The sequence below is a fragment of the Teleopsis dalmanni genome, chromosome 2 (assembly GCF_002237135.1).
Source record: "Teleopsis dalmanni isolate 2A chromosome 2, ASM223713v2, whole genome shotgun sequence".
NCBI lineage: Eukaryota > Metazoa > Arthropoda > Insecta > Diptera > Diopsidae > Teleopsis > Teleopsis dalmanni.
In genome coordinates, this window is record NC_051847.1 from 89,024,457 (window position 1) to 89,096,545 (window position 72,089).

At 27.2% G+C, this 72,089-nt stretch overlaps 4 protein-coding genes and 1 long non-coding RNA gene across 10 annotated transcripts; 2 read left to right on the forward strand and 3 right to left on the reverse strand.

The window, feature by feature from the left end:
• Window positions 1–15,225: 15,225 nt before the first annotated feature.
• Window positions 15,226–19,829, forward strand: LOC119679596 (myosin-2 essential light chain). 2 transcript variants are annotated; one of them, XM_038092046.1, is made up of 3 exons: window positions 15,226–15,509; window positions 15,568–15,595; window positions 19,113–19,829. In XM_038092046.1, the coding sequence occupies exons 1-3, from the start codon at window positions 15,507–15,509 to the stop codon at window positions 19,523–19,525; spliced, it is 444 nt and encodes a 147-aa protein (XP_037947974.1). In that variant the 5' UTR covers window positions 15,226–15,506; the 3' UTR covers window positions 19,526–19,829. The 2 variants fall into 2 exon arrangements, with proteins under 2 accessions (XP_037947974.1, XP_037947973.1); XM_038092045.1 differs by lacking the exons at window positions 15,226–15,509; window positions 15,568–15,595 and adding an exon at window positions 18,865–18,986.
• LOC119679597 lies at window positions 15,557–18,675 on the reverse strand. The gene is made up of 3 exons (XR_005252413.1): window positions 18,576–18,675; window positions 18,427–18,516; window positions 15,557–15,618 (listed from the first exon to the last, which is right to left on the reverse strand). It is a non-coding gene; the product is annotated as an uncharacterized LOC119679597 (long non-coding RNA).
• A 121-nt stretch (window positions 19,830–19,950) lies between the features above and the next one.
• LOC119679595 (putative serine/threonine-protein kinase STE20-like) lies at window positions 19,951–21,670 on the reverse strand. The gene is made up of 4 exons (XM_038092043.1): window positions 21,152–21,670; window positions 20,641–21,078; window positions 20,105–20,353; window positions 19,951–20,038 (listed from the first exon to the last, which is right to left on the reverse strand). Exons 1-4 carry the CDS (start codon window positions 21,459–21,461, stop codon window positions 19,968–19,970), a joined length of 1,068 nt encoding a protein of 355 aa, XP_037947971.1. The 5' UTR covers window positions 21,462–21,670; the 3' UTR covers window positions 19,951–19,967.
• A 4,676-nt stretch (window positions 21,671–26,346) lies between these two features.
• LOC119679598 (E3 ubiquitin-protein ligase SHPRH) lies at window positions 26,347–33,718 on the forward strand. Its single transcript, XM_038092047.1, has 13 exons — window positions 26,347–26,643; window positions 26,704–27,939; window positions 28,003–28,406; window positions 28,509–28,698; window positions 28,749–28,851; window positions 29,897–30,446; window positions 30,509–30,713; window positions 30,776–31,008; window positions 31,083–31,235; window positions 31,298–31,416; window positions 32,976–33,228; window positions 33,304–33,464; window positions 33,520–33,718. The coding sequence occupies exons 1-13, from the start codon at window positions 26,517–26,519 to the stop codon at window positions 33,704–33,706; spliced, it is 3,921 nt and encodes a 1,306-aa protein (XP_037947975.1). The 5' UTR covers window positions 26,347–26,516; the 3' UTR covers window positions 33,707–33,718.
• Window positions 33,719–36,663: 2,945 nt separating this feature from the next.
• Window positions 36,664–47,358, reverse strand: LOC119679599 (matrix metalloproteinase-14). 5 transcript variants are annotated; one of them, XR_005252414.1, is made up of 6 exons: window positions 46,955–47,291; window positions 46,330–46,862; window positions 45,885–46,261; window positions 45,739–45,817; window positions 39,377–39,883; window positions 36,835–36,920 (listed from the first exon to the last, which is right to left on the reverse strand). XR_005252414.1 is itself a non-coding variant. In XM_038092051.1 (5 exons), exons 1-5 carry the CDS (start codon window positions 47,200–47,202, stop codon window positions 36,763–36,765), a joined length of 1,482 nt encoding a protein of 493 aa, XP_037947979.1. In that variant the 5' UTR covers window positions 47,203–47,358; the 3' UTR covers window positions 36,664–36,762. The 5 variants fall into 5 exon arrangements, 4 of the variants coding, with proteins under 4 accessions (XP_037947979.1, XP_037947976.1, XP_037947977.1 ...); XM_038092051.1 differs by lacking the exon at window positions 39,377–39,883 and having other exon boundaries at window positions 36,664–36,920; window positions 45,652–45,817; window positions 46,955–47,358; XM_038092048.1 differs by lacking the exon at window positions 39,377–39,883 and having other exon boundaries at window positions 36,664–36,920.
• Between the last annotated feature and the right edge of the window lie 24,731 nt (window positions 47,359–72,089).

Consider the following 72,089-nt stretch of genomic DNA (forward strand, 5'->3'; position numbering starts at 1 on the left):
TACAAGCGCATGCATACATTTTTCTTATTAAAAATATGGTAAATCGTGTGCACTTCGAAAAGCCATGTAAGCGGCAGTGGCGCGATTAATTTTGTATTAAAGCAGCAGACAATTTCTTTAATTTTACAAATGTATTTAATACATTAAATACATAAAAATACATAAAAGCATAAACAATTTTTGACACTCCTCTTAAAAGTTTCTGAATAAATCAAATAAAGAAGCGTTTGAGCTGAATTGCTTCAAATTGTTTTTGTATATAAAAGTTTTTAGGTTGCAGAGCAAAATGTTGATTATTTCCATTTTGCTCGTATTTGGGTCAATAATAGATTCATTTTTTTGTTGCTCTTGTTAGATATATAGATATATTCATATAAAAGTTTACACATATAAGTACTTTATAATAGACATCTGTTGTGGGTGGGTTAAGCACCTTCTCTAATCACAACGCCAGCTCTGCGCAGAAAGCTTAAGTTATGTAAATTGTTTGGCAACAAATAATGTAAAAGTTGTTTGGAAGAACAAGTATTAGTTTTTGCATGTTAGCTTTGTTTAATCATAAACTTATACTCAATAAAACTAAATTTAGACAAATTTTTACAAAAAAAAAAAATAATCAAAAAAATTTAATGGATTCAAATGCGGGCTCTCTACCTATGCTTTTTAAAATCCACACTTCATAGACGACCAAATACCATTCGCAGCTGTCACCGAAATTTTACTGCTGACAAAACTGAAAGAGAAGAACGAGCTAAACAGATTGGATTACAATAGCAAAAACAAGACCAACAAAAACCTAAAGAAGTGAAGTGATATTTTATATACACCATATCTAAATTATATCAGAATTAAAAGTTTTTCTAGCCAGATTAATTCTGGTTGAAGTGCCAGCCTTATGCACCAAACAGTAGTCAGTTACGTTACAGTTAAAACGCTGTTCGTACGCTGGACCGTAATGATTACCCTGAAGTTTAAAGTCTAAATCATCTAACACACGAACAGTCTTCCATTGGGAAAGCGCGGTACTCTCATTCAACTAAATGGGAGAGAAGTTAATGACTGTATAAACATGTTTCTGTCACCAATTGACAGTTTTATTAAGTTAGAAAGAAAAGAATCCCCATAAGTTTTGAATATTTTTCCTGGTAAAGTTGGGCACATAAGATAAAGTACGCTTGCCTCCAAATTCACGACAAATTATAAGCTAAAATCTCGACAAAAGTCGTTAAAAGCGAAACCAAGTCTTATTGCATACCTTTCTCCAATACGCAGTCACTTGGTAGCATCGATATCGTAGTATTGAGTTATTACCGCTTTAGTTAAAGCAGCTGACTGGTAGGAATATTGTCTAGTTTGGACTAGGTGATTATTCTGGTTGGTTACAGTGTCAGGCTATCAGATGACTTCCATTACAACAATTAGCGATTTTTCGCTGTTTTGCTACCACAGTCCTTGCAAAAACACCTAATATAAAAGTATATATTCTTAATCTATTCCGTCGAATTTAAATAATTTAATAAGTGTTTCGTCTTTACCGATAAACAGTCTGATAAAATGTTAAAGAAATTAATAAAAACCTATGTCTTCTGGACGCTAAAGCCGTGCATTTACAGAGAAAGAGGTAAGTATTTTAATCTTTGAAATTTTTAATTACATAGGCTCTTATTGTATTTACGTTTAATTGTTTATTGTGCCATTGCAAGGAAGGTACCAATCTAATTTGCTGTAGTAAGTTCGGCTACTTTACAATTACTCGAGATTTCTCTATATTAACATAGCAATAGGAGTTGGACTTTGACAAGTTTGAACTATAAGAAAACCACACTTTAAGAATACATACATTTCAGTGGGTTCCTGATATCATAATGAGGTGTTTGATTTAAAAGTGTATATGTTAAAGGTAATGGGTTCCTGATATTACAATGAGATGTTTGATTTAAAAGTATATATGTTAAAGGTAATGGATAATAAAGGAATTATATATGGAATCATATGTGAAAGTACATGACTTGACATGATTTAAAGTTAAACGTCAAGTGTTTAGAAATATAAAAAAAAACCACATCAATAGAAAAAACCAAATGGATGGTACAGGATATCTGAATTATTTTACGTTGAGACAAAACATTTCATCTTAATATCATATACCTGTCAAGAGCAGTGTCTGTAAATTAAAAAAAATGTACGTGAAATTTAATTAATTCTAAGCATAGACCATCTAAAAGTAACAAAGCATTTGCAAGAGTATAATACTCTAATTACTGCTTGACAGTCTGTATAGATATAGATAATCTTCATTATCCTCAATGATGAGAGCTTTTAATTATCGGCAATGGACCAAAAATCTAACAGAATTGAAAATTGTTAGCTAAATCAATTCTACTTTAGCTCCATGAATGGTTTCAAAATTACAGGCTTATAATGGGATAGTATATAACATGCAATTTTTACATCTGAAGTAAAAAACTTGTGTTTTTTCAGTTTAGATCTGAAAATAATTTTTGAAGTTAAACAATCAAAAAAGAAATCGCAACATTTATTAAGAAATCAGACAAATTATACTAAAATCGATAGTAAGTATTTTTGGAAAACCCATCAAACTAGATTACAACACAGTTTGAAAACGTATCTTCTATAATTTCTTCTCTCTAAACTACGAGGAATAATTTTTCAGTAAACAATAGATCTGGTTCTGATATATAACTTCTTTTTATGTGGCCACAACAACCCGTTACTGGGTTTTGGCTTGTCAGGCGACTGAATGTCTTTCCAGTCGCCTCTGCTCCATGCACGCCTTCTCCAGTCTCATACATCAAGGTCGGTTAGTGCTATCACGGTCTACTTTTACGCCTTCTTTCTACAACCACTGTTTCAAATACCTTTTTCGCTGGAGCATCTTCATCCCTTCTCATGACATGACTTGGATCGAAGACGACAAATGCAATCACTCGCTCCCAGGATTACGCGCTTACCCCTCTCCCCATGGACCTGAACTAATTTATATTTGATGGAATGTAATTTTTGTGCAATATTAATTTTTGGAGTAAATATTATACAGATATTAAAAATCAAAAAAATTAAGTTAGACAAATATTTTATAAAAATCGAAACCACAAGTTTTAGTTATTAATAAATCATAGTCTTTTTAGAAAATCGTATTATAAAAGCATTTATTGCCAACTGTTTTCAAATATTGTGTATGTAAGAATATTGCACAAGTACACAACAATAAAGATATATGCATATATTGTGGTATATGCAGACACGTAGATACATTTTTGCTGCCAGGTAAGAAATATCTGCAAAGTAGCAAATATTACAACAATGCTGAGTGAATGAAAACAGCTGAGTGGAATGCAATTATAACTGGAAATAAAAGCTAAATAAATAAAATAAAATGAAACTAATATTAGAAACAAAAACAATTGTCAAGTTCTTTTTTGACATCTTGTATACTTAATACTATTAATGTAAATGGATATGTAAATTTGAGTTCCTTTCTTAAATAAAAAAAAATTCACAGCTGCAACTTTGATTATATAGCATGTTTTCGTAGATATTTAATTTACGATTTACATATCATTTAATATAATATATATATATAATATTTATTTAAAGTTGACTTTTAGATTTCATATATATTGCGGATATAATTTGTTTTTCAAAGCAAATTATGAGCTGTTAGTTGTTAACGCACCTTTTAAGAGTCTTTTTTTTTATTTTTGATAATATATATAATGTATTTAATATATATATAAGTTTAATAAATTTATTCTCTAATCTTTTGTAGAGTTAAAAAGTATTAAACACATTTTGTAAGCTAATTTCTCTAAATTTTTAGCTTTAATATTTCAAGCAGCTTAGGTGTTATCTTTAGAAGCTAACGTTGCTTGTTTTATTTTTATACATAATCCATTCTATATATAGCTTAAAAGATATTACTGGAATTATGAACAAATCAAGACAAAACAAATTAAAAAAAAAAAAAATACACATACGCCCTGAAGTGCAATTTACGCAAATAATTTAAAATTTTTTTGTATATTTTTAGCATAAAGTATTTTTATATATCTACTTTGTTATTTTTTGTTATTAAAACTTATGAAAAGCTAACACCTGATGAAAATTATATACACACAGTGCATAATTACATCAATATATATATGTATTTTCAAAACGAGAACAGCTGATGACAACTCAACATACACAACGAAAAAGTATCTATCAGATGCTTGCAGAAAAAAGCCAGCCAACACAATTGCGTTATATTCGTATATATTTTTATCGATGGAATTGTGTTTATCTGTGTTTTAATTGAAAGGAACCCCACTACAACTGTTAGATTGTAGGAAATAATTTTGTATTTATTTGTAAGTGATTAATTTATATATTTTTAATTGTTTTATTTGTTAGTGACGAAAATTTTCTATAGCATTACACACACGTTCTGATATTATATTTAACACTTAAAAAGTTTTAAGCAAAAATCGCTACGCGGAGGCCATCGACGAGCACGTCCAACTGCGAACTCACATAAGAGCGTTCCAACGGTCTATAGCAACTCAAATAGCTCGTGACTACAACCGCGGACACCAACACTGCTAGCTGAGATTCTTGAGCGAGAATTCTATAGGTTTTGTTGTTTTGTTGTAGTCACAAACTGAAATATGTGCTTTTTTAAATGAGTTTTTATCGTGCACACCAAGATACAACAAAACCGAAAACCGAAAACTGAAAAGAGCCTAACAACTAAAATTAATTGTAGCGCAGCACAATGCATTGCATTTGCGAATCGTGCATTCTGCACTCTGAAAATGTATGCAAAAGTCAAAGCAGGCCTCACAAAGGGGGAATCGGAATCGGGCGCGAGCAAAGTAATTGCAAATGAAATACGAAAAAACTGCAACTTTGCAGACTGCAAATTCTATGGATACAAAGATAGTTACTCGCATTCTCGCGCACTCGCTCACACAAGTCACAAGCTCATACCGCCGCCTAGTGACTTGTGGATTCGCTCCCAGGTGGGTGGGAGGGAAAATCTTATTACAAAGCTTAAAGATGCAGGGTACGAGAGCGAATAGTTAGTTAGATTACTTCCACACAAAACAGACAATAATGTAAAAAAATACATAACAAAAACAGTTGTGAACATTTTAGTCTGCAGAGCAAATGTACTCGTATTTACATAAACAAAAACCTAACAATGCACACAGTAAGAAGAATAGATTCTACACAAAAATAAAACTCAAAACTATCAAACTATTGATAATATTAAATTCTTTAAAATTTTTACAACAGCTTTAATGGAAGTATGTGTATGTAATCTTTTAATTTAAACAATTCCAAGTTGAATTTATTTTAAGTCTTTCCTGCAAGATTTATAGAATTCATTCCATGCCCAGTGCTTTTCAGATAAACAAAAACTAATGAAAATATTTCATTTGACTTTGCCTTAAGTTCATATCAATTACAGAAACACCACAATTCTCACACTGTAGTCTCCTCTTCGCTTAATTAATACTATTAATTTATTAATTTTTTACATGAAGAGAAAATATCTTGCAACCTTTTTTAAATTATAATAACTTTAATCAGTGAATAAGAAAAGAAGTTTGTTTTGGGCTTGGGTCTTGCTGAAGCCTATACATGATACAAAATCATTGAGTAAAACAAAAAAACCCTGTTGCTATATAAAAATATACATAGTGAAAAACCCATAGCTATGTAAAAATATACATATACATACTCATATGTTTAAAAAAACTCAAGTGCATGTCTACTTGTGGTTATCCGCTGTTTGTGTAATCAATATAAAAGGTTTAAAGCCTTAAACCTCGATATCTGAAGTAGCTATTACGACTTTATAGCGTATTGGAAAAACTTACTGAAAATAGACTTTTATACTAAAGCGCCACCTAATCAACTAATAAATTCAAAATATAGTAAACTTTCGATTTAATGAATACTCGATATAACGAACCCTATAAATACTTGGGTTGTACATTCTAAATAACGAACACATAAAAATGTTCTCTCTAATTAATTAATGTTGTACCTAAAACGCGCTTTCTTATTTAAGATTCATATACAGGATTGCTGACGAAAAACGCTCTATTTTGTTTATTTTTGTTAAATTTGATGAAAGATAAATGAAATTATCTATAAGATAAATTTAATTAAATCTTTAAGTTGCTTTATTTTGGATCAATATGGCCACCTTTAGCATGAATTATGGCTTTCAAACGGGCAATGAAGCTATAACACGCTGCCCGCAAATTGCTTTGCAGTATTAAGGTCCATTCTCGGCTTAGCGTTTGCGATCAAACGATCTACATTTTGATATTTTTAGTGTCAAACCTTACTTTTAAATACCTCAGACCGTGAAATCTAAAGGGTTTATATCAGGTGAAAACGGTGGCCACTGTATTGATGGAATAAAACACCGAACGTTGTATATAAGTCATTCTTGGTTGACGGGTTGGAATGTCCAACGCCTGCAACCGAAATATAAATCTGCTCAGGGCTTTAGTACTCCCTCTAAAAAATAATTTCCCGATAGATTCAGAAAATCTAACTAAACAAACGCATTTTATTATTTTTTACTATATAATATAATAAAAAAAAAGTATATACAATTGTAAAATTATACAATAACTTATAATTTACTTTTTTACAATTAATGCAAAAAATGTACTTATCTGTAATGAATCCTAAAAAACCAAAAACTTACAAAATAAAAACTTAAACCAGCTTCTCCAGGAATTTGGGAATCGCACCTAATCTGCTAGTAAAGTCAAAATACAGTCTAAATAAGTTAACGAATATATTTGAATATATCTGAATCACAACTTTTTAGTAAACCACTAAACTTACAAAGCATTTGATTGTGTATCAATTCATATTCGCTTTAGATTTCATATCCATCAGTTTAAGGCACAAGCATACGCTCTATCCGAAATTCATTCGTTTGCTCTCTATTCATAAATGTGTATACGAAACAAATAGAATTATTTGTTGTTATTGAAGAGAATAAACATTTTATCTGTCATTATAAGTGTTACACTTGTTTTTTAATTTACTCTCTCGAAATCTATTTATTTGTATTGTATTCAAAACTCAATGACTACTTTTACATTAATAATACAAAAAAGATATATCCGATGGTTTGAATTAATTTATGAATGTTTAGAAATCATAATCATTCACTTTTCAAAACGAATGCATTTGCGAATGTTCAAATATGATTCATACAGATTCTGATAAAAATATTGACTGCATATGAGAAGTACGAGTATATCAAAATCTCAACAAATGAATTCAATTATAGCTAGTTGTATATAACATAGATAAATTGTAATGCTAAATAATCGAAGTAGATAAATATAAATTAACAAATAAAAGTACTTTATATACTAGAATTAATATAAGAAAAATCAGTTTCTAAATTAAATTTTGGCAAAGATATCGAAAACAAATATCATTTCCGGTTGTTCAATTTGAACAATTACCGATTGTTCAGTTGAGATATTTAATGTTCGCTGCAAAGTTTATATACCAAATTTCAGTAATCTTCAGAGTACTAAGGTTGTATTTTATTTTTCTACGATATAATTTTTTTTGGAACAGATTAATACCGATCATCTGCATATTCATCATTGTGCTCAAAAGTCCAGCTTCTGGAGCTTTGTAACTGTGACGACCTTATAACCATATGCTTTGTATATTTTTCTTTGTGCTCAAAACTCCAGACACATTAAATTTGTACCGATCTTTATAAAACGTATAGTTATATATATATAATATATATATATATATAATATATATATATATATATACTATAGTGTTTAGTATATTTTTGGTTGATTAACACTGATCTACTTCATAAGCTGAGAGATATACCATATTAAACAGAGACGAATGATTTGTATCATCGTGCTAATTAAGCATGTACAGTATCTACATATATATTTTAAAAGTATCTGATATTTTTTTTATAATCAAAAGTCAGACTGTGTGATATAGAAAACAAAAACTATTTAACGAAATACTAGGTATCTTCAACTATAAATTGCTATAAACTATAACTTCAACTATAAATAAATGAAACTGGATACCTGTGTAAAGAGGAACCAATCAAGCACAGACTGTTATTTTTACTGCAAATTATTGTCTTGGTAAAGTGCTATATATAATATACTGAATGAAATTTGATAAAATATTGGAATTAATGATGCAATATGGTCTTTCAATCATAAAAGCACAATTGATAAAATGCAAATACAATATAATATAATGATTATATTATTAACTTAAAAAGATATAGCTTAATTATGATTCTAAAATCATAAATTTCATTCAAATATAGTGCGATCTAATTGAAAGTAGTTTATTAATAAAACCCTTATATACTGAGGTTTCTTAGCTGGTCTTTTACTGTAACATATATATGATAAATTAAAATAAGTTATTATATAAAACTATTTTTTAATATTGCAGTAAAGTATTACCAATGGACAGGAACGTTTTCATAAGTAAAGAATTTTATAATAAAATATATAAAAATAAACTAACTTGGTTTTATATTTTGTATAATTTACAACTGGGAAATATAACGTTTAATGTACTTAAAGATGAAGATGAATAAGCCTCTCTCTGTCTTTGCTTAAAAGCCTGTCTGTAACAGATTAACTGTGATTTTCCGTACTTTTACAATATAAGACATAAAATCTATCACATATTTTATCTCATCATTACAAATAGTTTCTGAAATATCTCGAGTTATATTTCGATATCTCATCACAATAAATAGTTTCTGAAATATCTCGAGTTATATTTTGATATCTCGAGAATAAAACTTATATGCCAGTTTAGTATAAAGTACAGTATAGTGTGACGAAAAAATATTTAACGAATTAAAATTTAAAAAACTCTTTTTTTTAAATTTTAGAAATTGGAAACTAATTATTCAAATTTTATATTAAATATTATTGGTAACTGAACATTGATACGTAGTAAGTAATAGTATTTTTTTTTAGATCTAAAGAATAATATAAAGAAGCACGTATGAATAATAAAGAATAATAGTATTTTCAAAGCCCATCAGTTATTGGCAAACAAATCCACTATAGCCGATTAGTTAATGGCAAACAAATGACTATATCCCATCAGGTAATGGTAAACAAAGGACTCCAAACTTTGCTAATAAACAAAAACACAAATCTTTAACAATCCAAATGAAACTTTATTCAGTTCCCCTTGGAACGAATTCTGAAACGTTCTCTTTCCCCAATATTAGTTAATGGCAAACAAATGGACTATAGCACATTAGTTAATGGTTTTAAATGGTTATCAAAACTCACAATGGTTACAGGCTCCTCGGGGAGGTATGCAGATCTGAGATCAGTTATTGCTTAGTCTGATAAAGTGATAAACAATAATTCAGTCAAGGCGTAGAGAGGGGTTATGTACAAACCTCGCAGTTAGTAGAGAGTAAAAGTGTTCAAGTTCATTGACTCAACTAGCCTCAACATAATATAGACACTATTCTCTAGATCTATATTATCATTGTTTTCTGATACTAACAAATAGTTATAGCTATTTTTATGAATAGTGATATATTTTCCAATAGGAACACACTGACTGGCTAAACTAAAACTTTCATAACAATTTAAAAATTTGTAATAAATAAATAAACTAATTGCCAGACATTGTTATATATTTTATTTTTATTATATACAGTATGTTAAAAATATAATTAATTATTTATTATTGTATTCTTTTCCAAGTTTAGTCATGTTTCTTTCCCAATTAGTTTTATTTTTAATATTTAAATTTAACGTATTTTTTATTTCAGCAAAAGAACAGCAACAACAACAACAACATTAACAACAACAACAAAATCAAAAGTAAAAGAGGAGCCGAATGAATGCAAAAATGTCGATTTGTTGAGCAGATTAAATGGAGTGTTTTATTTATATTCATTCCAATATGTTCATGTTTCATATAAGTATGAATACTAATTTGATATTAACAATTTGAAATAAATGGCGAAAAAGTAAATGTGTATATAAAATTGTGTTCGAAATCAAAATAAAAATAAATAAGTTACTTACGTCTTCGGTGCGTTGACTCTGTTGACTTCGAGCAGAATTTGTGGCGCTGCTACCACTGCTGGACATTTTAAATGAAATTTGGTTTTTTAGAAACTGAAAATTAGCTTTAGTTAAAAATTTTATTTGAATAAAATTTTGACTTAGCAAAAGCAGAAACAAAATCGGTTTGAATTCAAGTTACTTTTTTCATTAAAGCAATACTTTTCATTATGCTTCGTTCGTTTTTTATAAAATGCGTAATTAAATTTTTTCATATAATTTTCTTTATACTCGCGTTGCCCCTTTTACACACTTTATAAACCTTACAACCCATTGAATTATTTCTTAGTATTTCGCTTTTGTTATTATTTTGAGGATTATTTGATTATTTGACTGATTAATTGTTTCTCTTTTTTAGCAACAGCTTCCTACTTCTTCCTCGTAATAACGATTGATTTTTGATTTTACTCTGCTTCTCTCTGTAGTTTTACATTTAAATGTTATTAAACTTTTACTTCATATTACACTTAAAAACTTTTTCACTTTTCTAACAACCAAAGCAAAATTAAAAAACAAAAGAATTCTCAATTTTCGCCAAAAATGATTTCCTTTGCGAAAATCTCGACACCGACTACAGAAACACCGACGACGAAAGTCAAAAACAATTTGAAGAAATAAAGAATTTCAATATTTCTTTGTTTATTTTTTTTCTCAGACAGTGTTGACAGTTGTTTCTCTATTAATTTACTGCTGTCAGTTGATGAAACAGTAGTAGTAGAATACTGCATAGTTGTATTTTAAAGTCACAAAAAATAAATGAAATTTATTTTAAGAAATGACATTAACTTAGCGTCTACACTGGCAAGATTTTTATTATCGAGTTTAATACCAGATATATTTTTTTCACTTGAATACTCAAATGGTACACCTTCTCGTTGCTTAATAAAAACTTGGCATCACCGCGTAAATTAGTGAAAATTTGTTGATAAATGAATGTAGTGTATGTAAATACAAAAATACCTGTAGATAATAGGTCTGTTCCACGAGCTACTCATAATAAAACTCAAGTAAAATTCAAGTACCAACTGAGAGCGTAACACAAATAAAGTTCCAAATTACGCACAGATTTTCACGGAACAGCTTTGTGTGAAATCTGGTGAGAATATCATTGTCGCGCAAATAAACAATACAAGAATTTAAATTTAAACTCAAACCAAAACAGCTGATTCACACATCAACATAAATTTTACTTAAAATTGAATGTACGAGTAAAGTCTGTGTAGCATTTTCAAATTTCGACAGGGATGTTACGCTCTCTCAGATGCTCTCATTTACACAGTGTTATACGGCATTTACACTGGTCGAAAATAGCTCATTTTGGTCAAAAATCAAAAATGAGAAGCGAATGGCTCATTCTTGCATACAACATTTCAAGTCCGCATTCGATCCATTTCATCACATTCTGTATGAATGCATCCCTAAGACGTTCGAATGCGTTCCAAATACAAAGGAGTACATTGAACATAGCCTAAATAAGAGCTCTTCTTGGCAATTTGACAGTTTGAGAAAGCTGTTTTTGACATATTTACAAAAAAAATAAACAAATGTTTGATGGTTACATTTTTTTGACAACGATACACCTCTTCTACTTCCCAAAAAGTATTTAATCGAAATTAAAAATATGTTTTCAGTATATATTTTAAGGTTTGAAGGTATATTTAACCTTCATGCAACATTTTTTTGGCACAGGCAAAAATCATAACAATAGGCAAGTTGAAAAACCAACTGTTTGAAATGAGAACGAATTACAACGAATGAAAACACTTTTGAATGTCTCATTCAAAATGAATCATTTTCGGCCAATGTAAACATCATATTACTCAATGTTACTGCGAGTAGCTCATGGAACAGATCTAATTTTATAAAAAAGGTTTTATCATATAAATATTTATTTTATTTTTATATCATTTTATATTGTATTTGAGTTTATATAAAACTAAACACTTTTTTAAGCTTTATCCATGATAACGCAAAAAAATAGTGAAATAAGGATAATGCAAAGAGAGCGGCGTATTGACCAAATGTTTGAAATATTTGATAACTCGAGATCTTACGAAGGCAATCAAAATAGTCAATAAATTCGTTTATATCACTAGTTAAGGCTAAATGAGCAGCATTTAACACTGTTTTATTTTTCTTTTCTTTTTTAAATACTTATATATTTATTTATTGTAGCTTTTCTTACAATGAGACTAACAATAATTTTTATATTTCTTGATAATACCTTATAACTTTTTGCTTTTATTACAACGATTGTGTTTTGTATTTATTCATACCGTATATTCTGCATTTATAATACAGAAATAATAAATTCTTTAATAAATAATTAATGTATGGCTTTCTCACTATTACTAATCTGTCAGTCATTTTCACAAATTTTATTTAAAAAATTAAGTTTTTAAAATATTTAAATTTACTCATTAAGGCCGTATGCGAGTTCGAGTATATTGAGGTAAAGTAAATTGAAATTTACTAGGGATTTTTTGCACTGCACTTATGTAAATATTTATTTATTTATTGCACTTATTTACTATTATTGGTTAAAAGTTTTCAAATTTATTAATATAGTTATTAAACATCTTAGAAAATATTTACAATGGTAACACCTAATTTACCTTATTTTTATCTAATTTACTCTACTTGAAATTCTGGTAAATACCAACATTCTCTGTCATACTGACATAATTTACTATATCCCTCAATTTACTATCAATTTACTCGAATTCGCACACGGACTACCTCTCAACGGTTATAAATAATAAATAAACTCCTTTGTCACCTGACTGGAGTATTCCATTTTTTTCCATAATGATTGACAATAGATCATTTTTAGGATTTATCACCAGTATAATGCGTGTGGCAAACTCGTTAAGTAGTTTCAGGAAAGTGGGTTTATTTTTGCTAATTTTGTTTTTACTTTGTATGTTAATTCTTAAGCGACACGTGATCTATACTAATAATTAAAAATAATAAATAGTTACTTAAGATTTACTCTTTTGCATTATTGTACGCAAAAAGTAATAATGAAAGTGAGTTGGAGCCAACATTTTATGTTGTACAAAACAGGTAAAATAAAAGTAAATTGGAAAAGCAGCTGACACATTATTTTATATATTCATATTAGAAATATAAATTTGAAAATGATATCTGATTTTGATACGAATTTTGTTACACTATTAGAAAAGCGATAAATATTATGAATAAAAAAATATGCAGAACAGTTAACTTCACTATTTTTAGTTAAAATTATTTTTTTATTTTTGGGTAATTTTAGAAGCGGTAAATAAAATTACTTTCATTAGGTCTGTTCCATAAGCTACTCCTAGCAACATTGAGTAACACTGTGTATACACAAGTGCGTTCTACCAGCAAATTTTCCACTAAATGAGAGCATCTGAGAGAGCCTAACACGCCTAACAAAATTTGAAAATGATACACAGACTCTGCTCGTGCATTTAATTTCAAGTAAAATTTGTGTTGATGTGTGAATCAGCTGTTTTGGTTTGAAATTAAATTTTTGTATTGTTTATTTGCGCGGCACTGGTATTCTCACCAGATTTTACACAATGCTGTTCCGTGAAGATCTATGTAAAGAGCATAATTTGGAACTTTATTTGTGTTACGCTCTCAGTTTGCACTTTACTTAAGTTTTACTTGAGTTTTACTATGAGTACCTCGTTAAACAGACCTATTTACACTTTCATTTATTTCACTAGATCTTTTTAAAAATCTACTAAAGTTGAAAGTAAGAATTCAATTATACTTTCTTTCTTAAAACATTAGTTTACTCATAAATTAGCTAAACTTTTATATGTAAGTAAATCTACAAAGTTGAACATTTTCAATTCTATTTACTATTTTCTTTGAATATTTATTTTCTTTGAATAGTTATAAACCGCATAATTATATTATGTGCGTAATATTCTAGTTGTTATTGAAAGCATTAGTTCTAATCAACTCTTTTTCGATCAACTAAGACTGAAATAAATTTTAGTCAGTACAAAATTACTGTTTACTCTCATAAATTCTTCTTACTAGTTTTAAATATATTCAAATAAATATATTCAAATAATTTTTGCATTTAAATTTTACTTGATGTATGGGAAATAGTTGTATTATTAAAGTGTAATTGTAATTTGAGATAAAAATAATATTATATGATATAATCATATAATTAATTATTAAATACGATTATTTAGTGTTTAAATACTTATGTGAAAAATATATATAATATAAAAAATTGAAACATGGTGTAATTGTATATTGTTTCTTTTTTAATTTTGTATGACTTTTTTCTCATATCGAATTAATATAATTTAATCAAACTGTATATCTTAATTTTATACATGTATTCGTTCATATATACTATATACAGACAGCCAAATTTCCTTAATTTCATAAAAATAGAATTAAGTTAATTTTGAAAGTGTTCAAACTGCCCTAAATTAATGAAAGCATATGTTTTCTATTTACAAATCGAATGTTACATGCTCCAAACACCACTTGCTAAATCTTAAAAATTGATTATTATAACTATAAAGAATGGTATTCAGTAGTTTTATTAGCTTTAGTGGATTTTAGGTATGTTAATTATAATTTTTCTATTTATCTTTCTATATATAATTTTACAATTTGTACTACTTTAAAAATATTTTCCATGTGTCATCAAAGCCAACTGTCACTGACATTTATTTTAAAAAAAATTTCACTTTTTTGTTATCTCAACTTTATCTTTTGCTTAAAAATTATCTTTCGGATAGTTGCATTTGAAATATCCCTTAATTTTAGGCTTCATCTTCGTTTCAACGAAGCTGAATTTTGTATGGAAAATAATAACTTAATTTCGCTGAAACGAAGATAAAATTAAGATTTTTGTGATATTAAAGTGTGTTTGAACATTGTATTATATACACCAAATAATAAAAATTACAAAAATCTAGAATATAATATAATATTTAATGAATATTTTGTGTATTAATTTAATCACAAATACTTTTTAAAGTATGACAGATACGTAAAAAATTTGTTTATAAGAATTAAGAAAAATTCTTAAAAAAACATTGTGCTATATATATAAACAATAACATATAATCAAAAAAAATAAGCCGAACTCAACTGTGTTCACGGAAATTTATGTGTAATAAAATTGTTGAATATATTCAAGAACTTATTAAAAATTATATTGAAACTTGACAACATTGCACATTCGGCAAGTTCAACTTAACGAAGAAATGAAAGTCAATGATAACCGCAGTGAACACATACATTCCTAAAGTTGAGTTTGCTGGAAAAATTGCGACTATTTGGAGTTATTGTTAAGGTTTTTACTTAAAATTAATTATAATAATTTAAAAAATGGTATGTTCATTAAGTGCAATTTTTAATAAAGTTAAATAAAATACTTTCTTGTTTACAGGCAAATTACTCAGAAGATCAATTGGCTGGTAAGTTGGCATCAAACAAAAATCTGAAAGCAATAAAAATATGAAATTAGTTAAAAAATTCTGAAAACGTTGAATTAGTGATATTTATAATAGATCATTATGAGTGTCTCCTAAAGAATTCAAATTATTCAGTGACTCAAAGATATTGTTGATTTTTTGGCTTTGTTGTCATTTATGACTCATTAAAATGCACACCCAAAAACGGTAAAAACCAACACAAGCAACGATCGTACGAATGCTGGTTAATCAAACAAAATGTGTCGAGAATTAAAAAGAAATAAAATTTATTGCTTTGCTTGTAAATAAGAATTCATATAAATTTAGAGAATCTATATAATAATTTTGTTATGTTCTGATGGTTTTCGATTCAATGTCTGTACTCAAGTGTTTTGCAATTGTCGATTGATTCAAAACTTATACCAAATCGTTGCATGCAACTTGTGGAATGGAATTTCCATTTAAGGCATAAATTAATAAACAACTCGTATTCTATTATGGAATATGCAACAAAGTCTCTATACAATTTTTTAAAATTTTATTTTTCGTCTTATCTCACTGCATACTTTATAAAAAGCACTTACGCAATGTCAAAACTTTACCGAGATAATTTTATACTCCTTAGATACGCCGGTAATCAGTTCAATAGATTGCTGGTCAAATGTGACTGATTTCTACTAATAAAACTTTGTGTTGATAAAACAAAAGTTTGACGTACAAATACCTTATAAAGTTGCTAAGGTTTAATCTCTCTTAATTTTACAAATATTATTAAAAAACTGTTGACTTATTTAAGTAAATATAGTTACACTTATTGATTGTGTCTTAAGTGATGCATACTCCTTAATGAAGCACATTTCCAAATTTGAATTTAGTAGAAATCTCAAAAAATATTTGGATTGGCAAATATGGATATCATTCTATCATTCTTATGGTATCATTCTTATGGTAGGTTTACTTACATGTCACTGTAAACTAGAGAACCATGCTAGAAGATTAGGTCATGCACGGCGACGACTCAATACACTAGGAGCCCCCTTTCTTCAGGATCTTAACGAATTACAGAATCTGAGACTTAATAGCATTTTAGGCTCCGCCAAATGTTCTAAGTGGTTTTAAGCCCTGAATTTTTCCTATATATACGGTAACACAATGAGCCAATAGGCCTAAGTGGATCCAATAGAGATCGCCGGTATAACCTAACCTAATTTATTTACTAATATATTAAAATATATTGCTGTGTTAAGCCGGTGATATTGCTTTTTTGATATTTCATAATTAATAAAAAGGTAGTTAGTGATCGCTAAGTGGAAAAGGAACAGCACTGAATAGAATATCTGCCAGAAATTTACGTTAAAAATAGCATTTTAATGCAACAGCTTTGTCCTGGGATATAAATCCGAACAAACTGCAAAGTTTGACAGAGCATATAAAGTGCAACAAAGCAGGCAGTTCTGCAAATTCTTACAACAAAGAGCATTAAAAAAACAAATATGTTTAAAGTGATACGAGCTCAAAATCCCTGGTCGATATCATTAACTATTCTACCATTTTAGTATCTACAATTATTCGTATACTCTATTGTTGTTGTCGTTTTTGTAACCTGCTGAGACCTGCTTGTGAAACTCCTTTAGGGGGTGTTGAACGGTATTTGGTCGTCGTTGACGACGAGTGACTCCAGGACGTAGACTGTTCGTGCAACCCGTGTACGCTATTAATTTCCTTAAACATTTTGAGTTTGATAAATAGTAATAATTTTAACGAAAATATTGGCACCAATAATCTCGCTACATTGATTAAATAATGTAGAAATTGTTTAAAATACTTTCTAAGATCTCTCTATGAGAGCATCACAAGCTAATCAAAGGTCGTGAACATTTGAATTCGTTTAATATGAATACTTGTACCATAACGCTTTAAGCATATGGTGTGGTATAGATAAGGTGATAAAATGGTGTCTAGAATGTTTATGCAAAAAAAAAAATTACTAAAACCATAAGTTCGAAGTCTAAGATAAGATAGACGTTATAAGAACATACAGCGCAAAGTCTGTTAAAAATTCCAAGTTGAGATCTTGTATTATTATATCTCAAAATGATTTAATTAAGTTATTTTTAGTATTGATTTTGAATGTAGTATATTTCTTATCTCAAATTTTTTGATGAGAGAAAATACTCGCATACATCGCATACATCATTATTGCTTAAGGTTGGGGGAACCAGAAGAAAAAGATAAAACCATCTCACTTGAAATGAATTTTGGGCTTTGTTATTTTCAATGTCTGATTAATTAAATAAGTCGTGATACGGATTTTTTTCTTTTGTTTCTAACATTTTTCAAGATTTTCCAACCAAAATCTTCACACTTCATTACAATTTTCACTTCTTAATCTCTATATCGTATAAAGATCATCAAATCAAACTTCGGAAAGATCATATTGGCAAGTTATAGTATAGAATATTTTCAATTTGAACTGTTGGATTGATTTATTTTGAATTGTTTTGGACTAAAACAGATCGAACCTGTTTTAATAATTTAAAATCTATATATGGTATTAAACTGAAGTGGGTCTCATATAATGATCAATGAAAGTTTTTATTTTTCAGAACCCCATTCTTATTTCATTACATTATTTCATTAATAAAACTTACCCATTTTAGAAATATTCTATTGAAGATATATGTACATATAAGGCTTCCTGAGATGAAATGGGGGTTCTTACACAGCTCTTTTAATTTTTGTAATTAAACCAATATTATTTCAAATAAAAATTATAAAATAATACATCCCACAAACCCAAAATAAGCAATCTGTTGTTGAGGATTATTCCATACCTAAAGCTGCTGACTGTGATTTTCATTCGAGTTGCTAAGTTCCAAAACCTCAGCGCTGACCCAAATTTAGTCTCGTTTTTGTCGACATTGCTAAATTACGTATAAATTTTATTAAATTTTCTATTTTTTTGTTAAAAAGACGTTTTTACCTTTTAAGGCAGTAATTTTGTGCCGAGATATTGTTTATACAGGGTGTACATTGTGTTTTGTTTGACTATCTGAATCATTTTTACAAATGTTTATATTATAATTTAATTAAATTAAAATAGAGAATTATTTGACTTTTAGATACTTTTTACCGATTTTTTATTTATTGTTTTTTTATGCACATTGACAGTTTCCTCCTTCCACCCTATGCAGTTCAATTGCATAGAAAACCACTTGTATTTACACATGTCGATGTGTGCCTGGTCGTAGACTAGAATTTTAATGATTTAGTCGATTTCTGCAACGATATTAGCGCTGTTGTTTGCCAGCAAATCTAGAGAAAACGTTTATTTTGTAAAAAAAAATGTACATGTACGAACCGCCAAGCAAAAATGCATTTACCACATTAGAAGGTTGACGTTTCAAACTGCGAGAAATAAAATATTTTATATTTTATTTGCTTTTGTTACAGAATATTTATTGATTTTATTTAATTTTGTTTTAACATTTTTTTTATTGCTTTTGCTTCTTCTTTACAGAATTCCAAGAAGCCTTCAATTTGTTCGACAACAGAGGAGATGGCAAAATTCAATTGAGCCAGGTTGGTGAATGTTTACGTGCCTTGGGCCAGAATCCCACTGAGTCAGATGTTAAGAAATGCACTCATCAGTTGAAGCCTGATGAACGTATCTCATTCGAGGTGTTTCTTCCCATTTACCAAGCTATTTCAAAGGCGCGCTCTGGCGACACTGCTGATGATTTCATCGAAGGTCTCCGCCATTTCGATAAGGATGCAAGTGGTTTAATTTCAACCGCTGAGCTGAGACATTTGCTAACTACTTTGGGTGAGAAATTAACGGATGAAGAAGTGGAGCAATTGTTGGTTAATCAAGAAGATTCACAAGGAAATGTCAACTATGAAGAATTTGTACGCATGGTTATGAACGGTTAAGAAATTTCTACATACTAGACATTTGCGTTCATATTAAGAATTGCAAAAATTCCAAATTAAAAAGTTTTCAATATTATTTATAATAAAAATTAAAGTATTTCCATTATCCACTATTAATATTTTTTATATACATATGTAGTCACTACTAGTACTCGTACTTATTTGTTTTGAGAAAAAGTAAATACTTGTTTTTAAATTTAACAAATAATTTATATATTTGAAACATATAAAAATAAATACTAAGTAATTCATTCCTTCAGGGAAAAAAATATTTTTTTAATATTGCCAAATAAAAATATTTTATGTACTGATTTAAAGGCTTTATTATCAAAATAAACTTAATGTTATAAGTGACTTTGGAAAGGCTTCCTCCGTTTTACTCGCACGCAACGCATTGTTTTAGTTTATATATTTGTGCGATCGTATTTGGTAAGTAGTTTGTCTAAAAATCCCAGCTCCAATCGTGTTTCAAGCTTAATTCGCTCATATCATGTGAAGCAGCTAAGCTGTGATCTGAAAAAATCAGCGACTCACATAAATAAAAAGGATTTACTTATAATACTTTCATTGCTCCAGTACCTCTTAGACCATCATAGTCAGTTACCTCCATACCAAAACGCTTCAATTGATCCAAAATGCTCGTGTGACGACAGTGCTTAAAGAAAGAGTGATTCAATAATTGCAGCGCAGACCATCGGTTTGCTGGTCGCTTTTCCATACAAATTTCTGTGAACTGATGAAACTCATCAGAAAATGCTCGTTGACAATAGATTTGTTGTGCTTGTGCTGTTATTAATGATTCTGCACTTTGGTTATCGCCTGTAATGTCTACAATTAAAAAATAATATTAAACTAGTAATTATATTGCAAGTGGTAGCTGGCCTCATAATAAAGATGCGACTCACTCCGGCACTGAAAGTGTGTACATTGTGATGTCATTGCTTAATGTATTGATTGACTCGCAGAGGATATTTACAGTTATAGTAAAATAAATCACGAACAGTTATCACTTCTACAATGTAGGCAATTATACTGTATTTTCATCGCAGGAGCAATGAATAGTGCATATCTCTGCGAGTTTATCAAAAATTATAAATTTAAAGTATTAAATTTACCAATGATTTCTTCTGTTGCTGGACATGTTGAGCGGTCTAGTAACGTTGGTACATTGCCACGTATCTTTTCTGTGAACATAAATGTTGGCTGTGCATCAGCAAATGGTTCAATGCCATTGGCCAGCTCACAACAAGTTACACCAATCGAATAAATATCGGATTTTTCTGTATAACCAATAACATTTTGTTCTAATACTTCTGGAGCTAGCCAATTTAGGCTGCGTGCACTTTGTGGCGCCAACTGATGTAACGCACTTATACGTTCACCATGCTTTATAAAACTACTGCATTCTCGAAATCCCGATAATACCGCCTTTGTTTGACTCAATAATATATGGCTAGCACGTATAGATCTGTGTATATAGCTACGTCTATGCATATATTCTAGACCAGACAGTACATCTCGCATTATAAGTGCCACAAATACTTCCGGAAAGCCTGTAATTAACAATCAATTAGATTTTAATACAATTTATGTTAAGTTTACCTTTAAAAGCAACTTTAAGTTTACCTGTTCTAAAGCAGTTTCTTAGTGTATCCTTGCAACTGCCAAAACACATTAATGGTGAAACCAGGTAGATGTCATTGTCATGTACGAATGCCGAATGGTAGAAGTGTATATTGGGATGTCTAAATTGCCGCATTACAAGTATTTCATCGAATATTAAGGAACTGTCTTCCGTTTTGTCAATGCGGTACTTCTTGACGGCTACATGTTGTCTATTTGGTAGATATTGCGCTAAGTAAACAGTGGCTATGCCGTTGCAGCATTTTGTAAGCTCTACTTTTAGGTCATAATCTCGTAGATTATATCCAAACATCACAAATTATGCTGAATTGCACTTAAAATTATTTTCAAACACAATATAGTTTTTTTTCGAAACCATTAACTTCACATAAGAGAGTGATGCGCCACTCACTCTCTTAGAATTCGAAAAACATTAAGAATTTGTCTGGAATTCAGACATAGCATGGAGAGAAACCGTTAATTTTAATTATATGTAATTTTTATATAAAATTATTCAAATAATTCTGTTAAAAATTTAAAAGAATAAAATTACGATCCTTAATATTTTTCTGTCACAAGTATTGAATAAAAATAACTGTTCATAATGTTTTTCATTAAAACTTTCGTTTTTTGACATATACAGAGCAATTAGAATTATTGGTTTTAAAAACAATAAATTAAGACAAAATACTATAATGCCATATTCACATTCTTTCATTTAAATAAGGTAGGCTTTTACTTTGTTTCGTTGATTTAGTTGCATTTTCGATAAAAAAAAAAAACCATGAACACATCGAACTAAACCCTACACGTCTATAAAGATAAAAACGCAAATAAGTTAAGTTCAACAGTGACTGTCCTGTCATTCAGAGTAGCAAAAAAATACTCTTAATTTATGAAGGAAAACATGTGAAGCAACAACAAAGCTCTTATAATCTTTACCAAAGAATATCTTTACAAGAACGGAAACTCCGCCCACTTCGTGAGAGTGCATTTGAAATTGTTTTTGAAAACTTATTTTTTATAACATTTCGGCACACGTATTAAATACATGTGATCTTACCACGATAACATCAAATTGCTCTCTTTTTGGGGTTGCAGTATAATAATTTGCTGCTACTTGTTAATCATATGTTAACTTTTTAGTAATATAAAAAACTTATGCTTCCTTATTTGGTTAATAATATTACATTACGTAAACAAAATATATATTGTAACAAGTAATATATGATAAATAAATTTATAAATTAATATATAATAATTTGAATCAATTAATTTAAATCAGTTTAGTTTGTTTAATAATGTAATATATATTCAGTAAATTAATTTTTGTTGCTATTTTCATATGAATTTTATAGTATTTTTATTTATTACGTTCGGCAACAAACTTTTGTAGAAGCAAATTTTTTAATTAAATAAAAACAAACAGTTTTGAATATTTCTTATTTAGTGAGTTATATTTTCTTATATATTTTTTGAGCGTGTAAAACATTATTTCAAAAACAATTTTGATATAATAGCATTAAATACCGTTTTGATGTGAAATTAATAACAAAGATTGAAGCTACTACCAATTCACTTTTTTATACGGCAGCACTTAAGTGATCCATGATAAATTGTGTTTCTCTGCGAAGACTTAATTTTTAAATTTAGTGCCAAAAAATATGTTGATGAGGAAGGGTGTACGCGCATTCCCTTTAAATGTGTGGTACGTATCATTGCCTTGCATGCATTTCTAATTGATTAGTAACAATAAATCTGTTGATAAGGGAGGATGTGCGCGCATCTGCTCTAAATGTATGTGGTGAATAATACTTATTATTAATTTACGTACATTAGTGTGTGATCAGTAGTGAAAAATCTATTGATAAGAGTGGGTGCATGCGCATTCATTGTCGGATTTATGAGTTTTTCTTATGAAGATATATTTTTATATAAAATTTAACAATTTTTAAATTTTAATATTGAAAAATTTTAATTTTATATTATGATTATAAAATATATTTATATATAAATACTAAAGTATTTAAAAATATTAGCTAAGTTTAATTAAAAGAAGTACAAGTTGTTTACATAATTTATTATTGTTATGAAATGAAATAGACTTGATTATTTACCAGAATTAATGCAAGATTTAAACGAGATATATGCTATACATTTTTAGTTCATCTGTTTAATGAATATTAGAAATATTTATATAATATAAAAATTAAAAACATATTTATTTTTTTTTGTGTTGTTTATGTATAGAATATATGAATATTTTCTTCAGAATTTAAATGATCTTAAAAACATAAATTTATTAGGGTTCATGATATGATCATTAACATGTAGCGCCTTATGTTTATGTTTTAAATATTTTAATCTCAATGTGAACATAAAATGCACACTTACTAATATTTTAAAATAAATAGTAAAATACTATAAATAAATAGGAAATACATGCGTACCCTTATAAAAAGAGTTAAAATACTGTCTGTTTTGCAGTTTTGACAACAAACATATGGACGTATATTTTTTAATTTTTGGTATAAAAATTGTGCTATACCTACTTTTTGGTAACTGCTATTAAAGTGTTTGCAAAATTTTAACTACTTTTTGTTAAATATTTGCGCAGTAAATTTTGTATGATTTGGCGCAACGAAATTTTATATTACTCTCAAAAAATCAAAACCAAAAAACAAAACCACACTCTTTCTTACACTCTTCATGGTAAACTTTTTGAAATATTCCGTTCTCAAAAGTACTCGAAGCATCGGAAAAAGGTGAAAAGGTGAAAAATTTCAGTGATTTCAGCTGGTGTTAGTGCACTTTTCACTAACACTTTCAAGAGCTCTACGGCAAATTGTTGTTGTGCGAAAAAACAAATTTTAGTTCACAATGGAGTTGCCGTTCTTGTAAGGTATTCTTTGATCTTTACAATTAAGTTTTACTCGCAAAAAATTTTTGTGCTTAAGTTTTAGTGCAGCTAAATTTAAAAATCAATCTATTGTGAATGTTCACTGGAAATATGTCGTAAAATTCCTGTCATCGATTAAAATCATGTCAACATTTCATTTACTTATAAATTTAAATACATAAATAAATAAATTAAATTTAAGTACATCAACGTTTACCATTGCTCTTTTAATATTAATTTTCTTTTATTTACATAAATTGGTTTTTTGTGTTTATAATATTCATATATTATATTGTACACAACACAAAGAAACACAACACAACACAAAAAAGTATTTAACATACATTAAAAGTGATACCAATTTGTTTCAACCAGACTTAATGCTGTTTTTTTTCCAATTCCAAAAGAAAAAATTTAGGCTATTGTTCTTTTACAACTCTGAAAGAAAAAATTACGACTAATGTAAATATATTATACGTACAAAATGAAATTGAAGTTAAATTCTTAAATTGCAACAATACAATTGTGTACAGAATTCCTATAAATTAAAGTAAAAAAAAAATAGTTCGGAATTTTAATAATTGAACATGACAACAAAAATGATGATGAAATTACGATTTGCTGTGTGAATAGCTTTTTAGCGAACCAAGCTGTGCTGTATGCTACGTTATTAAAAAAAGGAAATTAATTTAAATTATATATGGCCTAACATATTCTATCATTTCAATAAAATTAATATGAACTATTGTAATATGTGTATTTATTATGCATTTAAACACTACATTCTAGTGTTACCACTTAGAGCAGTGCTGTATTGTCTTGTTTTTTAAAATATTTATAAAAGATTCTATTTATCCCAGTATGATTTCAGTATTCCTGTGACCTTTTTTCGGTAGCTGGAGAGCATCGCCACAGTGTGGGACTCTAACTTATTAAAACCACCTTTTTTGCATGCAGTATGGACAAATTGCAGCTATTTGTCTATTGAAGTCAATTACTGAAACCCCATTCTAGTTATCAAGAGAAAGGCCGATTTTGGAATACAGAAAGCTTAGTATTTAGACATCTAAGCTTTCTAATCCAAATTTGTAAATAAGTGAGGGGAGGAAGGAAGGATGTTGTTGATTACTGAAAAAACACGAACGACGTAGTTCACATAAAGGGTCAGGAATTGTGGAGGCTTGCACCACATATTATTAAGTAGATTAATGGAAAATTGAACTGGATGAACAATATCAGAGAGATTAGGGGGATTTTTCGCCAAGAACGGCCGTGACTTCCTAGGGATGGCCATAACCAATATAAAAGTAAAACTGGTACACTTTTGTCGATATTTGTATATTTTTACGCTTGAAATAGTTATGACTTGAAAAATCAGCTGACATATTCTAACTTATGGAAAATAATGCATTCGATTATTCATGTCGATTTGAAATAAAAGAGAAACGTGCGAGTCAATTGAATTTAGGTTTCTTAATTTGAACACAGGAGAAATCTTAATCAATTGATATAAATACTAAGCTATTGCATTATATTCGTAGTGTTAAAATTTTGTCGTTCCCATTGACATAAGTTACTTATTGCATGAAAAGAACTTTTATAAGTCAAAAAGTTTTTTAAAAGTTTTTATAGAGCTTCTGTTTGTTTAGAAAAATTTCACTTAATAATATATCGCACAAAAAATTAAATATTTATATATTTATAAATCCATTATGTATTGAATTAATAAATAGAAAATTTCTTTTATATTTTCACTTTTTCAATATGTTTGTTAATGGCTTAGCTGTTGTTTGCTTGCATTATTCATATAAAACATATGACAAATATTTCAAATTTCGGTAATTTCCCTTGTGGGAAATTTATTTGTAAGGGTTGCATTTGATATTTTTTTGCTCTAATTTTCTTTACTTCTTTTTTAGGTAAGTTAAAAAGTGTGGAAACTCTTTGATTGGTCAATGAAATATATTTATTAAGCTATACTTACTAAGAAAGCAATGGAAACTGGCGTTGTTTATATTTTGCATCTTTTTTGTACATATTTACATTTTCTATACTCTTTACGTCAACGACACTAATGCAGTCTCTGTCGTGTATTATGGAAATACACGGCAAGAACTAATATAAAAAATGAAATTGCCTGATAAAAATTTTCATAAAAAATAACAACAAAATAACATACCAAACATAAAAAATTTTCCATAAAAAAATACCGACAACTAATCTTTCTTGTCTTCTTGATCTTCTTCTTGAGTTAGTGCAACTAATCTTTGCTATTGTGAATAGTTTAGTTTAAGAAAAAAATTTTTGTTGAGAATTGCTATCGATGATTTTCTCAGAAATAAACAAATGGTAAATTGGAGAATTTTAGATCTGATTGTCTTTGTTGTTAATTGAGAGTGAGATGCAATTCCCGCAAAAGTTTGGTGTGCAATTGGTTTTAAAGTTGATTAATATTAAAACGTAAACAAAATGGAAATTTGTAAAATTGCGCGAATAACATTCCAAGATAAGGAGATACAATATGCGGGAGAATGGTTTAAAATATTGGATTGCATGTTACCAAACAAAAACCATGTTTGTGATATAGTTCAGATTAGTAAGTAAAACATTAAAATTTCGTTTTGAAAATCTTTTTAAGCGTTTATTTTTTATTTAGTTGAGGAAACAAAGATGCTTCCGTTTGACTTAAAGTTCGTAAAAGACGAACATGACACAACTAGTTTAATGTTGTGTTATACTGGCCCGTCTCGTTCAATGAAACAGGATGCAACTGTGTTTAACAAAATACTGCCAATTGTATTTAAAAATTATGAAGATCCTTTATCTGCCACTATAAAACAAGCTGTGATTCAGGCAAATGTCTATGATGATGAAAATAAGAATTCACTTTTAAAAAAATATGTTACAACGAAATTATATGATTTGCTTTATAAGCAACATGAGCGCTGTGCTAGTGATTGGGAGTCCATACCATTCACTTTACCAGACAGTTTTCAATCAAAGCTCTGTAATTATCAAGAAAAAACTGTTGGTTGGTTATTGGAAAAAGAACGAGTAATTTCAGTAGCGCCGTCATTTTATAAAAAGTTAATTGCAGTTGACGGCATGCACATTATTTATAAACATAAATATTGCAGCTACTTGATGTCTGAAGAATCATCTCCTATAGTCGTACCAATGGGAGGAATCTTAGCAGACGAAATGGGTTTAGGAAAAACAGTTGAAATTTTAGCTCTTATACTGCTTAATCCCCGACAAGAATTTACTATACCTCAGAATATAGATGATGATACACTTTCGTCCGATGATGAAATACTTGCGAATTATGGAAAGCGTGCGCGATATAAATCTGAATTGCTTTGTGTTTGTGTTTCAAAAAAAACTAAAAACCTAATAAGATGCACAAAATGTTTTAAATCACAACACAGGAAATGCGTGTCCACATATGATGAGGACCATAGTGCCAATGTAAATGAACCATATATGTGCCCCGCTTGCTGGGAGCAGGAAACCAAAACTAATTTGATTGAATCGGGTGCAACTGTTATAGTTTCACCAACCACAATAAAAATGCAATGGTATGCTGAAATAAAGAAACATATACAGCCTACATTACGAGTGCTTGTGTATAAAGGGATTTCATCTGGTTCTTGGATATCCCCACGTCAGATGGCAAACTACGACATTGTCCTGACAGATTATAATGTTTTAAGGAGCGAAGTGTATCATACATCAGAATATGAAACACAGCGCGTAACTCGAAATAAACGCGTTTCATTAAGACTGTCAACACCTTTATTAATGGTACAATGGTGGCGTGTATGTTTGGATGAAGCACAAATGGTTGAATCTAACCAATCGAAGATTGCTGCTTTGGCTCGCATATTACCAGGTTTGGAATTTATAAGCAAATACAATTTTGTCCTTAACCATTTTAATCTTGACAAATTTAAAGCAATTAATCGCTGGGCCGTAAGCGGAACTCCTATACAACGTTCTATCGATGATATTTGTTCCTTATTGCAGTTTATAGGGTTCAAAGAACTATGTGAACCTGTTGATATTTGGAATAATTTAGTGCATAATTTTGTGATCTCATTTGAAGAGTCAGAAAAAGTGCTTGAACTTGTCAAAGTTCTTCAATTGTGCATGTGGCGGACTTGTAAATCTAATGTAGAGAATGAAATTAACATACCAGAACAAACAGAGACGATCCATCGTATAGATTTAGATAACCTAGAAAAATTGTTTTATACAGAACAACATTCCGAATGTAAAAATAACTTTGATCACAACGTTTACAAATACATCAATAGCAATGCGTGTGTTCTAACAATTTCACCACAGATCTTGACACAAGTATGTTAACGTATTTGTCTAAAATAAATTAATAATTGATTAATATTCAATTAAAATTTAAGTTAAATAATGACAAATAATTTGCTATTTTAAATGTTACAGATTTTAAAACCTCTCCTGAAAATACGACAAAGTTGCATTATTCCAGTGGTTATTGGTAACAAACCTAAAACTAGTGGCCAAACATTACAAAAGCAGTTTATGAATCCTAATGAATTACATTCTCATTTAAAGACAACGAATGAAAATGATTGCAAAGCTCAACTGCGTACGATGGCATCGTCTTACAATGGTATAAAATGAAATTTGTATTTTGATTAAAAGTCTTAAATTGTGTTTTAGGCATGGCTGCAATTAATTTTATAAGAGGAGATTATAAGGAAGCTATACGATTTTATAATGCTGTACTTAAGCTGGCACGTGATTATAATGAAAAACCCATTTAGTAAGAAATATTAAACTTAATAAATATATATAATATACATTTCCGTAATATAATATTCACCTGTATAAAATAATATCAACGTCTGATAATAATTAATATATTTAAATTCAGTTATATATTATTGTGTTTGGTTGACATTTACATATCGTCTTAGGCTGTCTTTGTCAGTCAGATCGATCAGTGGCTTGCTGTCATCAGTTTGTAGACTTAATTGTTTTTAAATCATTTATTACCTGGTGCTTTTATAAAATAAGTATATTCCTCCACTGTGACAACCATCGAATAATGAATAAAATACATTTGTAGCTGGAAAATTTTCATTTAATTGCACGACTTATCAAATTCAGCCAGCCTGCTAAATTTTAATACGCTTAACATAGGTATACGTATAGATCTTATAATTCAATACTCATACTCATTCTTAACTCAAACGATACATACATTTTCTAAAGAATTTTCTTTGCCAATGTCTGTTGGTTAGTGTCCAAGCTGCTACACCATACAGCAGGAGAGGCATGATAAGAAACTTGTAGAATAAAATTAGACACTTGCCACTTGCTGTACAAAAATGATAAGTAAACTAAAAAAATAAACAAATATTCCCTATTCAATAAGTAAAGCTACTAAAGAGGAATATTTGGTTAGGTGGCTTAATTAAATTTTTTAGTCAGCTAACAACAGTTTTTGTTTTGGTTCAAACAAGCGTTTGGTAACATTAATAAAAGATTATTTGTTTAAAGTTAAATTAGTAATTCCCAAGAGTATTTATTTGTGCTAACACATCTTTCCAAACGAGGAATCACTAGTGTCCACACTAACTGCTGTTCTTTGGCGATTAACATATATTGCTGCCATAAGTGCTTTCGTTAACTAATGCATATAATATTATTTTATTCAGCAATTAATTAAAATTTAAACCTTGTTATTAATCATACCTTTTTATTTAAAGCAAATAGACTTTATATATGTACACATAAATATGTATGTATTTTAAGTTATTTAAAGATACATATTCAATATTAAATAACAATTTTGAATTATTTAGCGTTGACAGTCTTCTACAAATTCATGCTTTGCATAACATGTTACAAGCTATGGATTGCTCAGGAACTCGTACTACAATTGTTGAAGATTATGAGGCTGAAAAAAATGCATTAGAGTGGAAATATATTCAGCAATATGTGAGTGTAATGCGAACTGTGGAACTTGATTATGAAAGTAGCAAAGAAGCATATGAAAATTTGCTACGAGAATTGGATATGCCACTTTTGAATTTCTTAAGTACCCTCTCTGAGTTAGTGTTGAGGGAACAAGATCAATTGCATGAGCCGTTAATGCATAAAATATTTGATGAATGTCAAATTTCATTTCCAAAGAAGGTACATGCAATCGAATCTGTCAGAAGTTTACTGTACACTGTAAGTATATGGATGGAAAAAGTAAATAAGCTACAAAAAAAGTTGTACAAAGAATTTGAGAGTATAAAATTTTTTACTAATAATGTCCGGGAACGCAAAAATATTGATGAAGATATGTGGTGCAGAATGTTGCAGTTTATCAGCACTGTTAGTGACTGCCATCTGTATAGAATACGTGTAAGTATTTTTCTTAGAATTAACTATATTTAATTTAAACAATTGCATTTATTTTTGAATAGAAAAAAAATAATGAGGACGATGAAGAGCAAACCAAAAATAGAGAGATGAATTTCAAAAGAGGCGCACCGAAGAAAAAAAATGACCAGGGCTGCAAATTGTGTACAATTAAAAATTTGTTAGATGAGTGTGAGTCCTTGTTTTTCAACAAAAATAAAAATCAGGAAGGCAAAAAACTAAACACCATGGAAGTAGTTTTAATTAAAGGTTCGTTTGTAGCGCATATTTTACTTTTCAGTGATAATTACTGATAATTAATTATTCAATAGTATTTTTAAATTTTATGAAAACAAAACAAAGATTTTATAACTGCCACGGTAATATTGATAAGTATGTGGAGGTGTTTGAATCGATGCAGAGCCTTCTAAAGAAACAGGCTAAGTTTTGGATTGAAATAGAATATACAATAAAAGCATATGACGAATTGGATATGTGTAAAACGCGTATAACACTCACGGAAGACGAAGATGATGACACAAATTTTAAAATTTTAGAACTGGAAGTAAGTGCTATTTTAGTTTATTTAAAATTGTTTCGATGAAATAATTTTTTTATATAATCTGCATATTGTTTTAGTTAGCGGAGTCTTTTACAGCATATAAATACGTTTACCAAGCAGCGCAACATGACTTCACGACTAAATTGGCACGACTGAGATACATAAATCATCTTAATTCAAATGCTGAAAATGGGCCCTGTCCGATTTGCCAACTTGAAACCGAGACTAGAGTAATTACAAATTGTCTTTATTTTAAAATAATATATTTTAATACATATATATCAATATTTAGTATGCCGTGTTGGACTGTGGACATCATATCTGTTTTTTGTGTCTACAACAAATGCAGCGAATGAGCAAAGACAAGCGTATAACTTGCTCTATTTGTAGACATGTCCAAAATACACATAAGTATGCTTTTGTTTTCTATAAATTACTATATTTTTATACGTAAAATATTATTGGAACTGTTCAAAACCCATACTGGGGGTTTAATGTTCAATTTAAGCGGAATGTTCCAAAGTATTCCAAGGGACATCTGCTAGTATTTTTATTTTCTGAAATGATGAACTGTACTTTGTCATTGAAATTGACGCGTGGATCCGGCATGTAAACCCAGGAATCTACTTGCAAGATGTATTCATCGATCTCTTTCTTAGGGCCATGTTATGCAGAGTTGCAAAATTCGCTCTTTCGGGCTATGCCGAAAATGCATTTTATGCGGAGTGTCACATCAGTATTGCCAATTTTGTATTTTTACTCCTTCTTGGTTGTGCCTAAATTTAAAAGGAAATTTAGATACGCTCACTTTCAATTTGCCACCAAAAATAACTAGCAAAAAAAAACCCATAAAGGCTGTAATAATGTTAATTTATTATTATATTATCTTATAATAATTGTTAACAGTACTTAACAGTACTTACGCGTTTCTTTAAAATCGGAAAGTGTAAAAATTATAGTATTAGCAATTTTTAAAAAATGACTATGTTGCTTACTGTCATTTTTTCTCCAAAACGTATTAGAATTTGTTCCTAAAAGGCGGAAATTTGAAATTTATTACTAAACAACACTGTTTTGCCTTACTGCCGGGGCACAAGTACGCCGGCTCTTATACTGGAGTTTGAACGGCCATATTGTTTTTTCTCTCATTCACAAATTTTTAATTTGCATTGAAAACAACAACAATTGTACTCATGCCGTGCCCGAGACACTCTGTCTAACATGGCCTTTACTATCATGTTTATATCGACACCTACGTGGCCTTACATCCTTGTACATAGATGTTGTATCCTTTTCGTGACCACGACAGTATAGCAGCAAAGTTCTCAACATGCCTCCGTCCTATATTTTTCGGGAAAAACTACGCTTTCTCCGTGCAGCAAAACTGATTTATCCCAATTGAAGTCAAGATATAGCTATGGGCAGAACACTACGTGTCAGTGTAAAATGTGTGCCATAACTGCTACTCTATTCCCCCTGATATTGTCCATCTGTTTTTATGTTCTAATACAAACACCAATTTGAGTTCAATTGATCTTTAGCTCTGTCCCATTAAAGTGGCTAGGTTTCTTAACCCTGACCCATATTAGCTTGAGTAAAAATCTGACGCATCCTCAATTCACAATTCGTTTACATGATAATATCTTAACCCATGTTTACATTTTTGTAGTTCCTTTCACATTATCTGCTATATAGTTCTCTAATGATTACTACAACAACAACAACAACTTGATATTCGAACGTTATATTGCGTTTGAGAGCAGTTGTTTTGTTATATATATATATATATGCTGTTTATGTTTCTCAAACGTTTTTGAGTAGAAAGATCATTTTCGAACATCTCAGGTGTTTCATTTAAATGTTCGAAACGGAATCAATTCGAACTATCTGAAAATTGTGATACTTGAGCGCTTTAAAACGCTTCTATAATCAATTAGATGTAATATTACACACATTAATTGTTATTTCAGAATATATTACGTTAGTCGGAGTGCTGGTAGACAATTAGATTTCAGTGCAAATGTTGAAGGAAAATTTTCCACGAAAATCACTTATATAATTGGATTAATTCTTAAGCTTAAAGAAGAGGAAAGCAATAATAATTTGAAAATTTTAATATTTTCTCAGTGGAAACCTATTCTAGAAGGCATTGCTGAGGCGCTCACTCTTAATAAAATTTCTTTTAGACAAAAATTAAATGAAAAGGGATTAATAGATTTTAAGGTCTGTACTAATATTTTTATAATAACTTCCCTCTTTTTTTGCTATAAATTTATTCTTTCTATTTAACACTCAAAGAATCAAGATCTCGGAATAACTTGTTTGCTAATGCTGCTCTCTCAAGGTGCGAAAGGCTTAAATTTAACAGAGGCTACGCATGTATTTCTTGTGGAGCCCATACTTAATCCTGGTGAAGAATTACAAGCTATTGGTCGTGTACATCGCTTCGGCCAAACAAGGTAAGAACATTTTTAAATATTAATATTTTAATAATTTTTTAACATTAATATTTAGATCTACAACTGTACATCGTTTTATAGTAAATAATACAATTGAGGAAAATATTTATAATTTTGTAAAGTCTGAAACAAAATCGCAAAAGAATTGGGAATTCAATAATATGACCATAGATAATTTGCGTAATTTGTTTACTTTAAACAGTGATATTTCAGAAGATTATCAATACGAAGCAGAAACTTAATGTGTATAATAGATTTAATCGTTTTAATCGTTTTAATTCAGTTTGTATTTTTTAAAAAAATTTAATCGTTTTAATTTAGTTTGTATTTTTTAAAAAACTTTAAAAATTTTTTTTAGTTTTATAAAAAAAAATAAAAAAAATATTCATATGCATGTAAGGACGAATTTTTATTTCATAAAGTATTTATATCTTAAAGTTCATTGTTTACAAAACGATCTGCTTGTTTATTTAATTTATAAAACTGTTAAATATTAGTGCAGGTCCTAAAGAACTTTGTGTACTATGACCATATATTGGCTATTGTGTTTTCACTTCTTCAGAAAAGAAACCGGGTTATCGAATTGAGTTGTTTTCGAATTGAGCTGTTTCCGCTTACTAATTGCCAATTATCGAGCCACGTATAGAACTGAAGATTTTGCAGTTAGATGGTCTATTATGTCTTCGTCTGATAGCATAATCTATATTTATTTGATTCAGAGATACTTAGTTAATACAGGAGCTCAAAATAAAAGTGTTAAAAACTATTTAAAACTTTTAAGTTTTAGATTCTCTTTTCTAGCCGCTGTTGCCTGCAGCTACAGAACAATCTCCGATGACTAAGCCGTCTTTACGCCTGGCAAGGAATGATACCAACGATAGATCAAAAATCTACTGAACTCGCATATTTACTTAGAGAATTGCAGCAAACATGGTAGCAATTTTTCAAGAGACGATGGATCTATGCACTCATTCCCAACATTAAATAATATATGACAAGAAAACATGATGAAGTGGATTTCAATACCAAATCGGTGATCTCGTGAGGGCAAATCGTTGGAAATCGGGGTAACTTTAATGGGTTAAAGTTTCACACTGATATGGGCTTACGATTGCTTCACACTTTGTTAAAAAATTTTGTTCTATTCCTCAACTCGTTAAAGAAGCTGCAAGTCAATTAATTTTAATTGACTTACTATTTCTTTTCTTTGATATTGTACAAATTGATCCAGACAACTCTACAGTATATTTTCATATCCCATTCATTGATTCATTCTTTTTCAACAATCCTTTCTGTCGCAGAGTGGAATTAAGCAGGGGTGCCTGCTATCATCACTATTATTTGCAGTAACGTTAGATGCCGTGTTGAAAAAAAGTCATTGTCGAAAGAAGGGACATATTATGGAGGGTCAACCAACATCTCGAAAACGTCGAGACATAGTTTTACTCTCTTTAAATAAAGAGCATATGTAGGCAAAAATTGATGCTCTTTCATCTACAGCCGCACTAGTGGGTCTGCGGATCAACATAAGCAAAACAAAGGCATGCAGGATTAAGTCAAATCAAACTTCCACTTTCACAATCAGTATGACCAACATTGAAACCGTTGAAAATGTCTCTTGCTTTCAATGTATAATAAATCCAATGAGAATTGCAGGCACCGACGTACGAAGCAGTATTAACATAGCAAGATCTGCATTTGCAAGTCTCCGTAATATTTGGAGCTCAAGCGAACTATCTCCGAAGTCCAAAATCAATGTATATAATGCATGTGTCAAATCAATTCTGCCGTAGAGCTCCGAAACATGGCTGGTGAGCACTGAAATTAGCCGTTTGCTGCAGTCTTTTGCGAACAGATGTCGGCAAAATATATTGAGAATTTGGAGGCCCTGTGTGGTGGACAAGGAAACACTGTTGCAACTCACAAACCAAGAAAACAATGTGCAAATAATACGACGAAAATACAACTGACTCGGGGACTTATTAAGAAAATCCTACAAAGAGGTCTGTCAGATTGCCTTACAATGAAACCCGTAAGGCAATCGAAGACCCGGCAGGTCTCGAACCACTTGGAGAAGAACTAATCCGCATGAAACTAACAAATATCATTGAATGAATTAAGATATTTAGCATTAAATAGAAATACTTGGCGATTCTATGTAAATAGTCTATGTTCCTGATGGAATGCGGCTTGATTATAATAATCTACAATCCGTTAATTTTTCTATACGTCATCTTATCTATGCAATCTTATGTGATATGATATGAACTGATTTTGTATCAGTTCTGACATGAAATAGATGTTTTTTATTAGTGATATATTATATAAATTTTTTAAGATTGTTCAATAAGAAAAAAATTTATGAAAAAAGTGTACATCTTTTGTATTTATTTTTATTATACATTTTTTTACATTTGTTTTTAATTTTTTTTTTATTACATTATATGACTTTAGTCATAATCAGTGTTTGATTATTACAGTTCAAATAAAAAATGAAATTATATAAAATAATAATCATAATATTCGGAGTTAAATATTAATTCCGACAAAATATCGCATAAATGGTTTTTATATTATTTTATATACTACATAAATATATACTTATATCTTAAAACTAATACTTAATAATGTACAAGCTATTTTACAAAAATGTTCACAAGTTCATAACTAAAAAAGATTATTCCCGCAAAAGAATTAATTCCAGTTAATTTGTAATACTTCCTGCAAAGTCCTATGTAAAAATCGGTTCCTAGCTGAAATTAATTTCTATTCTAATAATGTTAAAAATTTAATTTTATAATTAAACAAATTTTAATTTAATTTAATTTAGATGACTGTAAAAAAATTCTTTTTTTTTTGCTGATATGTCAATATTTGAACATTTTATCTTTTTTGGAATGTTTACAATAACAAAAAATTTAATGCATTTCTTTAATAAGTCAATTCATTTTATATATAAATATTTACATTCTTATATAATTTATTATTTTACTTTCAAATATTTAATTTCTAATTTTGTTTTTGTATATAAATTAAAGGCACTAGTGTTTCTTTGTATTATTCGTAATTTAGATCGAAATAGTTAAATTTATATTTCATTGCTTGTGTGTTTTTGTTTTTATGCGGCTTCAAAAAATTTATTTATTTAACAACATAGATAATTAATTAAATAATAAGACCTAAGCAATTTTAAATAAAATTTAAAATTTTATTTTATTGCTTTTTCTGCGCTTTTACATTAATGACTCTCACACTTTGTGTTTTTCTAAATTTTTACCTAAATTTTTTTTAATTGCTTTTATCTCATAATCGATGTTAAGAATTTTGATAGAGCTACCAGTATGACTGTCGGTATATATATATTGAACATGTTATTGAGTAGTGTTGGGGCACCAGATTTGCTCTGACCTGACTTGTCGAATTCGGAGGGCTCATTGGATTGATGATCGCCAGCACCTTTTTTTAGAAAAAAAAAATTAGAAAAAAGAGTTCATTATTGAAAGAGTTTTTTCTTTAATTAAAAAAATAATATATATAAAAAATTAATAAACTATAATGATAATATTTATAACTGTGCTTTATAAGGCTAAGTGTAACAACGAATTTAAAAAATTTAAAATAAATAAATTTAAAATATAATTTATTTATATTTATATATATAGTAAAAATTTTTAAAAATAATTAATAAAGGATTGTTTATCATAATAATACATTATTTATAATAGTTCAATTAAAAAAAAATAATAATTTATTAAATGAAATCTTTAAAACAATTTTCATCAGATATTTTTCTACTTAGAATAGAAATTTCTGTTCTTGGACAGTAATTCTATTTCAAATAGAAAGTTTTTTATTTGTATTTATAAGGTATTATTTTGATATTATCTTGATATTAATTTAATATCATCTTGATATTAACTTGGCATTGTCTTGGAATATTATTTTGATATAATCTTGGTATTATTAATTTTGGTATTATTAATCCTGGTAATATTATTATCTTATAATACTATTTTGATATAATCTTGATATTATTTTATTACCACCTTGGCATTAATTTGGTATTAACTTGAAATAATATTTTTATTAACTTGATATTATTTTGGTAGTAGTTAGTTATTATTTTGATGTTGAGAAAATAATAACGCAAAAATGCAACTGGAAAGGTCACATAGACCTGCGACAGACATCAATAAAAAATGCTATAGTAAATATATATCCACAAGGTAACAGAAGATTTGTGTAGCTGCGACTTTACGATAATGGATTTTTTTTGTAACGACTCTATTTTCTTGACGGGAATTTAAAAGATTAAGATTAATATATAAAATTAATATAAATATTGATAGAAGATACTAAATTAGATTCATAGAATCTTATTAAATAATATGGTTGGGATACATTATAGATGTAGCTGTTGATGCTCTAGTAAAAAAGTCTTTTAACAGCGAAGAAAAGGTAAATCAAGAAATTCGACTTACAACACTTTTAATAATATTAAAACATTTTTAAATAACTTGCACACTGGGCTTGTCTAATTCGATTAGAAGAATAATTCAGATTGTATAAATTGTAAGTTCACCACTCGATTTATGGAATCTCAATGAAGAAGATGGTTTGGACAAATTATGCTATACAGTGATTTCAGATAGCGAAGAATAAACTATGGCATGAGAATGGCTTGATACGGCAGAGAATATTCGATTCTATTCTTTTAAATAAATAGCATATATGTAAGAACTATTATATATTTAAGAACAACCTAAGACCTTTATATAATTAGAAAGTCAAAATTTTATTTAATGATTTTATCTGTAAAATTTTTATTATAATTACTTGTAGTTTAGATTATAATTGGAAATTACGGATAATTTAAACAGATTGATTTATATGAATCGATATAGCTAATAAGCGAAAACGAGCGATATGTACCTATTAAAAACATTTCAAAACGTGTAAAAAAATAGTAATAATTTAAAAAAAAAAAATAAATTAGAATTATTAAAATTATTAGAAAAACTTTTGATAAGAGTATGAACCTCCCTTATTAAGAGTTTAGAGGAGAGAAAACCAATAATTTATTTATGAAAATAAAATAAATATTTTCAAAAATATATTTTTGTAAATATACTACTTTATTGACTTAAATTAGGTAATAGTTAATCAACGTTATTTTATCAGCAGTTATTCTAGAATCTAACTGCAAATGGAGAAGACGAATTAGTGTATGATGTAGTAGACTCTTTCGTTGCACATCGACTAACTTTACAATATATGACATACGTTTATAAAACGGTTTGCCACTACTGGGATACTATGGGATACAGACAGAGTACGACCAAATGGACGTTATATGATAGACTATGTCGATAAAAAATTGAGAGGTTTTGACAAGAGAAACTAAAAATCCTCATAAACAAGAACGTAGCAGGTCTGATAATGAGAATATGAATAATTTGACATAGGTCTCTATAGTAGTGGGTATGCAATTTGTTTGAATGATTGAAATGATTTTGGCATTCTCTTTTTTCAGAACCTTCAAAACTTTCTAATATGAAGTTAGTGTATTCATGCATCCAAGTTGCGTTTAAAGTTTATTTTGATTCACCAATTTTATATATATATATGTATATTTTTGTTTTAATATTAGTAATAATTCAACGAACCACAAAAAAGCTTGCTCTTATATTTTTGGTAATAAAAAAAAAATTTTAATCATATATTTTATATATAAAACAAACAATGATAAACAATCCCATTGCAATGTATGTATATATAGTATTGTTATATATAATAATTATGTAGTTATAAGATTTATATATGTAGTTATATATATATTTTATGAAGTATATATTTATTTGTTATATATTAAATATAAAATAAATATTAAATTAAAATTGATGAAAACCTACTTTTTTGGTTTGCAATTGGCGCTGTTTTTTTGGCAGATTCATGACAGACTTTGGCTTTTTGGTACTTATGTTGGGTTGGCATTGGTATTTATGTCAGCTTGCAACACACACAATTCATATATAAACGACAGCACGAAACAAAGCATTGGACGATTGGACAAATTTTAAAGCACAGAACACACCAGAGAGATACTGGACTCGCTGGGAGAGTTTACCTTTAACGGTGGGTGTTGCACGCATGAGGCAGCAGCTGCACGCAATATTCTTTTTAGGGGCTATACGATTACGGCTGGTTTCGTACCGACACAATGAACTTATTTAATATATTTATGTAAAGATTTGAGAGCGGCACGTTTGTATAATAATTTTTTTGTTAAATTCTAACGAACTTTATGCTATAGGAATTTTTATAAATTTATATTTAAATATTAAATAAAAATTTTTAAAAGAACGAATTCGCGATATTCCACATCCAGCCCGGATAATTTCTTCCGCCTATATTTGGGACTATGAATTTACAACAATTTTTTTTTTGTTTTTGTTTATACCACGGAATTCGCGTTATAGTTTTTGAAATTAAAAAAATTAAAATTGTTATGAAATTATTAAAAAAAAAATCACAAAAATAAATTAATAAAATTATTTAAAAATTTAAAACGCTCAACATTTTACTCTAATTTCTAGTTTGATATCAAATCTAAGAAGCGTGCGAAAGCTAATTTCAAAATACTTTGACAGTGCGCTAAAGAACTTCCTTATAGATACTTTATATATGCACTAATTTATATATATATATATACACAAAATACACACATAATAGCACATTACAGAGCAAGAGCATTACAATATTAAGCTACAAGCGTGAAGATTTTGTTCACTTTCACATTTTTAATAAATAATTTTATGAACTGAGTTTACTATTTGATTATCCACGTTTCTTTACTCCTGTAAAAATATATTAGAAAATGCGAGATTTTGTTTTTAAAATTTTTAATTATCATTTAAGAATGATTGTTTTTAGTGTTGTTGTTGTTGTTGTTTTTTTTTAACAGGAACATGCTTGCTCTACATATTTACAAATCTCATTTTGTATTAATTATTGAATATCGTGCAAACACAAAAGTGGGTATGGGATATGTGGGCGTGGCATTAAAATAGTTAATAGTTAGAGAAATAATAGAGAAACGTGCAAATTTTGTTTTTTTTTTGTCAAAAATTTTAATTGATTTACATTTTTCATATTTTTGTGTTTATTGTCATGCATTTTGTTTTATGAAAATAAAATTTTGTTATATATAAATACAAATTAATAAAATATAAATATAATTTAGTGCCAAAATTGCAAGGTGAGAATAAATACTTTTTACGCAACACACTAAGTACACTTGGAAAAATAGTTGGGTAGTTGGGGTGTTCGAATAGGTAATAGAGTCTCAAAACTACTTTTCAATTGTAAGAATATACGTATATAAAATGGTAGAATTTCTTTTTAAGGGAAAAGGACTAATAGAATTAGTAGTTAAAGTGACAGCTTTTTGGGGGTCCGTTAGGCCCTTGGTGAAAATTTTATTAGTATTTATAGAGATATATTGTATTAAATTCTTTTTCGTTATTATTAAGACCGACAATAGAAAAATTTAAGAACATTTTAGTTTTAAAATAAATCGTAAAACGTTCATAAACATTTTCCATAAAAGAAAGTCTAAAAATAATAACATATAGTATATTTATAAAATATATTTTAGAAAAATATAAGAAAGTTTTAGTTTTAAATAAATCTAAATGTGTTCATAAGTTTATGTGTAAAAATATAAATTTAACAAATATATAGATAGAGACAGATAATTATATTATGTTATATAAAAATATATAAAACTGATTTTAATAAAATAAATATAAATGGTTGTGTCATATAAACCATGACACAAGGTTTAAAAATAATAATATGTTATTACTAAATACAATAAAAATATAAGAAAATTTTAGTTTTGAATAAATATAAAAAAAAATATTTATACATATAATACATATATAGATAAAAACAGGTAATTATAGTGTAATATCTATATATTTTTTTTGTAATAACTTACTGATGAAGACATATATTAAATAAAAATATAAAGTTAACAACTCTAATTTTTATTTATTAAATTTAAAATTTGTTTTTATATAATATATGTTTTATATAAAAATATAATTTTTAAAAAATCGATCTAAAGCTTGAAAAAATTAAACACATTTAATATTGATTATAACAAAACAAATATATATGAAAAGTATATGTAAATAAGTTTATATATTAAAATATAAAATTAATTTTTTATAAACAGAACTTATATAACAAAATTAGTGGTTTTATTAAATGAACTAATTTTTTATAAATTCTTTATAACATATTAATGTAATATGAATAATTCAAAATGCAATAATTGAAGTATAAAGTTTAAACTTTAATATTATTAACTTAATATTTTTATTTGTTCTTAAATATAAATAAAAAAATATATTTGTATTTATTTGTATATACATATTTATGTGTATAAATATAAATATTATATAAATATAATAATATATAAATATTAATATAAAAGATAAAAAATGCCTAATTATTTTTAAAGTTTTTAAATACCAAAAATTAAAAAATTGTACATTTTTAATGGAATTAATTTATAATAAGGTCATTTAATAAGGTTGTTCACTATTATTTAGATAAGTGAAGATATAAGCTTTGGCTTTGCGGAGCTCAGTTGAGTTTAAACATAGAATTTTGAATCTACATTTTGTTCCTTATATATGTGATAACATATTTTAACATATATATAAAATATAATATATTTTATGATAACTCTAAGAGCTGCTATACATTTTTTTCATGCTAATATTTTGTTAGCTAGCTTTGAGTAAAATCATTATAAACTTAAAGAGTTTTTTATTAAATAAGATGAATCTAAAGAATATGTGAAGTGAATGCATTGAAAATTAAAAAATTTTTTCTAATAAAAACATGTTCTCAAAACGCCGGATTATTTATGCGATATATCCAAAGCTGATCAATTCTATTTTAACTACACTGGTTGCATTCCCAAATGATACACAAGTTTCATATTTGAAATGAATACCAAAAAAAGGAAGTTTATTTTAAAAAGCAACCGTTGATTCGTCAGTACATATGACAGCTATAGAATAGTCATCGGATTCGACAAATGTGTGCAAACTTTTATTCGATTATCTCAAGAACTGAGGGAGTAGTTTGGGATAAAGCAGAAAATGAACTCAGCTTGTCGATCTTACTTAGTCGATCTTACGTTACTTAGATCTTGAAAAACTTAATATAATATATATAAACATTTTCGTTTAAAGAGTATAAAAAAGAAATTTTAAATAAACTTTAAAAAAATTTTAAACAAAATTTTTATAGATTTGTATTAAATTTGTATGAATTTAAATGCAGAAATACTTAAATTTTTTTTATCTTATTTCATAATTTTATTAATTAATATAATTTATAATTAATTCTTAAAAAATACCAATAAAAATATAATTTGTCGTATTTACGTATTTTTAATTTATAAATTCGTTTCAGGAATATAATTTAATATATCATTAATATCATAGAAAAAATGTAGAAATAATAGAAATGGAACAGAATTTGAGTATAGATACGATAATGTCTTATTTTTATATAAAAGTTTAATAAAATCAAATTAAAATACTTTGGGTGTTCTAAGTTAGTTGCATGCTGATTGCCTTATTTATAAAATATTATTTTATATATATAGAAAAAAATAAATAGTATTAAATTGTTTTGATATTTTTAGTAACTATCTACAAAATATTTATAAAAACAGAATAAAAATCATATATGGTCGAAAATTGAACAAGAAAAATAATTTAGTTAATTTTTATAATTTCATATAATTTAATATAATTTAAATGTTAACAACTTTTTAATCAAAAACATAGAAAAATCTATGTTTTTGCTTTTATTTATGAATTTTTATATTATTTTTATATTTAATAGCTTAAGTTATTAGTTGAGTTTAAATAAAGTCTAAAATATCACATTACGAAAATTGGTTTATTTTATTCTGTTTTTAAATTTTAAAATAAATATTAAGTTTTTTTACAGATTAGTATGCGGCAGTAACTAAATTTTAAATCTACTGTTAACTTGCAATGTTAGTGGTTTAAAGTGCATTAAGTTATTTGCGAACATTCTACTGTTAACTTAAGTTAAATATATTTGCGCGGAGGTTAGTGAAACCGACCAGTTTACCATTTTTTGTCCTTCTTTTGCCTTGGTGCATAGCAATAGGAATCTGTTTAAAAGTTCTGTTTTGTTAAGTTTTTGTATTGTTTTTTGTTTTTGTGTTTAATATATTAATTTTGTTGTTGTTGTATTTACTAAAGTTTTAATTTTTCTTATAAATGGTATGCTAAATTTAGTTGTTGTAAGAGAGTGTATTGAAAAGGGAAATAGTTTTTACAAAATATTAATCAAATGAAGTAAATGAAAATTATTTAAAAAACAATTGTACAAATAACAAATTACAAATTAATTACATAGAAAAGAAGGAGTCATATTTAAATTAATATTATTTTACGAGTTATTTTTTATTAATATATTTGAAATATATTTCAGTTTTATCTTAAGATATTAGGTGTAACATTAATTTGAAATGTAAGGTTTGAAACTTTTATTTCAAAATTTTGGATTTTAAGTAAAATAAATAGTAATTTTATATAATATTTAATTAGATATAATGAATAACCAAATGTGCAATAATGAACAATATTTCGTTTTAAATGACTTGAAGTATTTTTGTTCAAGTTTTGTACATCAAATACTTAGATATGTATCTCATAATTATTTTTATTAATTCAAATTTAATAAATCAGTATCAGTTAATATATATCGAAAGATTGTTGAATCTAAGTTCGTGAAAAAATGATTGGACTTTATCATCGATTGTCTTTGATTTTAGCAAGTAAATTATATTAAGAAGAACAACAAAATTTTTAACTACATCAAATTAAATTTGCTAATAAACTTTTTAATTAAGTAACGTCATTAATTTGCAATTTAAATTAAAAAAAATTTAAACTAAATTAAATAAAATTTTTAATAAATTTTTAATTAATTTGCGTATTTCTAAATTGATGTTAACTTCTAGTTTTCACTTATGGTACATCTCATGCTTATAGCAGTGACAGTTACTGTAATATGTTTTTGGTAATAGTAACATAACAGCATCAATAACAGCAGGACATTGTACAGTGATTTGTTAGTACATTCAAATGTAGTACATTGAACTAATGTAATTTTATTAAATATTTTTAACATTATGTTATTTAGAATAAAATTAAAAAATTTCTCAAAAACTCATATGCCATTAATGTTTTTCACACATTTAAAAAATTTCAATTTAAGATTTAAGTTGTTTTTTAGGAAATAACATTTTATTTGAAAACTGCACAAATTTACTTACAATAAATATTTTACTCATAACTTAGTGATTGTCATATGTTCTGGTAAAAGATAAAATATTCTTTAATCATTTAATTAAATAAATAAAAATTTTATAATTTCATTTAATTAGATATTAAATATTTATTATATTAAAGCAAGATTATTTTTATTAGTAAACATACCAATGCACCACTTAGGAAGGATATTTATATAGAAAAGATGACATTAAATTTAACACATAAAGTAACGTAAATTAAAATTGAATTTTATTATTATTAATAAATGTATAATAATATATAAATTTATTAAAACATATATTTAATATGTAGAGGTACTGTAGGTTTTGCTTAACACCATATAAAACAAATCAGAACACAAGAACTTATAATAACAATTTTTTACAATAGGAATTTAAAATTTAATAATAGAAAATTGGTAATGAAACAAATAAAAGATTAAGATAATTAAAATAAATTAAAATAAATTAATAATGAAATTTTGTTGAAAAGTGTAAATAAATATAAGATGAAACATAAAAATCACAAATAAATTAAAAGTGCTGTGTACTTAAACATAACAAATACTACAAGAACTTAATATAACATACCATAGATAATAATATTTTATTTATTTTTATAATTGAAAACTGTGTAAAATTTATTTTAAAAAATTTTTCTGAGATCAACAAGTTAAATTAATATTATTGCTTTGTGTATTTTTTTGTTTGTTATTTGTGTCTCAGTGTATTTATTTTTCTTATAATTTTTTGCAATTTAAATAGTAGTCTTTGGTCGGTTCCACTCACCTGCATCGAAGAATACATTATCTTCACTTTCGTCAAAATTATATGACGAGCGCAATTCTGATTCCTCTGAATCCTCTATTATATTACCTGTTGTCGTTGGTACATTTTTGCAACCGAACCACCAATGTCCTGATGGGCGTGGGAATGGTGGATCAGCAGTATCAACCTAAATTTTAATAAAAAATTATGTGATGTAAATTAAAAAAAAAACATATATATTATTTAGAGCTTACCGCAAATGTTCTGTCGTTAAACCTATAGTATTTATCACCTTTGAAGAAGTATGTGTAACCATTTGTGTATTGTAAAGCGGAGTCTAAATTATTTGGCAAGCCTTCCCAATTTGAAATGGGTTTGGGATAACTTGATTTAACTGGTGGCTTTTTAAGTGGATCAAAACGCCAGAATTTGCTGCCTTTGAAGAAGTAGATTTTACCATTGCCGCCCCAAACCATCGCAGCATCCAAATGATCAGGTATGCCTGTGAAACCATCACTAATTTCTTTAGGATAATCACCATCTATTGTGCGTCCATTATAACGCCAGTATTTCGTACCCTTGAAGAAATATGTTTTACCATTTTTGTATGTGAATGCTGCGTCAATATCGCCTGTTAAAGTAAAAAGCATTAATTAATAATTTTTGTATATTTAAAATTTTTTTTTCCTGATAAATTACCTGGCAAACCTGGCCAACCATCAGCAATATTTTTGGGATAACCTTCAGCAACTGAGTTTTCTGTGAGTTTATAATATTTATTACCCTTAAACGCATATGTTTGACCATCTGCAGAATTGAACAAGGCATCAACTTTGGGATCTTTGCAAATGAGATCATCTCTAGGTATTTTTGGTGGTGCGAATGATGGTCTTTGCGTTGTGCTTGGGAAACTACCAGGACCAGCTGTTTTACGTCCATACAGTGCTTGTATAGCGAGTACATCATCGGAGTCAAGTTTAAATACTGGCTCAAAACCACGATAAAATGGTGCCATCAATGCTGAACGTACATCTGAATGCGACAAACCCAATGAATGGCCAAATTCATGTGCTGCTACTTGAAATAGATTTGTGCCTCTTGGAGAACCAATTGTCCAAAGTTCAGCATCATCAAAATGTGCATCACCGCCAAAAACGGGAAAGAATGCATGAGCCAATGTGCCACCAACACCATCAAATGGATCACCATCTCCATGTTCACTCTCAACAAATCTGTTTCATAAAGAGTTTAAAGATTAGCATATGGAATGTATAAGTAATTACTTGTATTTATGAATTATTTATATGACTATTAATGAACTTACTTAATTTCAATATGTACTGGTCCGCTTGTTTTTTGTGTAAAAGATAAATCAGTAAATTCACTCCAAACATTAAAGGCACGTGAAATCTCTGCATCAACATCGTTGCGTTTCAAACGTTTTGGGTATTTTGAGATTTTGTAAGTCAAAGCCTTAACACGCCAACGGCTGCCTTGTAATGCATAACGCTTGGAGCGACTATCAGTGCCAAAGCCGACTTTGTCACGTACACCACAACGTGGTAAGGACATCAATTGTAGTGTTTCCTCATCTAAATCACCTGTAGTATTCAAGCCAGCAAAACTTTGAAAATCTTGTACCGCTTTTGTCCATGTGCTTGCATCGAGCAGACCACCATTAGTAGGATTCCGTGCTGAGGCGGGTAAATAACCAAATTGTGATAAATAAATCTGTAAATGGTAAGGGAAAATCATATAAATAAATTAATTAAATAAATAAATACTATTTGTCTTAATGAATAAAATTTTATACTAATGAAGAGGTATATGAGATATCATGATAAAGTTTGAAAATGGTTCCAAAACCTCTGAACTTCATACATAATAACCTCAGCTACATTAACTTTAAATTTGATTATATCATAAATCCGTTGAGAAGTAGTTATTTTTTTTTTAATTATGTAGAAGATAATTGGAATTATGTAAATAATTTTAAAATTTATGTAATTTTTTACACAGTCCTCATCTATTTGTTCACGTTGTTTTGATTTTCGAAATCGTTAAGGAACACTTCAAGTGAAATTAAATAAGCACAAAGTCCTGTCCACACCTGCAGAGAAGAATCACTTGTAAAAATTTTCTTAATTCCTGACATATTTATGCGTATTCCAGAAGGTGTCAACATTAATCAATTTCTTTATAAAATCGTTCTCTCATTTGTTTGGTTGGGATTGTGGCTTATAACAATAAACTGAATAAATTATAAATAATATCACTTTGTTCAGGACTTGATTCATCATTTATGTTCTGCTGTTTTTGTTTTTTTTTTTTTTTGGTTGAAATTCATAAACTAAATTTCTCAATTTATGGAATGACTGCATTGTGTGTATACACGAGTCCACATTATGGTGATTTATATCGATCAGATAATGGCGAACTCCTCCTATCTAACAAATGCAATCGTGCCACAAACTGACATTGAGGTGCATTTGCTGCATGCTTAAATGCGGTAAATGTCGTTTGTGTAAATAAATGTTATTATATATGCAAAATATATGTATGAATTTATATACTATATTGTATATATAAACATATAATATATGATGCACTTTTGCGTATGATTTATTTTACGTTGCGTCAAGAAAATGGCTTAGAATAATTTAACAATAGATACGATTTGTAATTGAATTTATTTAAAATCAAATATGACGATAAAACTATTTTTAAATAGAAAAGGAATAAATAGTAATAAATACAATTTCTTGTTCTTATACATTCAATTTAAAAAAAATTTATATAAAAAAATATTTCAAAAATAGAATTGATGTTTAATAATAATAACTATAGCAGTTAATTTTATATTAATAAATATATAAATATATACGCTTACAGTTTATTTTAATAAAAGCAAAAAGTTAGTAAGCTTAAAACAATAAATTAAAAAAATATCAAGTCTGATTTTACTATATAATCAAATTTCAAAACCTATATAGTCGTATGGCGCTGAACTATGGGGCAGCGCTAACCAAAGTAATGTCGAAATAATTCAATGTTTCCAGAACAAGGTTTTACGGAACATTTTTAAATGCCATGGTATATTAAAAATAGCGATATATACCGCTATCTAAAATTGTCAACAGTCGGTGAAGAAATAAAAAAGAAAGCAATATATCACAAACTGAGGTAGTAGCAACATGTAAAGACAGAAGCTGTTAACATCACAACCTCGTATGGACAACCAAGAAGACAAAAACGGTTAAAAGTAGAGTAATTTATTTAGAAAATTTTTTTATTATGTACTTATATTACTGATCAGATACAAGCTACTCGTTGTTTTTAATGTAAAAGGATATTACAAGTTAAGTACTGCGTTGGTTGAGGTGTCTGAAACGCAAGTCTACGCTTCAAAATTGGCAGGAACCCTCTGTTCAAAATTTAGTAGCTGAGCTCTAAAATATATACACGAACAATTTAATCTAAAACATATATCCAAAGACTCAGGTAATTAAAAAATTAAATTAAATAAAAAACAATAGGTTCATAGAATGGTTTTTGAATAGTAATATGAAATTTAATTTCTAATTGAGTTTTTGGTTGACCACATAGGTGTTTTAAGTATTGTCAAATACCCATGGTCTGTCGTCATTTTTTTTTAATAATTGGTTTACGGCATTAACATTATAAAAATAAAACATACATAATTTTTATAACTACCACAATTATTAAAATTTATATAAAATGAACTAATAAATTATAACTCCAACCAAAACACAGCTAAGTATAAAGCAACTGCCGGATATTATAACATTTTTAAAAGCCAAATTGTTTAGTAAAAAAATCTTAATGTACATCTTAATTTGTAATAAACCGTAAGTTTGTAAAAAAATCAAAAATATATACAAATAAATAAAATAAAAATAAAAAAAAAACAGGGAAATGCACGTTAGGTATATCGAGAAACATTTTGAAGGTTAAAAAGTGATTTGAGGCAAGTTTCCAATTTTATATGTAGTCGACATTTGATTGACTGAGATAACCATAATAAGTTCTCGAAGTGACAATATCGCATTACACACAACATTCATATAGAAAGGAAAGGAAGTTGTGTCGAACATTATTATTTGAATACTAATTTCGGAGGTATGAAGAAGAATTTCATATATAAAAAAAAATATTCCAAATTAAGAAGTCAATATAGATATTTTTTTTGTGTCCTAAATTTTGTCCAATTGTCTTAATTTATTGCTTTTTAAATAATGACATGATTAGTTATAAGTGGCACTATCCTTCACAGTTGTTTACTCTGGTGTATAAAATTTGATTGATGTGGTCAGAGAAATATGAAAATAAAAAATAATTTCCACAAAAATGAAATAAATAGTTTATTTATTTACTTTTTAGTTAAACTTACTAATAACAAGCATACATATTTACAGATACTTCATTGAGGTAAAATTTGGTTTATTAGGTGGTTATATTTGGATATTAATATATTGTAATGGCACTAGTTTATAGTACAATAACTACCATTGAATTTTTTGAAAAGACAAAGACATTATATTTTAGAAAAAATAAATACGACAGACTTACCAACACCGCGTTATCAAATCTCAGAATGGTTACAGGCTCCTCGGGGAGGTATGCAGATCTGAGGTCAATTATTGCTTAGTCTGATGAAGTGATAAACAATAATCAGACTGGTTCTTAAAGATAGTTACTTTGAATGCTTATATTTTATGTTCTATTGGATTATTTTTATTTAATTTTCATTAGAATATTCGGAAATAAGCTCAAACTTATTACTACCATTATGAAGTTAACAGAAGAGGTACGAATTCATCAGGGTCGTTTTAGAAGCTCGGTCCACTGGAGTAACTGAAGACGTTGCTTAACAGCATTACTAGTACAAGATTTTTGGACATACAAAACAAAAATTAATCAAAAAGAAATAGTGAAGTACCTTTATTTGCTGTCACAAAGTTTTTAATACAAAAAAGATCTTAAAGATCTTAGAGGTTACCACTCTGGGGCTTGTGACCTAAGGCAGTGCCCGTTCCAACCTGAGTATAGGATCTCCCTCGGTGTCTTTAATAACTAAATAACTTTTTTTTTTTTTAATTTCTGAAGTAAATTTTATTAATCGTAACCTAAGTAAATATAAATGCGAATACATAATTGAGAGTATATAGAAAACTATAAATAAATAATTTAATTAATGATTCTGCTGTTTTGGTGAACATGTGCCATATATTGGCAGTCCATTAAAGCCATTAGCCATCTTCATAATTATGTCAAACACGTTTTAAAGTGTGTGACGTACATTTTAAATTCGCTTTGAGCACCAAAATTTCGAACAATTTGCGTAATAAAAATGTTTGTTTTGTGTCTGTTTTGCTTGTTTGTGTTAAAATTGTGGCAAAAGTTTTGCATAAACTCGAAACTATCAAAACCAAAACGCCGACGAATTTATAGCGAGGAAGTTGGAGTTGTCGTGCTTCACAAAGGGTTTTCAGCACAAAATCCACAAATTCGAAAAAATCGACATAAATTGAGAAAACAGCGTGTAAAATTCTCAACTTTTCACATAAATTACACAGAAACAGTGCAAAAGGTAAATGAACTTTGATCGAATGACACTGCAATTGTGTAATTTTTTAATTTATACAATTTTTTTTTATTTCGATCCCATATAGTCGTCATATTAGTATTAATATGGAAATTAAACAAAAACACTGATTTATTTCGAACAAGCGGAAAATGTGTAATTAAGAATAATTTTTAATATTTTTTTATTATTATTTTTCATGATTTAAATAATTTCTTTGTGTTGCAAATGAGTAGTTTCCATATAAAAATTCAGTTCTGTAAACAAGTTCCACTTTTACATTATAATACATTATAATTATTACATAGTAATTTTACAATTAATTTTTTTTGTTGACTTTAAAATGTTTTTTTTCAACTATTTTTGTACTCTTAATACTACGTGAGTGCAAATCATGAGTTTATAAGACACGTCAACATTTATATATACGTGTAGATGGCGCTCTGCGGACATTTTGAACAACGTAATAGACCTTAACGAACAAAGTAAATTGTTTTCGAGTTCCTTTGACATGAGAAAGCCGATTTAATTGTATTTATTATATACATATATATTTGAAGTAATAATTCAATTTTTACAATCTCTGTTATATGACAAAGGGAATTATATAAACATTATAATCTGATTTTTATAAATAAAAATTGAATGTAATGAAAATTAATTATATGACAGATGAAAAATAGAGCTCTTATATTTTATAGTAAATTTTATATAGCGATATGTTTCGCTGTGTTTATTACAAATAATGGTTTAATGGAGAAGTTTCGAACAGTAGTGAGCTACAATAACAAAAATTATTTTTATGTTATTTTATTTAATTGAATTTTTGGCTGCCCATACAGTTGTTTCGAGTATTGTCAAATATCCATCAGCAGTGGCCTTGGAAATATTTCTTGTATTTAATTATTCGTAAATAATTGTTTAATGTAGTTAAAAATGTAACGTGTTTCTTATTTTTAAGTACTTCTTGAAGTTGTTTTTGTTACTTGCAATGCTCAAGCGACAACTCTAGGAACGACGCCCAGTTCAAAGTCACACAGGACTATACAATATAATATCAATTACATTAGCTGTAGGTAGCTGTAAAAAACTCTCATGCCTAATCATACAAATGGCAAAGTCTGGCTTTAATCATAGAGTAATTGGTTTCACTAAGTCATTTATCCTTATACTAATAGTATATTATACGATAAATAGGCATGCACACCGTTTAGGGACTACATTCAAGGAAGTTGTGTACTACTGATTGGTATACATCAGAAGGATTCTTTTCACTAACGGCGCATATTTCCTTATGTCATCTAAATTTATGTCTAATCGATATTCGTATTGCATTAAACATATTATCCGCTTTGACAAAAGGTTCGATTCAGTATAGATGTATTCATACCCAGAATTTGCACAGTCAGCTAGTGTCTAGAAGTGTTAACTATAAAGTGGGGGTTTCCCGGTCTAAAAACGGTTTATCAAAATTACAGTCAGATTTTTTGTAATATCACAATACTTCCACTTCCACATATGAGATGGACTACTATTGGCATCTATTTTATCTATCCTATATTGTACATCCAACAATAACCAACTTAAATAATTCTATTATATATAACAATTTTTTTTTTTTTGATGAAATAATAAAATATTATTAAATGGTTCAAATCGGGCTTATCGAATTATTAAACGAATGATTAACTAAAGACTGACTTTCTAGGGACTATGAGTATTGCAATATTCTAAACTCTAATACAAACTTTTTTGTACTAATTTTAATTATATATATATAAAATAATTTTTTTAGTAATTAAATATTGTAGAATATTTTTATACTGAAGTATAGTTTAGAAAGTTGCTAAAAAAATTATATATTCATAGTTATAGTAATAAATATTGACTTAACTATTTATTTTAAAAATTTTAATTTTAATAATTATTACTTTTGATTTTATTATTGCTATTATTAATTATAATAATTAGTTAATAATACACTTTTTCACCTTTTAGCATATATTTATTAATATTAAATATAGCACTTAAGTATAAATAAATAAAAAAAACTATTAATTTGACTATTTTACCACAATTATATGTATTCATAACTCACGCTTAATTTATTTACAATTATTTACCAATAAATAATTAATTGACATGTAAAAGATACTATTATATTAAATGCCATTGTTTATTAAATCTTTCTTTATTTATTGTTTACTTGAAAGGCATAAATTAGTCATTGTTTTATAAGAAAAATCTTAATGCCGTGTTAAACGTGATTTAAATGTTCATCTATAAAAACTGAATATTTTTTTTGCAAGTAATTTAAATAATTAAATAAATGTTTAAGTAATTTTACTCGGTTGAGTTAAATAATACACGCTTTGAGGATTTACTTTCATAAACTTGGAAAGCTGTTAAATTTATTAAACGATGAAAGGTATAATTGTTTATAAATAATTTATTTGTTATTACCAGAAAAAATTTCTTAATTGCCAAACAATTAATAAAAATTAAATATTTATTGATTACTATCTTATAATTTCTAAGAATTATTATTATTCATACTCATTGCAAAGATATTAGAGTATTGTAGAATCTTATGATAGAATTTTGAAATGTTCTACTAAAATTTAACATATTACGAAAACTTATATGCCTCCATCCCCCTTAAACGTCTATTGGAAGTTTTTTTTTATCGGAAGCTTTTTTATGTTCTACTATATTGATCCTTTTATACAAAAAACTGAAAACTACACAAAAGCATTTTTTCCATAAAAAATATAAAAAAATTAAAGCTAATGTGTTAAATGGAATATATATTTTTCAACGAGTTCTTCTTATATATTTCAAAGAACTGAATTTTTAGCTTTAATTATGATTATATGCGAGCTCTGGAGAAGGTTAAAGATAGTTTTATTCTGATATGAAATAGAGACCTCAAATATGAAGTTATGACTAGTTTATAGGTTAGGTTAGGATATACCGGCAATCCACTTAGGTCTATTGGCCTATTGCGTTGCCGTATATATAGGAAAAAATCAGGTTTTAAAATCAATATGTTTATAAAACACGGTTATTTTTAAAAATATATATATGTAGGATTTGTTCGAAATAAAATTAAAATGTTTTTCAAAATTGGTTTTAATTAATTTAAAATGTTTATATAATGACCTCATTAAAATAATTAGAAATTTTAATTTCTTAAACTGAAAAAAGGTTTTAAAGCAAACACTTATGTAAAATGTTTTATATTTTTTTTCAAAAAAAAAATTCTATTGATTTAGCAATAGGGCTAAGAATTCATTTCAAGCCTTATCAGAAAATATCAATTATGATAAGATAATATATACGTGTCACATATTTGCACAAATGCTCTTATATTGACAATGTTCTTGATAAGATCATTTGTAACTGGTACTATCTTTACTATTTTCAGATAACAGTAATGTTCTTTTTTTGCTGTTTTGAAGAACTTATCATAATGCCACAGCTCACAATTTCTTATGACGAATCATGAGCAATTACTCGTTCGCTGAATAAAGTTACTAAAGGTATCTTTATGGACTTCATATCGCTGCTGCGTCAGACATTGAATTATATACAAAATGTATTAAAAGTGAAAAAATAAATATGAATTCGTTTGTGTTTTTTTTTTTATTAGGAAACGGAAGTTGTTGAAGAATTAAAATATGATAAATTGTTTTTATAAAGTAGAGATTTATCACTAAAATTTCTCCTTTTTTTTGTTTTTTGGTGGTTTTGTTTAAGAGTTTTATTTAATTAATTATTTCTCACTTGTTTTAAGTTACTATGCAAAAAAGAACAAGTACAATTTATCATGCATAAAAATAATTAAAAGAAATATCATAATTAATGTCAGACTCATTCATTCAAAAATAATATTATAATCATTCATATGCACATATTATTTAAGGAACAATAATATCTTCACTGATCCCTTGTATTGCCCATGTCTAATATTTTACAGCCATAACATCTGTCTTTTCGCGATCCTATGCTTTTTCTCTTTCATCTGTTAGAATAAATTGTAGTAGTTGATATTCTTGATCCATTGGTATATGACCACAGTACATTATCCTCCTAACGTTGTATTTTTTTCTTTCATATCATTAATTCATAGTATTTTTAGGATTAAAATTAATAAGTCACCCCGTTAATGAGTTATTATTTCAAACTGAAAATTGATCTATGGGGTAATACTTTTAAGATATTGGTATGTGTATATCCAGACAGTACTTGAAAATATGTCATTCCCGGTTTTAATTTAAGGAAATATAAAACATATTTATATATATGGATATATATGGATAGTATATGGATATTGACTGAAACTTTATGGATTATTTTAATGATTAATATGTTTTCATTTTTCTTTTATAAAAACTGTAAACATCATTTACGAATAGTTTAGGAGCCTCCCCATGCCTCGCTTTTTTACAAATGTCAGTTTTACGATACTTCTGTATATTCACAGTTAGAAAGCGTTAAGTCCATTCATATCTTAAATTATTAGCATTTATAAAAATATGAAGTTAAAACTTAAAATTGGTGGAATTATGACAAATTATGACATGGATTCAATTCGGGGATTGACTGGCTTATCAAACGAACGAGGTGTCGGCTGTCATGTCATAATGACAACCCGGTTATTTAACCGGGTTGTCATTGAAGCTTAATGGGCAGAACGACCATAAGTTAAAGTATTTAGTTCTCTTATGCTTATGTAGCTCTCAAAATATATAATAAAATTAATGTAAGCAAACCAATTTTTTAATATTTTCTAAAACTTCGTACTTTATATATAAGACTAATACTCTTCTGTAATGCCCAACTAAGTAAGTAAGATACTCGTATGTATAAAGAGCCAAGATTTTCAATAACTAAATACATTAGATATAGAGCGCTTAAACTCTAAAGAGTTAAATCTAAATCTAATTTATATCGAATCTATGGAGAACAAAGATGTCTATATAGAATATGAACATAACTAGACTAAATTGTCTTAACAATTCTCAGCTCTAATCTTAGTAGGAAGATATGAGAGTATCAGTACATGTATCAAGGAAACGAATATATATTAAAAAGTAGTAAACAGTATTAATGAGTAGGGTACACAAAAGATTACTACATAAGTAGGGATAAAAGTTCCAGTGATGACCTTTATAAATCAATCTAATGTAGGACTCTCTAAACCAAATCTTTTGATTAATTTACTTATAAGTTTCTAATAATTTTGCAACGCCTTAAAGATTGTGGCCAATTTTGTGCTGGATAATAATTTTTTTTTATTCTACACCCTCACCTTTTAAAACTTAACTTTATTCTTAGTAGAACCCTTTAAGGTGTTTATTTAAATTCACAAAAAATGAATTCAAATGTCAGCATGACACAACGGAAGTCGTGAAACATTTCTTTGGCATTTGATGAAATGAACTTGGCATAAACAAAAATTTATGAAAATAAAAAAGTAACTTAAATAGATTTTCAAAGGAGTGGCAATGTGCTATTCCAAATACACAGTACACAACACACAACACACAGTACACAAGTATACAATTTTTAGTTTTTGTGAAAATGTGAACAAAAGCGTCTGTTTTGTAGTTGAACTTAGGGGCAAATCTTCTGAATTGACCTCTTTTTATTTGCACTCTGAGGCCGTCGTAGTCGTCGTTGGGATACTTGCGCTGACACAGTTGCTTCTGTTTTTGAACTTCTAGTGTGTTAATGTGTAACTGAACAAAAGGGAAATGCACAATGTGGTTGTGCATAATGCAAGGCTCTTGCTATGTGGCTGAACAAACTATTCAACAGCAAATGACGTGTTAAATATGCTAAAAAAATGTTAAATATTCTTGGTATTCCTTTGAATGCATAAGACAACTTATGTACATAGCCTTCACCTCTGCATAATGCAAACATTACATATGGTATTTTTGTTTGTGCTTTGTTAAATATAAAGCAGATTCTTTATAAAAAAACTATGTATTCCACTGATTTCCTGTCTAAGGTTAACACGCTAAGTTGCTATATTTATTTAGGTAAAAGTTTTAGAGTTAATAAAGAATTAATTGTTTATATATAGTACAGTTAATGTAGTTGTATTACTACTGTATAGAAAATATTTAGTAATTTTATTGTTTAGTTATTTTTTTTCTATTTTAACGAAGCACATGCAAAGTGCATTATCTTTGGATTTACTGTCAAGAAATGTAGTCTTCACAAAATGGGTGTGTCATCCATGAACATTACGAAACCTCATAATTGTGTGCTGATGTTTACAACCAAATTAATATTATTATGTACTCATTCAAAATTTTACAAATGAGTATGTCTGCAGTTGTAGTATGTTTGCATGACTTTGACGTTTCTTTCATTTCGAAACAGGGTCAAATATCTGCAATGAGCTCTATGTAAATATTTAAATTCTTGATTGCAAATTGAAAAGTTTGTGAGGTATATAAAATACATAAAGTAGAAAAGTTGTGATTTACAATAAAATGAAAATAAATGTTCTCGTTTTTTCTTTGTAAACTAAAGTTTTTAACTTTAGTAGAATTAAATGGCTCTCAGGTATTCCAACAAATTTTAAAAATTAAAGTTTTCTTGTTATATCTTAAGAATCATTCTTTTAAAAACTTTAAATACTCTTCACAATTTAGAACATTCTTATATATGAACAAACAAAGTTAATATTCGTTAATATTTTTTACATAGTTTTGCATATAAATTACGTACACCGGGGCGTATGATTAATATATTCTGCATAAATGAGAACTTGCGTTAGTCATACTTATTGCAATTAAAAAAAAAATATTTATGTTAATTATATATTAACCGAGTACTATGGTGACTATTTATTCGTATTGTTATCCATTTATTTACTTAAAATAAAAATAATATTATTTGTAGAAAATTGATATGAAGTAGTAGAGAGTTTCAGTACTTAGACTTTGTACATCTACATAAGTATAATTATACTGATTTAAATAATCAATTTATTAAACTTAACATTAACCTTACCACCTTAAATCAAGCTTTAACTTATTTTAAGATTTTCAAAGATAATAATTATACGGTTTAAGTTTTTCTTAAATGTGTGCAATACAAAGCTTAAAAGATAGTTTTATCATCATCCACCGTTTCAATTTTTCTTAGACTTCTAGGGATGTGAAATTGAGGAAGTCTGTGAGTCATCTATAGCAGCTTAATAATAAAATTTTTAAATGCATAAATAAATTAAATTATTTTTTATAATAATTGATTTATTGTATGTTTTAATACATTTGTTTTAATTGATATGTTTTTAATATATGAAAATTCGTAAATAAAAATTTTATTCTTTAGTTAGGTTAACATTATTAAGCTGATAGCGTCCTCATTTTCTCTAGTATACATCATTTTCCAATACATTGTTTCGGTTAACCGAAATTGAATAATTTCTAACAGAATACTTAGATCTGCAAATCGATTTTGAAACGAAAAGTTTAACTTTTTAGTGTAATTGAAAAAAACCATGGTGAAGTACCATCCCATTGTGACTTTGTGACTTCCATCGAACAAATGTTTCAGAGTATGTACAAACTTGGATTAGCCATTTCAGAAATTGCAGTTAGTATACACTATATTAGAGTCTGTTTATCTGTACATCTTCCTTTTGTTATTGGGTTTCTTTACATAGTGGCATTGAAAGAGTTATGATGACTCTATTTTGAAGTAAGGACGGCATTCTATTTTGATGCTATTTATAGTATTAAATGGTTTTAATGTTTTTCGATGATATCTTTTTCAGTAGTATAAGGGGCGTTATATTTTGATGCTATCTATCTTGTTGTAAGAGGTCAAATTGTTTGTCGTTGATGTCTTTTTCAATGCTCATATTGCGTCTTGGTATTGAAAGCGCTATACTTGTATGTCATTCATCTTGTTAAACAGCTTCAATGCTTTGTTTTTCAATATTGAGTCAATTGGTGTTAAGAATTGAATGAAGAGATTTATGTGCATCGAATGTTCTTCTGCAGTTATCTTTATGTAAGCTTTTTGAATCAATTATCCAGTCAAAGTTAAGTGCAGATACTTCAGAATCTTATACCATTCAATTTTATTGTTATTATAAGTGATACTTTTAGATTTTCTGACTCTATTTTGTTTCGTTCATGAAATTAAAGTATTTCTTTAAATACAATTCTCTCTATAAACTGTAGTATTAAACTTATTTTAACTACTTTAATTATATATAATATTAAATTCAAAAAAATTATTACTTAGTATCACATAATATAATACTTTACATGTAGTATAAAATATTCTATATAATTCTTTTAAAATTAATAAAAGTACTATAAGAAAAAATTAATTTCTATTGTTTTAACCTAAAAATATGTCATTGAACTTTTTTCTTGAATTATATTTTTCAATAATAAAAGTTTTTTTTTTTAGTTTAAATAAGAAATAATTTACTATTGCCACATTTAAATGCGTAGTAAAAATTTTTCTTATTCCTGGTAGACATGCAAAAGTAGCTGGCAATAATTCCACATAAATATACAACCGTCTTCATATAAAATACATCGTCTGATTGACGTTATTATTCCACCTTAACTGTTACTGCTTCCGTATAAACACAGCTAGGACATGCATAAATTATAAGAAGAAGAATTTCGTTCTTTCCTGTGAAATTGATGGAAAAAGTATGTGTTCCACACTTAACAACTTGAATTGTATATATATTTTTATATACGTATAATCTTATATTCCATTATACATATATACATATTATTTATGTATATAAGTGGTAGTACTTGTAATGAGGCCACATAGCTGGTCAATGACTTGCTGAGGATATATAAATGCAAAGGATCTTGTGTAAATTTAATTAATAGCTAAAGAAAATTTATTATTCTGCGCTACAAAGTAAAATATATATACTTACGTACAAGAGTATGTAGTACCAAAATGGATTCATATTAATAATATTTAGTAATATTAAAATATTTACTAAAAATGTGCATAAAGCATAACCAATTAATTATAAAAAGTTTTATTTAGTAATAGTTAATATGGATTTTTTCTAATGAAGTTATATAAAATAAATGTTTTCTACTATTACTTATAATTGGCTGTCTCTTTGTTTAGTAGCGCTAAGCTTTCTTCTGTTGCTTTCTTCTGTGCGTAGCGCTTTTGTGAGTAAAAACTAATAGTAAACATGTTCAACTCGTTTTATAAAAATTAGTACATTACGTCATTGGTAGACTCGTACGTAATGCTTTAAACGTATATTAAACTATTAGAAAAAAAAATTTTGCAAATAAGTTGACAACATGTTTAAAGTATGCAGTAAGTTTAATTGTAAAAAGGTGATCTAATTTCTTTTATTAATAGAAGTTTATTAAAATGTTGATTGGAATATATTAAAAAGATTTATTTTTTGTAAAATGGAGTTAATATTTTTTATTAGAAATATGCCTCATATTTATAATTAATGTGTTTAAGTAATGAATTTTTTATTTTAATGCTTTTTTATTCAATTTTTCAGTTAACTTAATCTCTAACCTTCTTCTCACACATTCCAGAATCAGTCATGACAATGAATATAGATCCACAAATTTTTTTGGGTCTATCTGCTTTCATGCAGAATATTGTTTATTGCTGTATTGCCCAACAGCTGCTTTTCGTATGTATAGATCGGTTTAAGGCCAGCTGACTAGAGTATGAACTTAAATGACACAAACAGCCTCCTTCTTTTAAAGAAAGATCCATACTATGTGACACTTCTGATACCAACATATCAATACTTTTAGACAATCAAGCAGCTCAAATATTTTTAATCACATTTTCTCAATAAATTAAAAATTGATAAACAAACGACAGCAAAGCATTCCTAAGTCAAATCTTTATATATTGAGAATGCCATTAAAAATGTTTGAGCTTGTCTTGAATTGCCTGAAAGCATTAAAGACGCTGTGCTTAAACGAGAATAATCTATCCTTTTTAGATGACACTCCTATGACATTCCTATTTATTCTGACAGTCCCATATCAATACACAGTCTAGCAATGTGGTTGAACGCAGAATAATCTATTGAGATGGCACTTCAGAGTCAGATGTACTATATAAAATTAAGCAGTGCTTGGATTTTTACAAAGTCTGGGGTTGCTATACGTGGAAAGAAAAACCTGTACACAATGTATTTAATTCTATAAATCTTTTTAATTGTATTGCCAGAAATAAGGAAACCAATCGGGCAGTACAACTACGTTTTGTAAGCTGTTTTGCTAAGTTGAGCATTATTTTTATTGGAGAAATTTTGAGAAGGTATAAAACCATAAGTGAAAACTGCGTTAGACCATTTCAAATAAAAATTATGAATCACCCATTTATACCAATGAAAATTTTTTGCAGTTTTTACTTATGTAGCAAAGAAGAAAATGATTGCAAATATACAAGTAATATTTGGTTTTAAGCATTTCCTGTTTCTTAAACCACTAGAAGTGGGTATTCATTCCTTCTGACACGACATTATCAATAGTTTTAATCAACCGCACATGAAGTAAGTTATTCTACAGTATTATTGTTAGACTTGACATTTGAAAGTAGAAGGAAAGAATTAAATGGTGTTTGCATGTGTTATCACTGTTAAGATCAAGTAAAATATCAAAGTATTAAAGATCATAGATAGTACGAACACCATAAACTATACTTGTTTTTATATCTTTTACGAATATAAGTTTAAAGTTGAAAGGATTGCATATATAGTATTAAGTCTTTAACATACTTAAGTTTAAAGTGCAAAATATTCTATTTCGCTATTTTAAATTTGTATTCGAGAAGAGATAATAAATTAAAAAATTATTTAAATAGAATTTTTAAACTGTTCTAAGTGAACTTCTACGAATTTTTATTTACAATTATAAATAGCTCAAATGCCGTTTTTGCTATGTTGGGTACGAGTATATACCAGATCCTTATAAGGCTACATTAACAACGGCGTCTGAAAGGTTGCATTTGGCTAGCATTTGGCTTATTTGGTTGTGAAAGGTCAAAATGTCTGGATTAACCTTTTTAATTAGTGCGAATACTAAAGTAGCGAAATCAATTAAAATTTCTTTTTTACTTTTTAATTTTTTAAACCAAAATATTTTACATTTTTTTATTTCGTTTAACTTGTCTCGGTTGTTTTTTTCTTTATAATTAATTATTGTAAATGAGCAAAAAACTTATTTTGCCTGACGTGAATCATTTATGGTAATTCGTGTGCTGTACCTTAAAAATAAAAAAGATTATTGATTCATTTATAAAACTGCCAACGAAGACTGCCAACGAAGACGCAGGTTATTAAAATATTTCCTCAGTTTATGTTTCTTATTTTGGCACTAAACAGATTTATACGTACCGATTTTTATTAACTATTTTTATTAGACGTCATGGAACTGTTTGTTTTTAATCCAAACAAACTATTAATTATATAGTTTATTGTGAGGTTTAAGTTAGAATTAATAATAATGATAAATATTACTTATCATTTTAGTTATACATATTAAATTATTTAATTATTGATAAGATATAGAGCATTTCAGAGTTTTCAAGAACTTGTTTCAGTTCTGGGAACCTAATAGTTATTATTAGTATATAGCAAATAAATGTCCATAAAACCAATATTATTATAAAGAAACAATGTAAATGATATTAAAGGACTTATGGCACTTAGCAAAATCCTTTATTTAATAGCTGTAGTTCTTTACTTTTCGAGTTGTTAAAAAAAACAGTTAGCATCTAGAAGATAAATATCAAATTTTAGAAAATTTTCATTACTTAATGCTATATGCAGAATATTAGATAATTTATGCTGTTTAAGAATGGTAGAGTTTAGCTTTTAACTAAAAGAAAACACCATGTAGAATTGCCGAAAAATGCAAAATATTTAGTTTTGAATAAGTAGTTATTAAAAGTAATATAATTAATAATTGTTATTAACTTATAAATTTCATATTGCTTATTAGTTAGTGATAAGTTTTGAATATTCTATTAAGAGAAATTTCTTACCTATTACTTTTAGTTGCATATTGTTAATTTGGAAATTGAAATATAATAATATCAAAACAGTACTTAAAAAATTAAAAAAATATATAACACAATACATTTTATACTATGTTCACACTTCTTAATTAACAAATCCTTCTTAGACATAATTGTACAATTAAAATTGTGTGTTTACAGTACGGCAACTCAATTAACGAACAGCAAAACAAAACAAAAAGGATTAGAACATATAACAAAAAATAAGTTTCTAATTTTTGTAACCTTTTTATTATAGTAAAAATAAAAAAAGTTAAAATAAAGTTAAGCTCTTATTTGTATCCCTTTGAAAAGACTAGATAAGGCTTAAAAAGATATAACTATTGTATACAGTAATTTTTTTGGAGAAGTTTTTGTCAAAATTTGTACGATTCTAAAAAATAGACTTAATAAAAAGTTATTTATGAAATAAAAAAAAATTTCTTTGAAATATAAATTTTCGATTATATTAAAATTTTTCATAAGGACATAGGGGGCAAATCTTTTCCAGTATGATTACTTGTTGAAATGTTTCACTCCAGTATAACTGTGAACATTTACTTTGTTTTGATATGCACAGTAGTACATGCATTTATATACCTACAACTATAAACTCCTATTTACTTTTAATATTTACTAAACATGATATGAAAATCGATTAACACGTTCACGAAAGCGGAAATAAACCTTCATGGAAATTTTCCAATTTATTTATACGTAAACAGATTTATAATTTGTGTACGTACAGTTTTATATTTTATATTTTTTTAAATGCTCGCATTTTAGTCAAACATTCATTTATATTCGACAAGGCATACGATTTTTATATAAAAATATATATAAGTATATATAAATAAATATAAAATATAAATTTATATATTTTGAAATATTCTACAATTTAAAATATATAAGTATTGGTAGAGGTATAAAACAATTCTATACGGTGTGTACAGCACTAAAATATTCACTTTTTATTAAAAATTGAATTTTATTATATTTAGCTTTTGTAATATATTGAATAAAATAAGAATTTAGTAGAAATTAAAATTATAATTCTAATTACATTCAAACCATATATCCAGAGAGCATTGGTGCTAAATATTTGGCAATATCCAATATCTAACTTCAAACTTATTAAAGTATTTTATGGAGACGTATGTTTAAAACTTCATAACACTTCTGAAATAGGTGAAGATATACACAACAACCAAAGATAGAACACTGAAATCATGTGATTCTTTGTATGCTCATACTAAGTTAAAATTGCACTCTTTTAAAACAAATGTAACATATATTCTGTTAGGAATATGTGTTGTTCTTCATACCATACTATAAAATCACCTGAATTAGTCATTAGTCATAATTCAATGAGGCACCCAAGTAATCACGGATACTATTACGTAAAAGTACCTTAAACATTTTATGAAACAAAAAAGAAGTAAAAGATATCTAGCACAGCTGTATTATCAAACTAAGCATTAACTTAACTAAGGATTTAAAAATTTTCTAACTATAACCCCGATTTCTATTTAAAGAGACTCATTATAAGATATTATACTCAATATTTGTTTTGGGATTTAAAAATGATTAAGACTCACTATTATCCAGTTGTTAATTCAATATAGATTTTTTTGTTTTAGAACATTATAATAAAAATTAAAAATTATTGTATGTACAAATTAAAAAGTAATAACAGAATTTTTATTTGTATATTATTATAAATTTTTTAATTTAAAACTTTAGATATTCCATAATTTATAAATATTCTATATACATAAATATATAAGTGTTATAATGAAAATAATAAAAAATAATTATAATAAAAAAATTATAATAAAAATTAAAAATTATTGTATGTACAAATTAAAAAGTAATAACAAAATTTTTATTTATATAAATTTTTACTTATATATTCTTATAAATTTTATAATTTTAAACTTTAGATATTCTATAATGTATAAATATTCTATATATATAAATATATAAGTGTGAAACTAATATATAAATTATTTTATTGAATACGGTTAATATAATAATTGTTTGATATATAAATATTAATTAATAAATTATTTATATATTTGGCAATATTTTTCAATGGAATATTAGATAAAATTTAATTAATAAAATTTATACATAGTTACGGATTACTGGAAATCCAAATTTTTGAATCTGGATTAATAGATATCTATTAAATAATTAAATATTTATAATAATATATATATTTATTCATGTAAACTAGTATAGTCTTCATTACAATTAAATTATTATATAAATGTAAAAAATCTTAATTAATTATCCTTCTCCTATAGGAATTAAAAACCCTCTTAAATCTATAGTTTCGCTTATAAGCCTTTTTGCAAATCTACAAAGTAGTCGTACTGCGTCACTTCTTTGTTTGTAAACAAATAATAAAAATTTAATATATTTTTTGTGAAGAGACAAATCGATTAGAAAATTATGTTAATGAAATGTAAAATTCTAAAGAAAAACAATAGACACACAGTAACTAACTCAGGTGAATGCGAATTACTGGAACAAAAGCACTGATGACATTGGACGCGAACATAATTAGAGATTAAATAAACTTGTTCGAGATGAGAAGAATAGCAAATAACAGATATGGTTAGCCCGTAAGATACTGGCATAAATATTTTTCTACAATTTTATATACTCGTATATAAATGGTTAAGTTCACTTAACAAAAAAACAAAACAAAAAAAAAAATTAAATAGTAAATTGGCAACAGCAGCAATTTATGTGAGTAAAATATTGATTAAGGTAACACAAAAAGTAACGCATTCTGTGACACGCATGCTTAAGTCTTATTGAAAATAATTGATGATACTCATTCGTAGTAAAATTGCAGAAATTATTCACATGTAATTTTTTTTTTTTGTTAGTTTTTACAAGGAAATTAAACGAATTGCGCACGTTCTTCGGTGTACGTTGGCAACCCTAGGCGAGGAGTGCGTAAAGCATTTTGGGTCTCGCCGAGTGACGTATCATCAAGTAGGCGCCACGCTGTAAAGGTAATCTATTAACTTGTGCCAAACGCATAAATATTCAAATCGTACTTAAATATGTAATGCATTCCAAGTAATCGGTGTAGTTATTAAAGCAATTGGTCGAATATGATAATATGAAGTAGTCAAGCATATGTGACTGACTTTTCATAATACAACTGTTTAATAATATGAAGAAAAAATAAAAAAAAATTTATATTTTTATTGTCAAGAACTCTTCTAGGTTCTTAATTTATCATAATTCTGTTGCTCTTTTTTAATTGTGCGACAATTCAACAGCAAAAGTCATAAAAGCTATTTATAAGATAATATTTGTGAAAAAAAAAACATATATTTCTTATTGTGTATGAAAACGAAATCTTTCGAGATAAAAGATGTTATTGTTTTTCTTCTTTCTTATAAGTAGTCTATAGCTAATAAAATAAACATAGGAACAACGTTGCATATATATCAATAAAATTTCTAGGAATGAATTTGAGAAATAACTTCTTAGCCGCAGTATGTGGTCAACTACTAAAAGTCTGACTTAAGCTAATAATAGTTGATAGGGTATTGAAATAGTATTGGTTGAGGAACCTATAATACGTAGAAATAGTTGAAAGACTTCTTCATGTATGTGAAGGCATTTTTCTATTGTGATAATCTTTGATGAATTTAGTAATATCCTCTTCACAATAGTATTTTAAAGAATTTAATTTAGAAACCAATGATTAACTTTGTTAATAATATTCCTTATTTTGGATACGACCCCTAAGTTGCACACCATCTCTTCAAATCGGTTTTTGTAGTGGTTGAAAATAGAAGAGTTTCGATCCATTATATACTTTTTAGTTTGATGTCATTCACATAAATATATTTATATAATAATTAAGATTAAACTATGTTTCAGTCTAACATGCTATATAATTAATTATTTGCCAATACTGGTAAAATATTATTAAAATTAGATGCATATTAAAATTAGATTAAAATTAGATGCAGTTTAAACAAGTAAATAAGTTATATAAGTATATTTGTTTAAACCTCTAAATTAAAATTATCAAAATTCAAGAAAGGCAGAAGAAAGTGTTGCGAATTTGCTAAGCATTACGTATATCAATTATGTCACACTCTTACTCATACTACTGTGGGACTATATTATAAAATCTGAATAATTATTAGATATTATATTAATATTGTAATTATTATCTATCTTATTCTTATTTCCCAGTGGATTCTTATAGGGCCTCCAAATTGTAATTATTAATATTAATTGATATTATTAATATTAATAATTTATAATCTGGGAGTACTGCAATCAAGTTGGCGAACTCAATAAAGATAATGTGAGTCTTACTGTAGACGGCGTAACAATAGACCAGTAAATGCTTGAAGTGTGTCAACTATAATCTACAGTCATATGTCATAAGTCAACGTAACTTAAATATTACGAAGATTGATTATACAATATAGAGTCTTTTAAAAACTATATAACCATTAGCTTAGTTTTATTATTTATTTGTATATTTCTAAAGCTCCTAGCGTAATCTACCTAAGAAACTAAGCTATGTTTGCTTCAAAGTGATATTTGATTTTATTAGCATTGATATACTCTAAGTTATAAAATGTATGTGACTATAATGTGCGATAGAATATAGTAAACAAAATTGATCGTGGTTAAGCTGGTTTTTATATGTATGTATGTATATATATTTTTTATACATTGGTAAATAAATGCAGTTCGTTATCGCTGTAGGTAATTAATCAATGTTACCTCTAACTGCAGGTAAAACGTGACAGCCTTGCGGTATTGAACAACTCAATTAATAATTTTGGCCTATTGTTTTGAAACAAAAAACCCAAAGTCGAGTTTAAATGTTCCTCTTGCAGCATTACGTTAATGCAGCCCAAAGATGCATACACTGAAGATAAGGTGTGGGAGTCACGTGCAAGTAGCTTCTACTCACACAAAATGAGTAAAAGAAATTTTTTTTGTAAAATCAATTTGTTTTCGTATTTAAGCTTAAATAAAATAAATCAATTTCTTTTATTCATTAGAGAATAATTAAAATGTTACAATGAAGTTTGAACTTCAATTTGTGTACAACACAACTGCATGCCTCGACTGTGATAATTTTTGTGATTGTACATTGCGGGTGCAATCTGTTAAATTCCATGCATGCAACATGTGCCTCAATGTCATTAACATGAACGCACGATTTAGTTAATAATATGATATTTTCATAATGAAGTATATGCAGAAAATATATAAAATGTTTTTAAAATAAAACATATGTAAATATGTAAAAAATATAATTTTTTTAAGGCTAAGGTTGACAAGCGCCGAACGGCACAATTAGTTTCAAAATTATATCATTAAAAAAAAAACCAACAACAAAAATAACATCGACTGTAAAAATTGCATTAAATTGCTGCAATGCATGCAATCCAAAATTGTCAGTCTGAATACAAATATGCCAGTAAGTATATATGTGCAAGCGATTTATTAAGTAATTTTTGTTATTGAATTTAAAATTTAATTTCTTTTTTATTATTATATTTTACAAAATTTATATTCGCTGCAAATGGTCAGTGTGAGTGGCTATGATTTATGGCATGTGACACCCCGGATATTGATGTGTAATCACGTTTTACATGCAATTTTGATGACAGCCGTGCTGTGGGTTACTCGCAGGACTACAAATATGTAAGCCGGAAATGTAAGCGATAATGGATAAAGAATCTTTTATTCTATATAAAGGTTGACAATGGCTATTATAACGATATAGAATTTAATTAAATATTAAAAATTATTGATTTATGAGACTGTGTTGACTTAAAAGCGATGATAAATGATGCTGCATACAAAGAAAAAATAATAGAAAATGATAGAAAAAATAAATAAAACTTAAAATAATGTAAGTAAATTATTTAATATATATGTTTATAAATTATTAGAAATCATAATTTAACTAAGTACAAAGAATAATAATTTAGTAACTATAATAAAATTTTATTATTCATTCGTGTTTAAAAGAAGTATATTTAAATATCTTAGACTACTAAACTTTTGATATATTTTTTAATTATTCATTTTTTTTTAAATAATAAAATCAAAAGGTTATAGAGTTACTCAATAAAATTCATTGCGCTAAAGATTACTTTATGTCTTATTCTGTACTAAAAAATTATTTTTTATATATGAAACATATTTTCAAGAAAAATCTTTCTATAACTACTTATATCTGTCTAAACTCAATGTAATTATCACTTTTTCTATTCGGTAAGATATGTTTTTTAATTATTCATGTATTTTAAATAATGAAATCGAAAGGTTATAGAGTTTGTCAATAAAGCTTAGTGCGCTAATGATGACTTTATGTCTTATTCAGTTCTAAGAAACTATTTTTTATATATGAAATATATATTCAAAAAAAATCTTTCCATAACTTATATCTATCTAAACTCAATATAATTATTACTTTTTTTATTTGGCAAATCCATTGTCGTAACTGCCACTGTTATTTTCGCTGCCTCTGTCCGCAGGCATTGTTTTATATCACTCATACGCAAGGCGCAGTAAATAGCGAAATTGCACTTTGTAATCGCTGATGAATAGATAAAATCATTTGCTGCCAGTGAATGCAAGTACTTATTACAATTAATTTATTTATTGACTTAGCATTGTAGATGAGATGAATCATGAAGCGGCATGAACTTTTGTTTACATGTTTGTCATATGTTACAGGCTTAATAACACTTATAATGTATTTATTCGCATGCAATTAAACTTTATATACTTATATACCATATGCCATATATAATTAGATGTAACAAAGCATTTGATTTAGATAATTTTTTTTTTAAATTTAAGTTTTCTTAAATTAAAAATTTTCCTTTAAGGAAAATTGCTAAACAAAATAAGATTTAATTTTTCAAATTCAGATAGAATTCTTTTCATAGAAATTTGGTGAAACATGAAATATTCCAAAGAATATAAATTATCGATAAAAAATATAATCTTTTAATTTCATTAATTATTGTAAGTAATTTAAAAATTGTGTGGAGATAAATTATAATATTGTGGGAAATTTTTATTTATTTCAAGAATTTATAAGGTTTTTCTGACATTTTTTTTTTTGGTTTGAAATTTATTATTGTAAACAAAATGTTATTAGATAATTTACACATTAGATAACTTTAAAATTATTAAATGTGTTTGTAATTCACTGTAAATTATTTGCAATTTAGTTATAAATATTCGTTAAAAAATTGTAAATGTACAGAAAGTGTTTTTTTTAGTTAAATTATTAGAAATTTAATGAATATGATTTAATTGAAATAAAAGCTCTTATTATTTATAAATTTATAATACAAAAAAGAAATCAATTTATAATAAAATCAAATAAGTTCTATAGAATTCTGTGAATATATTAAATAAAAATACAATATATTGTATGATGATGTATCATTGTTTAACATTATTGAAGCTTTATTGAAAGAAAACTGTTAACTACAATGTCAATATGGTCCTTATCCAGAAATATGCTCTCTGAAAGACTAAGTCGACTTTATACATAATATATAGAGAACATGTAATGTACTTTGAATAATATTGGTTTAATTAGGAATTAGTAACAAAACAAAGTGGAAGTAATAAGTGAAACATAAAACTTTATATAGTATCTAGTTCAACTAATATCGTTTGGCACACTAAAATAATAATAAAACATTTGTTTACAACTACGATACTATGTAGACTATGTAGCTAAAAGATATGACTCTAAAATAAAAATAAAACATTTGTTTACAACTACGATACTATGTAGACTTGATCGATGAGCAAGTATTCTGTTAAATTTAATTGACAACTCAGTCAGTTAGAAGCGAATTTAAAGCAAAATTATAACTTTATTTATTATTGGAGGTGGTAGAAAGAGAAATTTAAGAATAATATTACAATTAATCATCTAAAACCTTTGCCGCATTTGTGTCTAGGTATGAGAGTAGAATATCCGTCAGCAAAGTTTTCCTAATAATAATTTTTAATGATCTAATCAAATTTTTTGGTATATATTTTTTTGTTATAATTAATCATATACTTCAAACACTAATTAGATACAATACATGAGTATGTCACTCATGTTATAACATAACATATCATAACATAATGTGTCATAACATAGCTGTTAAATAAATTATACATAATACTGTAATGAATAGCTTAGTAATTTAATATGCTGAAGTAACATTAAATATTTTCGTAAAAACTGATAGTAAAAAGTGGTATAAAGTAATTTGATATTAATACTTTCTCATAATTACTCAAATCTGTTATAATACTCTTATGTGAACATCAATGAAAAAATTTACTAAAAGAAATGCAATTCATTGTTCATGTACTTGAGATATATGTTTATATAAGATTTAAAGGAAATATATTACAAGTTTTGGTATTTGATTTTAAATAAAATAAAAACGAAATAAAATAAAAGTGCATATATCAAGTGCATCTTTTTAAGAAATGATATATATGTTTATATAAGATTTAAAGGAAATATATTACAAGTTTTGGTATTTGATTTTAAATAAAATAAAAACGAAATAAAATAAAAGTGCATATATCAAGTGCATCTTTTTAAGAAATGATATCCAATACGTGTTAGAAAACCGGTTAAAGTGAGTTACTTTTCATTGATATATAAGTATTATTTAAAATTAACCTAATTACTTTTTTAGTTGGTAGTTAGAGACAATAATAGTAATAAGGTTTGAATAATAATTTTTCA

Bases quoted from the DNA above. Each gene is read 5' to 3' on its own strand.
- LOC119679596 (XM_038092045.1), top strand. From the start codon at position 18,938: ATGTACATGTACGAACCGCCAAGCAAAAATGCATTTACCACATTAGAA. The intron at 18,987-19,112 runs GTTGACGTTTCA...TCTTCTTTACAG, and splicing joins TGCATTTACCACATTAGAAG to AATTCCAAGAAGCCTTCAAT.
- LOC119679595 (XM_038092043.1), bottom strand. From the start codon at position 21,461: ATGTTTGGATATAATCTACGAGATTATGACCTAAAAGTAGAGCTTACA. The intron at 21,079-21,151 runs GTAAACTTAAAG...TGTTAATTACAG, and splicing joins AAGAAACTGCTTTAGAACAG to GCTTTCCGGAAGTATTTGTG. The intron at 20,039-20,104 runs GTACTGGAGCAA...TGATTTTTTCAG, and splicing joins TGACTATGATGGTCTAAGAG to ATCACAGCTTAGCTGCTTCA.
- LOC119679598 (XM_038092047.1), top strand. From the start codon at position 26,517: ATGGAAATTTGTAAAATTGCGCGAATAACATTCCAAGATAAGGAGATA. The intron at 28,699-28,748 runs GTATAAAATGAA...ATTGTGTTTTAG, and splicing joins GATGGCATCGTCTTACAATG to GCATGGCTGCAATTAATTTT. The intron at 30,714-30,775 runs GTTCGTTTGTAG...ATTATTCAATAG, and splicing joins GGAAGTAGTTTTAATTAAAG to TATTTTTAAATTTTATGAAA.
- LOC119679599 (XM_038092051.1), bottom strand. From the start codon at position 47,202: ATGTCCTTACCACGTTGTGGTGTACGTGACAAAGTCGGCTTTGGCACT. The intron at 46,863-46,954 runs GTAAGTTCATTA...TTTATGAAACAG, and splicing joins CCAGTACATATTGAAATTAA to ATTTGTTGAGAGTGAACATG. The intron at 45,818-45,884 runs GTAAGCTCTAAA...ATTAAAATTTAG, and splicing joins TTAACGACAGAACATTTGCG to GTTGATACTGCTGATCCACC.